This window comes from Fringilla coelebs (genome assembly GCF_963513975.1).
Source record: "Fringilla coelebs genome assembly, chromosome: 6".
Lineage (NCBI taxonomy): Eukaryota > Metazoa > Chordata > Aves > Passeriformes > Fringillidae > Fringilla > Fringilla coelebs.
This window is the reverse complement of record NC_140034.1, coordinates 15,635,637-15,707,725: the sequence shown is the minus strand read 5'-3', so window position 1 is coordinate 15,707,725 and position 72,089 is coordinate 15,635,637. Positions and strand designations below refer to the sequence as shown.

The window sequence follows — 72,089 nt, the reverse complement described above, 5'->3', positions numbered from 1 at the left end:
CAAAAGGAACAGCTGATCTGAGTCACAGACAATGTGAAGGATCCTGGCATCATTGAATAAAAACCCTAAATATGATTTATCTTCGTTTATCTAAGCCAACAGCATCTTACCTAAGCTGTCACATGCTTCTGAAGTGGATTCAAGTCTTATATGCCTTCCTGAGTCCACCCTTAGCAATCTCAGTAAAATATTAATTTTCAATGCTGCTGTCACATGAAAAGCTGAAAGTACCAGTAAAGTGTATTGATTTTTAAAAGTGAAAATTAAGTCTTGAGGGAGTCTGGCTAGCTTGGAGGGTTGTGCAATGCACTGATGAGCCTGACAACCATTGCTGTCTCCAGAAGAGAATGGTGGCTCATGGCTGAACAATGTCCCTCACTTATGGCAACACTCTCAGGGGGTACAAGCCTTGACCTGGAGAGTTTTCTGGGCTTTCATCTCAAAGGGAGCAGGCACTTGAAAATCATTGCAATTCTGGGCTAAACACCTTCAGTTCTTGATACTTAGATATTTTTTTGTTTGTTTTAGAGGGTGTTCTGTTGATAAAAATCTCTCTTTAAGAGCCTTAATAGAGATGGATAGCAATTTAAAAACTGCATAAAGGAAAATGTATTTTCACCATTGAGAGAATTGATTTACAATTTTTGAGATAGAAAATGTACTTCAAATCCAATGATTGCTTCTTTTCCTTAGTATGCTTAAGCAACATCAACATAGCTCAGAAAAAATGCAGGAGTGATCCCCAAAGTGTCTTTGAAAATGCCATCTTTTTCTGCACTGAATACTGCAGAAGCTTCTCAGAACAACTTTTTAATTAAAACAACAAAATGTGCTACTCACCACAGAACTGAAGTGGCCTCCTCTTTGCTTTCTAAATAGGAATTATGATTTCAGCTCCTTCATCACCACTTCTACTAAGCAAGAATCAAAAGCAATCAAGTCTGAAAGACCATAGGAATCTCAGATTAATACAATCAGCCTGCCAGTAGGGAGTCTTCTTTTTTGTTGGTATAAAAATAGCAAATAATAATGCCAAGTAGGTCCTTCTTATTTTATTTTTTAAATTTTTATTGCCACTTCCTTCACACCATTAAATGCTTGTAAGAAAGATACAGTAACTGCAGCTATTATGGTTAAACTTTAGATGAATGTACTTGTCAGAATATAAATGAAATCCTATATCACTTCGCTCATTTTGTTTTGTTTTCCCCATCCTAAATGAAATTACAGAGAATTAAATTTTTGAAGCATGACCATTGCACAGAGAATTATTCAGCTAAGATCTGGCCACCTGCAAGAGGTTCTCTCCTCCCTCCCCTTAAGCTTGTTATTTATTGTCTCTGTTACTAATTAGGTTTCCTGAATCAAACTTAGTTTGCAGATGATGGATTTTAAAGAATATTGTAAGGGACAGGACATCAAGGTCAATATTTGAAATTGGCAGAGAAGTAACCTTCAGAGGGCTCATGCTCTGTGATAGCCCAGGACAGGGAGAGGCTGTGAGCTGAGTGGACAGTCTTGTTAGTGGCTTTTGTTGTTTGAGGTTTTTTAGGGGTTTACTGGGGGGTTTTGGTGGTTTTTTTTGTTGTTGTTGTTATTGGGTTTTTTGGGGTTTTTGTTTATTTTTTTTTACACCCTTAAATCACAGCATGCAGCAAATAGCACTTCTGGTAGTGACACCATGGTGCTGAAAGCTGAAAGCCTTACTCATTAAAAGCAGCACCTGGTATGTGAAGGGTTTCCCTAGGCATCTGGACAATGCTTCCAGGATGGAAAAACAATATATTTTCTTGCAATCTAAAGGTAGCTGACAAGGAGCACAAGGGAGAGGGAAGCACTATAAGCATTTTAGATAAACATTTACTGCTTTAGTGCTGAGAATTCAGAAAGGATTGCAGGGCTGAATGAAGAAGAGTCATAATTGGATCCATGGCTAATTCTGCAGCACTGAGGTGCAGTAGCAGCTAATCTTTCATGTGTACAAAATGGAAAATTCCACTTCAGTCCAGTTCTTGTGCTAGATCTACTTTAAATAGCCATTTTCTCCTCCATTAGACCTAATGACTTCATTACAGTCTCTTGCAATGTAAGGCACTGCTTGGAGCAAAGAGGGGATTGGAGTACGGTCCTGCCCTGGTTTCATGGTTCAGGGCACCCTCTCAGGAGCAGAGTTTCACCATTTGGCCTGTGGGGGCTAGGAATCATGACAGGAGTGTCCTCCAAGACTGAGCCCAGGGTGAAAGAGTAAAAATTAATTTAGACTACATGTACTTTTGGTGAAGTCTCTCTTTCCTAGACATCTGAGCTGTTTGTCCAAACAGTTTCCTTCCCTGACTGGTGTGGTGGTGCCAGAATTTATCTTTGACTTCTACAGCACTTTTCCTTTTGACATGACAAACTGAGGCTCTAACTTGTGATCAGCCCAGAACTGCTCAGGCAGTCAGGCCAGATGATCATTGTAGGTCCCTTCCAACAGAAATAATGTATTTTAATATAGTGGATTCTATTCTATTTTATTCTACTCAATTCTAGATCCAGGGTGCCATGTCCAGGGCTGGGAATCTGTGATGATTGTTGCTGGAGGCTTTTTTTCAGCTTCAGCTGCCGTCACAAAGATACACAAACTCTTGGCTGCATCTTCAAAGGCTTCTGTAAGACTTCTTCCTATGAAATGCATGTGGCTGGGACTAGAGCCTTGAGAATCTGCCCTAAGAAATCTCAGTTGTAATAGTTATGACTCATTCATATGCAAAGCTATAGCCAGGATGACAATCTGAAAAAAACTTGGAGTCACCATTCAGCTGGTTTAGAGAACATTCCAGTAACTCATGCAGTACTGAGAGAACAACCCAGGTATTTCAGGGGGGTTTTCTCCATACTTGCTTGTGGTATCTCGGTATTTATCTCTGCAAACTCTCTATTTTTCACACTGAGATTAAGTGGACAGAATCACTCATTCCAATCACTCTTACATTAGTAATAATCCAGCTCTCCCCAGCAGGTTGATTAGGTACCCTGGATAAGACAGCTGTGGGATCTGCTGTGACAGGAGGGACTGACTGCTGAAACACTGCTGTCCATGGAGGCAGTGCATTTGGGAAATGCCAGCAGTGGGTGAGATGGAGAGGAAGTGTTTGAGAGCTTAGAAGCTAATGGTGGGACACACTTCTTGCTTCCAGAGAAAGCAGAGGACTTGGAGGAATTGTTGCTGTTTTTATTCCAAGTCACTGCTCTTTATTGGATTAGCCAAGCTAAAATCCCTTCTAAATCAATGCTCGGGAACAAAACGTTTGTAATAAAATAAATAATATTTATGTAATTAAATTTGTTTGTCCTCAAATTATCTGATCTCCTTTGCTGTCACAGAGAGCCATATTTTAAAATGTGCATACTTTGATACTACATTCAATTCCAGCATGTACAGCTTTAAGTTGTCGCTGCAGTACTGAAACAACCATTTTATGCTTTTGTGAGGCAAACTAAAGAAGGGACTTGTATAGATTTACTCTGTAATATACAAATAGGGACAAAATGGTTTCATCTGTGGCATTCATTGAGATACAGGGATTACACTGACTCTAGTAACTGTCAGCAGCCAAATGACCTTCATGGGAATGCCCTGGGACAGGACATGGAGGAGAGAGGTCTGACTTCCATCTTCTTGGTCCCAGACTAGCACCAGTCTTAGACCAAGCATCCGTGTCTCAACTCCTTTGTCATAGTGCAAAGGAGGCAAGACTGGCCTCCCTCAGAGCCATTTTATGAAAATTAGGTTTTTATTTGTAAAGCCCTCTGAGAGCTGTCAAAGGAACTGCCCACCCCCTTGCCTCTGTGTAAAGATCTGTGCACAAAAGATGGTTCAAAAGGAATTCGAAGACCCCAAGAGGAGGAGATCTGAGGTAGCCATGGGGTCTCAATGGGTCAGTGGAGGAAATTCCATATGGACCAGTAAGCAAAACAAATAAAGCCAAACCAAGCATCTGTTAGGCAGTTTTTAGTAGATTCCAGGATTTCTAGAGAGGATATTACCCATTCAACAAAGAGATAAACTTTTTTTGGATGTGATACCTGACTTTGAGGGCATATCAAATTTAAATAAAAAAGTAGATTAGCTCACATATCACATGGGGCAGAAGGTATTTAATTTATTGAACCTCTACAAATTGCATCACATTTTGAAGTTTAGAAGTGAACTTATAATCTACATTGAATCTGACTGTACTTCATGCCAGAAAGACTGATTCTAGTCTAAGAAGGGCAGTTTTGTTATGTTGTTATGTTTTCATAACAATATTTTGTTAGTGTTAATAGGCAGCCAAATGCCAAAGAGAAGATTAATTGAAGCAACAGTCAGGGAAGAACTGAAGTTTGGCTGGGAAGTCCTTAATGAGGCAAATACAAATTGTGCATCACTATCAGTGATAAAGACCCATAAACATTTCTTATGGGTTGCAATATTTCTTCCTCTATTGAGAAAAGAGATATTCTTAAATTTAAATGAAGGGGAAAATTGGGAGAGAAAGGTCTTAGTAATAAAAAGGCAGAAGGAGGAAGCATGACAGGCTGTGGGAATAGTTTGCATTTTCTCTAGAGAGGTGGTTTTCAGTGTGCAGAACATTTGATGCCTTCAGTGTTTTGCATTACTGAAGTTCTGCATCCTGAGCTACTGGTGGTCATTCATGGCAAGGTACCTGTCTGATCCCTCCAGGGTAATTTGTATCCCTGATGAAGCTCCCTGGTATCTGTAGGAAACCTGCCTGGGATGCAGCAGAGGAACATTTAGTTGCTGTTTCTGCACAAGGGAGTTGTAGCCCACCTTCATCCTGAGGGGCAGTGTGTGCAGTCCCTCTCATGGGGCATGATTTGCTAATTAGAAAATTCTGCTAAAGATCCAAACCTCTTCACTCCTTCAAAAGTTTTAAATGCAGTTACCAACCATCCCAAAAGACCAAAAAATGGAACTTTGCAAATACCAGACCAAAATCCAGTGCTATTGGTCATCAGTCATCAGTGATAACAGCTTTGGGTTGGGCAATGGAGCGGGTTCAAAGCATGAGGGATGGCAGAATCCAGCCCATAGAGGCAATCCAGCCTGCATTTTTTTTCTCCAGACATATAAGAAAATTGGTTTTTGGGGAAAAAATGTTGCAGATGTTTTAATTTCCTTAATTTTGATCAGGTGTTTTTGTTAAAGGTTAAGGCTTATATAAAATTCTCATCCTGCAGAAAATATTTTCTCCTCAGGTCCAATTTCTCCCTAATTTTCCTCGGCAGAACAACTTCAGGCCCTGCATGGCAGAGGAGTAACACCTATTAAGCTTCTGTGGCAGAAGTGATTAGCTTAGCAGAGATGTCACAGGGCACCTTGCTTGCAGGCATGTGTGTAGAGAAACAATTCAGAGACAATCAGGTAAAGTCCAAAACAGGCAACTTCTTGATCAATGAAAGAACCCTCTCAGAAAATTAAATGGCTAAAAGTCGAGCTTGGTCATTCATCTTCTACAGAGCATGATGGAGTAGGAAAAGTAATAGAAAAGGGCTCTCTGCACCGCATTGTGGTGTGGAACTCCCACCCTGAAGGATAACACAGGAATATTTATCCAAAGCACAGATGCATGGATGAGTTATTGCAGGGGGATTGAGTCAGGGCACATAAGGTCCTCCTACAAGTGTGTACCTATCTGTGCTCTGGCATGAAAACGGGGGTGTTACTCTCAGTGATTTTTCACTCAATGCCAGCTAAGGAACCTCTGCACGCTGCTGCACTCAAAGCACAGACGTGTCTTCACTCTCTAACTTAATGTTTTTCAACACACAGGATAGCCTTGGGAGCCCATGGAATTCTTTTTGGGAAGCTGGGAAAGCTGATGAAAACAAGCAAGCTTGTATATACCTGCAGCAATCCTTGTGTTTGGTGTTTCTAGAGGAGGCTTCATGCCAGCAGGACTGAGTGGCTGCCACCTCCTTTGGGATGTCTGCTGGGGGTCTGGCTTTATTCTTTGTGTCCATGTATTATGAGAAGAACATGGCAGAATGGGGATTTGCACAACAGTAAATGTCTCCCTGCTTAAAAAAAAAATAAAAATAAAAATTTCAAAAGGAAAGTTCTTTTGGATTGAAACCAATTGTTAAGGGAGGAATAAAGGAAGTTGTTTACAAAGTGTGGGTCACTGGTTGACAAGAGAAGAGAAAATAGAATTTATGTAATAGGGCACATAGGTCACACGGTTCAAATTTCAGATTGTGACTGTTTAGAGGAAAATTTTATCAGCAAACTCTTTGCAGAAGGATATCCAGATATTGGGGTTTGTTTGGATAAGAAATAATGAGAAATCTTCTTGCATGAAGAATTAACGATCCTAAATGAAGAAACAATGTCAAGTCAGAACATCAGCTGCTCAACTAATTAGCTTAATGGATTTGGCTCTCTCTAGAGAAGTGGTTCTGCATCGTTTTTCCTTGTGGTTTTTTGCTTGTTTGTCTTGCTGTTGTTTGGTTCTTTTAAACTCCACATTTGAGCAGTGTTAATTTTAATCTGAGTTTTCTGATTCTGTGTTGTCTCAATACCTCAAAACCTCGGTAGAACATTTTCATATACAACAAAGAAACCAAGTCCTGCTGACATTAGACCATAAGACACAGTTTAAGTTTTATGCCTGTTTGGGCAGTGGAAGCCTAAGAGGCTTTGCAATTTTGCTGCATATATCCACATTTTGACCTTTCTTTTTATGAAACTGATAAATATAGCAAAATTGATTTTCACATCTTCAGGGTAGATAATTTTCTGATTGAAATGCTTCTCTGAGGCATGTTCTTTTTTGTTTTATGAACTTTCTCCCCCAGCAAGAAAGGAAAATAGAAACCTTCCTGTCCTCTCTGGTTTGGACAAGCAAATCAAGAAGGGATGCAGATGTTTAGAATGGTTACAAGAAAATGCCAGCATATATGTTCTCTTTATCTTTAGGAAAGTTAGGAAAAGATACACAGCCTTTGAACTGTGTCATCCATAGAAAAAGAAATGTGTTTCTTCCAAAAGGAAAAAATGCCAAGGAAAAAAGCAGCAAGAAGAGGCAGTAATTTCCACCACAGACAGTGACTGAATTAGGCAAGTAGTCAGGTGATGTCAGAAGAGCAAAACAAGAATCAAGCAGCGAAGCACAGCAGAGCACATGAGGAGGGCAGTACATCTAGCACTGCAGCATGGAGATCCCCTATTTACAGAGCATTAATCAGGCAGTGATTGATTTCCAAGGAAAGGCTGGGTACTGTGGATAAAGGAGCATTGCTATCATAATGCAGATAAACTGGCGCCCTGGAACCTGTCTGGAGAAGTGTTCTGTGTTTGCCTAAATAATGGAGATAAGGTAATGAAAAGCTCTGGGATGCTGGAAGCATCCTTGGGCTGCAGGCTGAGGACACAGAGCTGTGCAGGAGCAACCACAGCCACATGGACAGGGAGAGGGAATAGAGCAGATGCAGGCTCAGAACAGCACCACTTTTTCTTTCCTGACAGTTTGGTGAAAGGAGAAAAAACTATCTTTGCTTTCAATAAAACTGAAGATCCTTTGCTGCAGTGAGAGGTGACCTTTAATAAGGTGAAGATAGCAGCTCGTTTCTATGAATGGAGCAGATTTATGGCAGTTGCTCTATTTTGAATGAAGTAGCACAATTCTATGGGAGGGAAGATTGAAGCATGAAATATTAGTGGGGCACAACTGTGCACTATTTCTGTTCTTCGCTGACAATCAGAAATTGATAAGTTACCCATAAGAGGGTTCTTTCTTTGGGGCTTTTTTGTGAAGAAAAAAAAATTGCTATATACCATCTATAAAATATGTAAAGTGGGAGAAAAAAAGCCACTCATGATAACAGAATCAACCAATTGAAAAATCGAAATATTGAACAGAAGAGAAAAAGGAAATGAAAAGAGAACTAAATTTTGAAGTGTGGTTTCAGTTCTGCTGCCTCAATCATTTGAACTTAGTGACTGGAAATGGAATCAGACAAATGACTTTTTGCCAAGCTTGCCCTGTCCTACAACACCCACTGCCAGTACACGTAAGGTGCATGTTCCAGTGGGAGCTAAGGGGCTCTGCCTGAGCAGTCACATTTGCCTTCAGGGAGGTGGTTGCTGCCTATGGAAATAATTAGTGCCCTGGGGAACTGGAAAAAAAAATTTCTTCTGACTCCAGAAAATGCTCCTAGTGGGCCCTGCATCGATGATCAATGTCTCCAAAACAGCTGTCTCGGTTTGCCTCAGCTTTGAGACTCCATTCAGCGGGGCTGGCTCACAGAGTGAGCAGCCATACTCTGTGACCCTCGAGGGCTAGTGCACAGCCAGCAGGAGATGGTTTGTCTGTCACCCTTTTTACCCACACAGTCCAGGGAGAAACTAAGGCTTTGATGTTCCACAGATATCTAGAGCTAGGTCCCTCCCTTTGTCCAAAGCCTTAAAGTGCTAGCTAAATCCAGAAAACATTAATGCTTAAAATAAACAAAACCCCAAAATGAAGTCCTTTATGATATGATATCCATGTAGGCAATGAGCAGAGAAGAAACAAAAGGGTGGCATGAGCTGCAGTGCTGTGTCTGGATATGAATATCTGGGTACCTGCAGTCCACTGGAGCCTGACATCATCCACAGCCTCCTGTGCCACTAGGTAGGGAGAGAAGAGCTCATCTCTACAGCCTCACACAGGTACCCACAGCCTGCCAGCTGTCGTGGGGAAAGGCTCCCATCACAATCCTTAACTCCATACATCTGGCAATGTCTCCTGAGGCACTGTTGGTTTGTGGATGCACGTGGTGTCCATCGGGGTGCTCTTATATTTAAGAGAGAGGTTTTAAGTTTGGTCTGAAATTGTGACACTTAACTAAAAGTCTGTCTTTTTGTTGAGTTATTTTGAATGACAGAGGAAAAAAACCCTAAAACCTTCCTTTACCAGGCTAGTTTCAGGTATCAAAGACCCAGTAGCCTGTTTCCTATATTCTATCAGTAAAACTGATGCCCTGAAAGTTGTACTGAGAATGCACAGGCTGGCCTACTGCTTACTACTCAACTCCAATCCAGAGAGGAAGTCACCATCTGCACCATGGGTTTCATCAAAACAGGACAACTTTTCCCTCCAATGCTTCTCCAGAGCTGTGACTTTCTCTAAGGATGGCTCCACGCAGCACAAGGGGCTGTGAGGCTGAGCCAGAGATGGAGAGTGGTGAGGGATGCTCATTGCTCAGCTCTGTTGAGTCAAATATTCAAATAAAAAAAATATATTAGCATCCACTGAGAAAATCACATTTAATTAGAAGGGAATGAAATGAACATGCAGAATAAAAGGAGACCAGAACTGTTGCAAAAAGGAAGTTGAAGCAATCCATCTGAGAATTCTCTGAATGATTATTATTAATAACACTGAGCACTTATGTAGCATTTTTTGGGTCAGGTTCATTGCTGTAAATCATCACAACAAATGTGGAATGTAGGTTACTCTTCAGCATCCAAATGTCATGTCTAATGTATATTAGCTTGGTTATTGCTATCATATGATGAGGGGGCCAATTCTGTCAGGCTTTCCCCTCAAGCCTGAAAATAATAACCTCATCACTTGTGTATCACCTGTGTCTGTTTCCTGGCATATGAAGTATGGAATAAAATGTACTAGATTCTAATATGGAATAACTTTTCATCTCCAATGTAGTTTTCAAATATGTCCTTTTATGCAAAAGGATATTTTAGAAAACTATTTAATGCTTTGGTTTCAACAAACATTACGTTCCCTACTCCAAGCCCCAGCACTCTGTGTGAAACAGGACTCACTCTCTTTAGTCTGGAAAGCCTGAATATGAACCCAACAACAATCAAGGTATCCCACCATCCAGGTCCATGGGAAACCAGGCACTCAAATAAGTACATTTAGTGCAAATGTTAAACCCATGTAAAACCCTGTAAAACCCATGAACCACACCACTCTGCTTCCCCTCCTCAGCTCTTCAGGTCTGGCAGCTTCAGCAGATCCTCAATCATTAGCAGCCACGATCATCTGCTGGGCACTGCAATTTCTGCAACACCTTTGATAGTTACAATTCCCCTCTCTGATCTAATATCAAGGGCTTGCAGCCTCAGCTGGGATCTATTTCACTCACACACATTACTTGCAGTCCATTGTCTTAATTCAGTTACAGTTGAAAATTAATACAGGTCAAAGCAAGATTTTATGTAATGATTGTTTTCCAGACACACTTTGGAGACTGATGCATAATCTGACAAAGCTGAAGCAGATCTCACCATGAACAGACAGGTTGTTTGTGTAAGCAGGAGACCAGTGAACAGGTTGGAAAAACAATTGTGAAGCAGCTATTTAAAAAAAATCAGTTTATGCTACAAATAGCCTTGATAAGAACATTCCTGGAATAAAGGCATATTTTGCTGTGTAAATGTGCTTGTTAGTTTGAAATGTTTGGGAAAAGGTGGGTTGGTAGATAGTGTATTTTAGATTTTCTTTTTTTTTCATTTTATTATTATTTTTTTTTTTATTTCTGCTGATTAAATGCAAGTCAAGGCAGAAAACCCCTGGAAACACAAAGCCAAGCTGAGTGCTGATTGTTTTTGAGCTTTCCTAAGCTGATGGAGTGTCATGTTGTTTGCAGCTGCTCAGTTCCCTTGGAGAAAGGGCATGTCTGTGCAGCGTGCGCTGAATTCAGGTGACACTGACAGACTGCAGCCATCAGAAGGGTCGAGTTGGCTTTTGGGGCAGCTCTGGTCATTTCTGCTGACAGCTGTGACCGGCCAAGCTGGGCAGACGTGCAGCTCCAGCCCCGAGGCCAGCGGCGCCAAGGGCGTTCGCTGCCTCCTCTACGCCTCTCAGTTCCTCCCCACATGCCAGAAACTGCTCAAAACAGGAGGAAAAACTGATTTGAAGGGGTGTCCTATGGCTGCTGCAGCAACCTAAAAAAGAATAAGGATTGTAGGGAGAGGGGCTTCCTGCTCTGATACATTTGCAACCTGCATTTCTGCGTCACTTTAGCAATGAAGCACTGGCCTGGGCAGTCAGCTGGGCTGGGACCTTGGGCTGCTCTCCCATGTGCTCCCCAGACCCCCCCGAGGTCCCAGTTTGGGTTTCTGTCTCCAGAGAGAGTAGCTGAGCCTCTGAGCAGCCCCACAGCCGCTGGGAAAGCTTGTGCTGTGTGTGCTGTGGCTGGCTGGGAGCGAGGGGAAGCACCCTGGGCTCCTTGGGCGTCCCTGCAGCGGATTTCTCACCAGAATGTGCAAGTGACCTCAAAGGAATTGTCTGCCCAAGAACTATTATTTTCAGAATTACATTCATCTAGGCAGGCTGAACTAAATCTGAATTGTGTCCATGTACACACACACACACACACAAGGTGTTTTCATCACATTTCCTTAATTATACACTTCCTATATTTGTATAAACACAATTTGTTTTGTATTAATTAATGGACTCTGTTTTCCAGAATAAAGTTGCATTTTCTTTACAAATTTGTATGAATATGCCCAATTTTGGATGGACTGTTTGTACTCTGGTGATTGATTATAATCACCTGATTTTACATTATTTTCCACTAAGAAGGGTATAGGACATCATTGGACTGGATACCACCCACCCTGCCAAACTTCCTGAGTGTAGCAGCATCTGCCCTCTCAGCCTCAGTAAACTCAGACTCTGTGAGCCTTGTCCTGTGCTACAGCAGTTGTCCCTGTGTGACCAAAGAGAATGGGGCTGCTCAGCTTCCCCCAGGCACAGGTACTTATTTCAGGGTAAGATGGGTTGCCACCTGGAGTTGCTATCAATCTCCATTGAAAACAAGGCTCTGGAGAGCTTAGATATATTAAACACTACATTTTTTCAGTTTGGTTAAAATTAGAGGAGAGGAATCCTGCCTCAGGTGCTTAGGCTTCATAAGTCACAGGTGTTGAAAATAAACCTCTTCTCCCCTATAACAACTGACAGTGCACTATTATTGATGTTCCTCAAGGTACTGACAGCAGAAGGGGAACCAATTCAGAGCACAGAGAATCTGTCACCATGTTTAGACATCAGCCAGCACAGTAGAAATACCAGCTGGGAATTCATCACAAGACTCTTCTTGGTAAGTCAAAACTCTTTAGACTCTCTAAGGCAGTGTTGAATATAAAGCATTGTTCAAATTTATGATTGATTATTTTTCTGTTTGTACACTAAATAGCATTTCAGAAAAGACTTTTTGTCCCCCTCAGAAATGATAAATTTTAATTCTAAAATTCCTTGGCTCCATCTGGTATCTTATCAACACAATTCCAACACAGCATTACAATTACAAAAATATACTTCTGGAGCTTTTCCCAATGCCTATTGCTATGGAGTAGTTCTGCTGCTTTTAGTAGGGCCATTAAAAGTAGCATGTGACCTTGTGGACACCACACAGTCTGATGCTTGAGCTAATGAACTGCTTGTGAAATTTTCCTTTTTTTTTTTCTTCCTTGAATACAGCTTTGGCTTCAAAAAATCCTGAAACCAGTCAGTCTCTTAAATGCACCTGAAAACTGAGTTAGGAGGCCTGAATTCATATTTCAGGTGATGAAGCAGGAGGGAAAAAAATCCCCGAACCAAAAAACATAACTGCCAAATCAGTAATTGCTCACTTTGGTCCCATCCCTATATTCCCATACAGCCTCAGTAATTTCAGATATGCCCTTTCAGTACATTAAAAAAAAACAAAAAAGGGGAAATTATAAACCCAGAGATATTTCCCACTCCCTTCTTACCTTCACTCCATAATTTTCCAATCAAGAATCAAATTATAACAAGTTTGCCTCAGTGACTGGGGCAGGGAGGAAAGGTTTCTTCAAAAGCTGTCCTGAACAGTTTATGCTGCATTCTCACGGAAAATTGCAGATTGTTGCTGCTCATCCCTAGACAGGCAGTGTGTGTGTGTGCCCCTGTGCAGGGGGCAGGGAGCTGTAGGACTGGGCTTTTCTCCATGCAGTGCCCAAGGTATCAGGAAAAAGCAGAGTAGAGCAGATCCATGTGGCCATCCATCAGAATTCATCTGAGGGATTTCTCACTCTGAGGGGCTCTACCTGCATGTATGACCAACATCACCTGCTTCAAGGTCAAATAGAACCAGGAGTGGAAATTGTCTCTTATTTCTGCTAAGTGGCTTTTCTCTTCCACTAAGGTCTGTTTTTACCAAGATATCCAAAGATGAGAGCAGCAAACTTCCTTGCTGAGCACCACTAACTTTAAACTAAATTGACAATTGTTTTGATTTTCCAAAAGTATAGTTGGAAAAAATAAATGGGCTGAATTGCTTTTATTTAGCTCTACCCCTGACTTTATTCACATATATTGAATGGTTCTTGAACAAGAATTGACTGATGTTCAGTATCTTTATTTTAGTTGGAATGGTGAAAATGGAGTAATCTCACTTCAGACAGGCTTTTCAGTGGACTTTTTATCTGGGATAAATGGCCTCTGAAGAAGGGAAACCATGAGTTTCCAGGAGCTTGTAACTGGTGATGAAAGCATTGACCTTCTTGTCAAATTTGATCCCAACTCCAAATACCCAAGGAATTAGAGATTCTCAGTAAAACAGTCAGAAGTTACTTCTAGGTTTTGTTTCAATGTTTTCTTCCCCCAGTGTCATTCTTGGAAGCAACAGGACTGTTCTGCAACTCCTGGACAAACGCAAAGGTCAGCTTAAAGATGAGTGTTAGCATGGAAAATTTCAGCACAAACTGTTCACACCTTTGTAGGTGATAGGCACACTGAATGCTGGGTCTTCAAATAGAATGACTCAAGGAAGAGTACCCCTGTATCCACATGCACTGTATGTACTTTTGGGGATTTTACCATCCAAACTTGGTCCTGCATAATATTTAAAATGAAGATGGGGTAGGTGTGATGCATTCCTGGGAAGTTTTGCAGGTGAGTTTTCTGCTCCAGAGATTTTCTGCGGGGCCATTGCAGGAACACCAGAGGCACGTAGCTTGCCAGAAGACTTTTACTTGATGATTCCTGATGCTTTCATCACCTGCCTGTAAAAGTTACCACAGGGATGACTTTGAACAATCCAGACCTGTGTCTGTCAAAGCTGTTTTGTCTGCCAGCCAGATGGTCGATAGGTGAGAGGGACCTGCTGCTTCCAGGGCAATTTCCTGGGGACAAGACAAATAGCATTTCTTCCCCTGGATCCAGAGGTCACCAGGGACAATGCATTTAAAGTAAGCAAGTCTCTGAGACATCCTTGTTTGAAATTCCACCTGAAATTCTTGTGTTATAGTTATTATTATTATTATACCCAGTGCTTAACATCACTAAGCTATCACCCAAGCAGCCAAGCAGTCAATATCTCCTTTTGTGAGCACAGAGCCATGCACCTTGTGTTATCCTGCGGGGATCTGGCTGCTGGTGGCCAGGGCAGGCAGGGCAAGCAGGGGATGCTGGCCAAGTGACTGTGCAATGCCTTGCTGTGCACAAAACAGGCACAATGAGGGGCTTCCTGCCCTCCAGCTTCTCCCTGTCACCTGAGGGGCACATGGGTCCAGACAGGACTTTCTTCTGCTGGGTGGGTTCAGTGCCAGGACCTTGGCACGGGGCGGTGATTTCAGCTACCTCAGTGCGGCTGAGAGTGGGCAGGGGCACCCTGCTTTCAGAGGCAGCTGCTTATGAAAATGTTCCCATTTTGCTCCTGAATGCCTGTCTGCCTTTCAGCCACTTCTGGAGAGGTGAGCAGATGGGTGATCAGGTGCATTTATGTTTTAATCCCTTGTTAAAAGGAACACACAGGCTTTGAAATATTCTGTTTTAAGCAAATGGCTGCAAATAAGGTGTGAAGCCCACAGCCAGGATATGCCTCTCACTCTGCCCTTTGTACTTCTGTCACCCTCGTGGTACCTCCTGCCCAGCCTCCTCCTCTCCCCCTTTTATTTTTTTAATTTTCCAGTAGGCATATCAATTAGATGAGAGCTTTTCCTTTTAAACATTGGGATTTTCACTCGGCCTGCTAAGGCTGTCAGGTCTCGTTTGCTGCTGAACAGTTCATGCTTTGGTGCTGGACAATGCATGAATGTTTAAATTGCCTGAAATGTCTAATTGAATTATCCTCAAATTACAAATCAAAATAGGGGAGGCTGTCTCTGGCTCACAGGCTCATTCACTGGGATGTGTCTGCCATGCTGCTGCTTTTCTTTATGTTTTCTGCTTCCGACTAGGCCTGTGTTAAATGAAACTTAAATCCTGAAAGCATTTCTGTTTGCGTGTGCAGGGGGAAGTGATGCCGAACCTAGAGGGAAATTTATTCACGTTCCGCCTCTGAGTTCTCTTTGTGCTGCACAGAAATGAATTCATGAAATTTCTATCGAGGCATAGGAAAAGAAAACAGCCACCTGCTATTTGCAAAGAAACTTCCTTTCTCTTTCAGCCACAGTGATATATCATATAAAATACTTTCAGGCAGATATATATAAATACCATTTAACTATTTTTTATGAGACCTCACAGATTAAGGAAACCAAGTGCCATAAAAAAGATTTGATATGTATAGCCAGCACTCATGATAAAATCAGCTTCCTAAAGCCTTGCCACAGTACAACAAGGGAGGAATTTAAACCTGTAGGATTTTCTTCTCTAAGTTCTTAGGGGAGGCAGAGCTGGGTCTCCATGCATCACGTCTGCCCTGTCCTGCACCCTCCCCAGCACCCCTGGAGGCTGATCAGGACTCTTCTCAGTGCAATAGTGCTTCCTTCATGGATGTAATACTTTGTATAGAATTTTACAATACATGATACAGGGGGATAAACTACCTCCATCCAGCCTCAATAATTTTGTTACTGAACCTCAACTTGTCCAATGACTGCCTGAAACAAGGGCTCAGAGCGGGTGCTGGTGCTGCACACTGTGTCCAGCCCTTGCACCATCCCTCCTCTCCCCAGAAATACCCCTTGAGGGACTGCACACTTCATCAAAGCACTGCTGCCTCCCCCTGTGGCTCCCAGGACATCCCATGTGCTCTGTTTGCTGCTCAGGTGAGGAGCTTGTGCCAGGGCTCACAGCTCTGCCTGGATGCTCACACCCACCTGGGCTGGGCTGGCAGGATGCTCAGTCTAACCAGGAGAACTGCCAATCCCCATGGATATGTCAGACTGTGCCATGGGGCGAGACAGAAGCAGCAGGACAAGAGTTTAAATGTTGCAGTGCCTTTGTTTTAACTACAGCCAGAAGTAAAACAAGTTCAGAACATGCCAGCTATCTTGATATTAATATTCTTAGTATTTTTTTTCTGAACACTAAAAAACAGTTTCAGGCCACTTTCAAGGACAACTTCTCCATAAACTCATAATTGGAAAACTGTTTCTGTGCTATAAATATGGTTGAAGACATTGCAGTTATGAAAGAACCTTAAGGAAATAGCATAGATAAAATCTTTATTAATGGAAGATCAGCTCTTAAGGGATATTTTTGATAAGAAAGAAACTTCTATTGATATTAAAAAGGTTAACACTCCAGTAATTGAAGACTAATACATACTGTAACATCAGTTGTCAGTTGTTTTTTGTTGATTTCTTTTTTTAAAACATTTTATTGCTTTGTGCTCAAGGATTATGCCTGCATGAATCAAGCATGCCCAAATAAAAACATCTTTCAAAAATGGAGAAAGTTCTGGTTTGGAACTAATTGTACTGGGCATCTTTTAAAAAGATGCAGACCTTGGCAACACGTGCCTAGATGAAACTAGTGAAAAGCAGTTCATGATTTTATATTACCAGAATCACAGAATCCACATCTCTCTCATTATAATTTCTTGCTCCCTCTCCAAATGATATTAAACCCCAGTAATCCAATTTCTCTCTGGCTATCATAACTGGTTCCCAGGGATGGGATGGTGAAGGAGGAGCACATCAGGCAACATCAGGCTCTTCAGCACAGCGAAGTTGCTGCACCTCCTATCATTTAGCAATGTTTTCAGCTGTACTCAAGACATAACCCTGGTTTCAGGTTTGGAGCTCTTTTACTGTGCTCTAGTCTGACCAGATTTGCACCCAATCCTCCCATTGCTCGTTGTGACCATCTCATCAAGACTAAAGCAAGAGAAAAGCTCAGCCAAACAGCAGTGAATTTGGGGCCAATAGGGTTAGTAGGACTTGAGGGACCACACCAGGGTGTGCACTGCTCTCCAAAGGGACATTTTTGTGCCTCTGCAGACTGGAGGTAAGGATGTTGATCCAACAGTTTTGATGCCTGAAGCAGGGGTCAGTACCTTGCAGAGGTATTTTCTTTCTCAGTAGTCACACAGAGATTTTAATATGGAAGTGTTCTTCTGAAAAACCTGTCTAATATTTAAACCTGATGGATACCATGGTCTGGGGCACAATGGCTGTTGCTGTAATTCATTAAACTGACCCCAAACCACTTTGCATGATAGAATCATAGAATTGTTTAGGTTGGAAAAGATCTCTAGGATCATCAAGTCCAACCACTTATCCAGCACCATCACATTCACCACTACACCACGTCCCCAGGTGCCACATCTATGTGTCTATTAAACAGGTCCAGGTTTACTGACTCTACCACTTCCCTGGGCAGCCTCTTCCAGTGCTTGAGAACCCTTTAAAGGTAGAAGTTTTCCCTTTTATCTGATCTAAAACTCCTCCTAAGGCAACTTGAGGCCATCTCCTTTTGTCCTATCACTTGTTATCAGTAGAAAGTGACCTCCATCTTGCTAGAATCTCCTTTCAGGTAGTTGCAGAGAGATAAGGTTTTCCCCTGAGCCCCTCTTTCTCCAAACTAAACATTCCCAGCTCCTTCAGCTGCTCCTCTTAAGACATGTGCTTCAGACCCTTCATGTTCCCACCATGCTAGATGATTATTGTTGCTCTGCCTCATTTAAGAATTTTTTCCAAACTGGGACATGAGATAATTCCTAAGGTGCCAGCAAAAACTGTCAGGGAATAATGTCTTGGGAACTAAAGACAACCAGAATGCTTCCCTATTTGAATGAAGTCCTCCCCTCCATGGCAGGTGACAGCTGAGCTCCACAGCTGAGCTCCCAGGCAGTCCCTGGGGAATTCCTTCAGCCTCCTCCTGTGGCTGGGAAGGAGGAGCCCTGCTGGGAAGGAGGAGTGCAGGCTGTGGCCGCGCCTCACACAGGCTGGGCTCCTCACCTGTAAAGGCGCAGAACGGGAGGGGGAATCCCAGCCAAAGCACCCAGGTGTGTCAGTGTCCATCTGCTGAAGGACTGGTCCAGAAACTGCTTTTGTTCTTGAGTGGAAAAGGAGGGTAAAACCCATCCAGGGAGTTAGAATTTAATGGTGAACGTTATCTCTTGCGCCAAAATAAATAAAGATATGTAGCATTATGTGAAAGATGAAGAAATCACTCTAAAACTAGACTATGAAACTCAGCATAAGAGAAAGGGTTTAATGAGCTTTGGGGGGCTGCAGGAATGCATGATTGCAATCCCTTTGTTTATGCACCACCAGCAGTGCACATCTGGGACAAGAGCTGCAGGGTTAGGTGAGACAGAACCAGGACCCATCCGGAAACACACACAAGCAGCAGCCATGAGCTTCTCCAAAACCACAGCAGAAAGTGCTCAAGCATGTCTGGTAAATTTGGGTAACAAGACAAGGGCCTGAAGAGTCACTGCAGCCATTCCCCCCTTCAGTGCTCTCAGCTACATAACCAACAGGACACAGCTAAGTTTTTACAAGTACATTTTTATTTAAAATAAAAATTAATTATGGTGCCTTTTTAAAATAGGGTACTGCACAATCTGTATATGCAACACAGTTTTTGGTACAGAACATACTTATTGAGCAATATCCTTAAATACTAAATATACATTAATGGCTTATTTGAGAAACATGACAACATTAAGTCTGATATTTTTTTTTCTCTTTAGTCATTTAACCACTGATACAGATTTCCTATAAACAATATTTGTTTTGATCTGTACATGTGGTACACAGTCAAGAAGGCAGATCTTAGAATATTTACATTCATGCATTGATTTAAACACACTATTTTGCAGTTTAAAATAATATATTTTTGTTTGTACAGGTGCAGGGAGTATTGTAAATACATATCTACCACAGGCCTGATTCTCCATTGCTTGGCAGCATCAATGGTCATGACCTGGTTGGAGCAGGGTGCCCCCACTCTCTCCACGTGCTGTGACCATATAGCATGCAAGACTGGACAGCCAGGTCTCTGTATAGATATATATCAATATATTTATATTTTATACTTGGTAGAACTTTCCCCTTTCTTTCCATGTCTGTTTTTGCAGCATCTGTCCAAGGCAGAAATGCTTCCCTGGGCACACCACTGTGTCAGGTGTGGGACAGGAAGGGCAGCAGGGCTGGGGCTTCAGCTCCACCTTCCTGTCTTGTGAGGAATGAGGAACCTCAACACTGCAGCCCATAAGGTGCATTCCCTGCTAGTGGTGATCCTTGAGAAGAGATTTGGGGCTGCTGCTCTCCCTCAGACTGAGGGCAGCAGTTTGCTGGGCTTGTCCGGTGGTGGTCAGAGCACAGCAAGTACCTTCTGTGTAGAACCCGGCCACCTTCCCATCTGCTGGGGATTTGACTGTTTTGTGAATAGAGCTAGGCAGGTCCTTTCTACCCCTGATATTTTAGTGGCTAAAAAGGAACTCAAAATGCTTGTAAAGCTGCATTTTGGGTTGCCAGTTCCCAGATCCAGGATCGCTGCTTAGCAAAGCGCTTATGTATCTGGCCTATTCCTTTCCCTTTGCATTTAATTATAGTACAGTAAGGAAGCACAGAGGCCTCTCTCATGAAAGCTTTGCAAGTGGGCTGCAGAGTATTAAACACAACCATAAACCCCCTCAGCCAGCCTCAGAAATCACTTCCCAGTGACATCCCCGTCCAGCCTCCCTTTTCTGAGGAGTTGTGTCTGATTCCAGTGCGCTTTCCCTCGCGCCTTGCTCAAGACCCCTTTGGTGCAATGCAGCCAGCTGTACCTGGGCAGGAACCTAGAGGCAGAGCTAGCCTGAGATCTCCCACCTCTCCTGCCATGCTGAGCAGTGAGGGCTGAGAGCAAAGGGTCTGGGCCAGCAGGAGAGCAGCTCTCAGCCCATCTGCTGCTGCTTTTCTGTGGCCAGTGCACGATAAAAGCACATGAGGAATGCTTGCTCAGGAGCTATTATGGCAATTACGTGTCCAATGCATTTATCAGCATGTTGCATATGACGACAGTGTATGTCCACCTAGCAAGCAAGCCGTGTGCATTTCTCTCAAAATGTTGCTGCAGAGTTGGTACCTGCTTTTATTGTGATTATACAGATGGGGAAACTGAGGCACAGAGAGGCGAAATTACTTGCTAGTAAACAGCAGATCAGTGGCAGAGTTGGGAGTAGATCCTTGTGCTGTGCCTTGCAATGCTCTGCCTCTCCACTCTCCAGGAAGTTTTTAAAGTTTATGTTCTCCTGAAGAGTCTTCATGGGGCCTGGGCTGGGTTGGCCTGTGGGTTGTGTCATCATCAGGGTCTTCTCTAGTGAGGACATTTTACCACTGATACCACTGAAAATCACACAGTTTAATGACCATCTCTTTTTACTCTTTTTTGCAAAAACAGACATATTTCGATGGACATAATGACCTACAAGTCCTTCTTGTGATTTAGATCTCACAGAACATGCCTTTAAAGCTGTATTAGGAAACAAATAAAATTGACAACCTTTAGGAAAAAGTGCTAATCCTGAGCCCATATTATGCTAAACTTATCTGCATTCATACTTTATACTCTCAGATAAACATGCAACCAGCCTCAAACTATGCCACATTTCCACATTTAGGCGGAAACAACTGGAGTAAAAAAGGAAAGGCAAACATAAGTAACTACACCAAAATAAATGTTATAGCTTAAAAATATTCCAGAAATATACTTGCAATATTTTTATTATAGTATTTAGGGGCTAAGTGCTTTAGGCAATCAACATTTGGGATACTAGACTCAAATTGTAAATTGTGTAATTTTAATCCCACTTTGGATCTAAGAATATATCATTGTGTCTTGCACAAGCACACAACGTTAATGTGTCTGGGAATCATCATACTTGCAGTTACTTGCCTCCTTTTACTTTTGCAAATGCATTCACTTCCCAAGAAAGTCTTACTTTTAAAAATAATTTTATGCAGGTAAACTTCTACATAATGATGACAGACTAAAAAGCTAAATGAATAACTACATAAATTTCTCAAGAGCAATATATAGCAGCATTTCATTTTATAATTGAAAAGGTACTCATATTTACATACACCCTATTATTTGATAGGTAATAGAAAACTGCAGATGGGCCTGAGCTGAGACTGCTGATTTGAACATTCCAGGGCTTTTTTTGGGAAGATCTGCAGGACATAGTCTCCCTCTACCATCGTGCCAAACTCTGCATCCCAGGAACAGATTACCCACAGGCCGGAATGCGCTCAAAATCCAGGTCTGATTTCTGCAGTTCAGGCACATCCTTATATAAAACTGAAAGTATTGGTGTGTTGCAGTACTGAGGGACAACACAGCTGGGGCAGCCAGGTCCCACAGCGAGACTGCATCGGTGCCTGGGACTCACCTACAGACACAGAGACCGAGTGGTACCAAAGTTTTATGTGCAGACAAGATGCCAGGGTGTAAATTTGTCTTTGACTGCATCACTACTTTCAGCACAGAGGTAAATGGAGACATACAGGTGGAGATATGACACAAAGGAAAGTTTTCAGGAGGTAGGGAAAGACGAGCATCCCAACTAGTCTCACCACCTTTATCCTAAGGGCTACTTACTGAGTCTGACCTGAGATCCTCCACGAAATGAATTTGGGTAGATTCAGCTTTGTTTTAAATAGCCTGCAATCCATGTCATGGAAAGTATACTGAGCTGTATGCTGAACTTGGCACCACTGTCAGCCTCAGCTCAGGAGAGGCAGAGACCGAGGCAATGTGGGCACAACCAGCTACCAGACCCTCAAAAGTGGTCCTACAAGCCAGACCTGCAATGTCCTCAGTGCATCAACTCAACAGGAGACTCAACACTCTGAGGGAACAGGACTAACCAGTGAATGAAGAGAATTTCAAAGGGCTGCTAGTCCTTTCAACACAATCCTGCCCCAACACTCACACCAAGATGTAAACAGAATCTTTCCTGTAGGAATTTCCCTGGGGAATCAGCATGATGCGAACACAGAGAAACGTGGAATTTCACAAAGGAACATTTTTAAAGATAAAAGTGTGATGCAAAAAAGGAGGCTGGTTATGAAGTAATAATGTTTAAAGCACATCTCTTTCAATAGCAATGCTAATTGCTAAAATCTTACATTTGAATTTCTTCTGCCTGAACACTTCAGCCATGAAAACTGCATAGTCACCAGGCCACAGATAAATTTCTTGGGATAAGTCACAAGTTCAGGGCAATTTTGCTTGATTGCTTAACAGAAACATTTGTTCCCTTTGTCATAACAAAATAGTAAGAATGAAAAGAATGAAGCATCAGCGTATGAAACTGCACAGGCTGGAGAAGCACATAGGTGACACTTCTCACCATTTAGAGGGAGACACCTCCCATTTAGAGGGAGACACCTCCCTCTGACCCATCTGTGGTAAGCTGCTGCCCCTCTGGCAGACCACCCTCTCCTCAAAAGATCTTACTTCAGAAGATTTTTGTGACACTCAGTTCAAACACAAGAGTAGGGGAAGAGAGGAAGAAGAAGAAGAAGTGGGAGGCATGGCAACATGGCTTTCATGGGATGCAGCATGCAGTGCTAATGCCTTTGCCAGGCCTTTCCTCTGGGCAGCCCAGGTGGGTGAGCTGATCCTCCCCTGGAGTAGCAGCAAGCCTGGAGAGCAGCCTGCTTTTCTCTTCTGGATCACCGATGCGTGCGCTGTTTCTGAAATGAAGTCCTTGGCCACAGAGCTCCCTTGGTTGCCTCATTTCACCCACCTTGCATGCTCTGTGTGTGTGCTTTGAAAGTTTGCCACCTCCTGCTCTTGGCGGGCTCTCGGGGATTATACGACCGCATTGTTATCAACTGTTTTGTTGTTCTGGGAGGAGGTCATTGCATATTCCGACCGACTGGTTCCGTTCTCTTCTTTTCTCATTGGTTTCCTTGGGTGATCCCAGGTTCGGTGATGTACAGGCAGGGAAGGGAGAGAAGAAAGAACAGAGATCAACATCTTCTTTGTCAATACAGATAGAAAGGGAGGACATGTAAGTTACACAGTAATATCGAACTTCTGTCTATTTTTCCCTTTCTGAACACAGGCCAATCAAGCATCATAGTCCACCTGGAAGGTGACATGTCTGATCCTAAGGTCTCATGATGTGCTTTTGGTGTCCCCATGCTAGTCTGTTAATGGATACAGGTGTCCCTGTTGCATGAGATGAAGGCTGGAAGGAATGTCCTCCGCTGCCACCTTCATCTCTGGAACACAGGCTGGATGCTGGGCTGGGGGCTGGGTTGGCTCTGCCTTGGGGCAGTCATGACCTTTCTCCTCAAAGTGTCATATCATTCAAACTGGGATGATGACCAGTCATGTCCACCAAGGACCCAAGTCCCTCACTGGTCATGAGAACAGCGCTGTGTTCAGTCACTAGGAGTGGACTCATCTGACCAGGGCAGGTATGTACACCTGTGGTGACCACCCCAGACAATCTCCACAGCCGCTGGAGAAAAACAGGGACTTTTAAACATGAATCAGAACAGCTTAAAGTGGATACCCAAAATATGTCAGATGCTTTGTGCCCAAGGCATTTGTGTTTCCCAGCACTGTCAGTAAAGGCAGGCTAGTCTGCCAGCCCAGACAGAGGTGTCTGTGTTCTCGGTGTCCCAGCTAGTGACTGAGACATGGTGCCTGCTGTGACCTACCAGACTTCCAGCACCATCGCCTTCTTGTTTTGTTTGGTGGCCACTCCTATTTGCTAACACAGTCCAGGATCACATGTTAATTGTGAGAAAATACAGGAAATTCTTAACAAGTGCGGAAAGCTATCAAGCATCTGTACATCACAGAGCAAAATCATTTATTTGGGATTTTATAGTTACTCTGAAAAGGGAGACCTGAGCTTAAGTCCTGTAACAGACCATGTTCCATCTTGCAACTTCCCCCCACAGCTTCCCTTCTCAAAAGTGCCTTAACTTGAAGCTTTAAATACAGTAGGAGGAAAAAAGCTTTGTGCTTTCCACACAGATATTTCAGACATGAGTGTCTTGAGATTAAGGTGTTGCTGAGGGCAAAAAGAGGACCAGATACGTGTACTACAACAGTCATTCTGTGCTATTGTTCTTGTCAATGTTTAACAAAACAAACAGCAATAATTACAAAATGGTTAATGATATTTAATTTCAGCAAAGTATTAATGAAAGCTTTACGGACAGCAATTACAGGTAGGTACATTTCTTTGTTTGTAGTCTCAAAGAAAATACTTCTGATTGCGATATTTTGCGCCTCACTTCCTGGTAAGAGTTAAAGCTTGTTTATATTAGTCATGATTGCAGCTATTAGAGAATGGAAATGGAAAGGGAGACTAAGAGTTAAGGACACTAAGGGGTTTGATGAACTGTTTTGCAGTGCTCAACATGCAGTGCCTGTCTGAATCTGAAACAAGGTCATGTGGGTCTTTCTTCTGTGACACTGAAGGCACCCATCCACCACGCCACATCCCTGACAGGAAGAATGGAGAATCTGATGGCAGTGCTTATTTTTTTGTCAGGGCAGAAAAATGGTGTGGCTGTCTAAACATCTCTGCTGCTTTCAAAAATTCTTTTGTTTTTCTTTTCTCCCAGTTCCAGACCTATCAATAATTAAAAACTGAAGACATTTTGGCCACTTTGACTTGCTGTTTTTCTCCTATTTACTCCTTCTTTCTTTGGTCTCCTATGCTTCTGCCCCTCTCCAGTTCCATTTTCTTTCCCTGCCTAGACTTCCTCTTCTTTCTTCATGTTAAAAAATGTCTTATTCTCATTTCTATCTACATTTTTACATTTTCTAGTAGTGATTTTAAGATGCACTGCTTCAGTTGTCTTGAAATTTGCACTTTCCCCTCCCCAGGCTGGTGTCCCAGCACAGACCTGGGTGGATTGGAGGCTCCTCTCTGATGGTGAGATCTCTCTGCAAACCCTGCTAGACAGGTTGCCAGGGATATCACACCATTGGCACTTGCATGCAATGGAAGAGTATTTTTTCAGAGCCTGCAAAAAGGGGAATGGAGATTTTATCTGCTTCTGCCTTATCAATTGCTCAGGGTTAGTGCTAGCAAAACAGAGCACTTTTTTTCCTGAGTCTCAATGAAAAGACTATTGTTTGATGCAAAAGTTCAGGCTTGGAGACTCTATTTAACTCCTCTCTCAATTTGTATTTAACTCCTTCTCTCAATTTGTTTTCAAGTGCACAACAGGCAAGGATTTGGGGTCAGACTTGCCCCAGTTACACCATTTAAATCACTGGCTTGGCACACTGGTATGCACTTGTCACCATGATTAAATTGGCCCATGTATTTAGATAAACAAGGTCATTTTGGCTTGTTGTGATTTTTCAAGGGCTCTCTTGCATTAGGGCATTGGCTCTCTGTGTTCCACTAGTTGTGTGCCACTAACTCTTTTTACTCCAATTTTTATTCACTGTTGAGATCCAAGCATGCAAAGCTTCTTGCACACCAAAGAGAACCCTTTTATCCTGTTTTCTGCCTAATAAGCCAAATTGTGGATGATCTTCCAAAGTGTAATGCTCCAAGCCCCCTTTCAGATGATAAGCTATGGACACACATTTATGCATTTCCATTCCAGGGTTGCTCTTCATTGGTTAAAAGGATGTTTCAAATTAGTGAGGAAATGAGTAGGGAACTATTCATAGCTGTGACATACTCACTTGGTGGCAGGCGAAACAGGCTTTTCACTAATAAGTGGTTTGCATTGTTTTACAGTATAATTTGCTATACATTGTTTAGCAAACAAATTGGGTCTTCATGCCAAACATCTGTGAATGCAACTCTGGCCATGCAACCCTGTGCAGCTTAGCACATCCTGAAATGATGCCTCAGAGTCCACAATGACCTCTCCACCATGCATGCATTAACTTGTGCGAGTCCTAAAATCAAGAAAGCATCAAACAGCTGTTTAACAGTGCATTTCACACGTCAAGCTAAAATTTCAGATGAAGTTCTGATCACATTATATATCTTATTTATCAAAGAATTTCATACTGGCTTGTCACATTGGCTTCTACCAATGTTCTGCAGAGTCCTGGATAAAGGTCAATGTACTGATGCAGATTCAAGCACAATTTTTAAGTTCTACGTTTAGAAAATTTTTTAGAGGAAACATAGTTTTTGGCCCTTTATCATGTCTAGTCACAAAACTGAGTTTGTATATTTGATAAAACACTCCTTGCCACAGTTTTGGCTACTGTGTAAATTTAGCATAGGCCTACTGTTTATAAGGCAATTATGTGATAGAGTATTAGGAGAGGGCTTCACCTCGTGTCCCATTTATACACACTTCACTATGGCTGCACAGACAAAATCAAGTAAAACCACAGCAGACTATTCATTTAATCATGATTTTATCACACCTCATAATAGGCTTAATAAAGCTTTGAGAAGAATAAGATCACTTTGACATGGGAACAGAACTTTTGTCCAGAACTGTAAGCTCCAAGAGAGTTTAAAACTCCCAGTGTAATCCACATTTAATACACTTCTGGGTGCTTCATGTTTGAAAGGGATGAGAGTTTAGAATAAAACCTGATTTCATAAAATAGCCTGAGTGTTGCAAACCTGTTTCTGCTAACTACCTCCATAGCAATGTCTCTGTTGAGTGCCAGTGCATCCAGTCCAGCATCTGGGAAGGCTGGGTTCCAAGGAAATCCAATAAAGCTAGGAAGGGGTGACCTTGGGCTGGCAGCAGAGACATGACAGGATCTCAAATTCACCTCCTTCTGGGGTTCCCATACCCGACTCAGCACTGCCAGGAGACACCTGTCTCCACTTGGGGATTTGCTGCCCTGGATTATTCTCTGGGGAAATTCATATCCTATTTCTTCCCAAACAGCAATAGAGGGTCATTCTTCTTTTCAGGTATAATTAGAGGAGGAAAGACTTTTTTTGGTGTGCATTGTTGGAGGGGATGGCCAGTTGTCAGAAGTTCAAAGTGAAACGTCAGTCTTTGCTGAGCAGCGGTACAAAACTGTAAATTGTAAAAGCCAACTGCAAAAGTCTCTATCTATATATGTATATACACGAAAGATTGCACTGTATGGGTATCAGTATTAACTGACAGAGATTTTACCAGGGGTGAAAGCTACGAGACATCTCTGTACTGTCTGTGCACAATTGAATTTGTGCCAACGTACAGGGTGCCCATGCCAAAAACCCCTCTGTGTTTTCAGTTCCTCTCAGGAAGGTGCCTTTAGTAGCATGTAAAGAGCTTGTCTCTCTCCTGATTGCTGTTTCATTCTTGAACAAAGTTCTCTGGGCAGCTCCATTTGGCAGCCCCATTTCTGGTGCTGGCATGTGCTGGGTTGAGTGCTGCTAATCTCTGGGGCAAAGTAGCTGAAGGGAGAAGGCAAATCAGAGAGCTATTTCACTTACATGTGCAGTGATCTCAAAGCTCTTCTCCATAACCATATTTCATTAGCTATCAACACACAAGATAACCACTTTCAATAAAACTGGGTCTCATACAATACACCCATTTGCTTCCTAGGATGGGTCTATCCTCAGGGGACATATAAATAGAACCACCCAGAAATATCCCAGCTACCTATATACCAGTAGAGATGAAGCTGCAGTGGCATCTTTCTGGGTTACAAAGAGTTGTCCAAGAATCAGGGTAGATTTCTGTGTAGTTTATTTCCACTCAGCTTCATCTCCAGGGCTAGGATGCTAGCAGTGCCTGTGGCAGCTCTGCTGAGAGCTCCAGGCTAGACTTCACTGCTGGAAGCCCAGACATGATGATGTGTGGGCTACAGTCACACTTCAAATACATCCTTATTTAGCAGATAGGAATGGAAGAATACATTTTGTCATGTTATTCAAAAGACCATCACTCTGCATAATCTGAATGTTTATAAGAACATAAAGAACATGAATGGAGGCTGTTTGCAGCTCAGTACTGGGGGAGTTCATCAAACAACTGTTTGATTCATGCTGACCATCAGTCATCAGAGGTGAATTACTTTCCATGAGAGCAAGTGGTGGGACAAGAGAAGTTGCTTCCTAAGACTGGTTTGTGAACAGGACTCCTGCTAGAGGAGCTCAGTGCATTGCCAACAGTTGCTTTCAGGGACACAGCCATTAAATTTGTGTGCACCACACACAACCAGCCTTGCTGGCCAGCCTGGTGCTATGGCTTAGACATATGGGGCTCATGTTGGAGGAGGATATTTCTCTGGTGAAAATCTTCAGAATCATGGAAGGAATCACATTCTGACTTCTACCTTTCGCTGTCTCAGAGACACATGAAAAAAAAATCAGGCTTGTTATATTTTATTTGACAATGTAAAGACAGAAGTCAAAGAAGAAACCCTAATGATGAAAATTCTCCAGAACCTTAGTTTTTCTCTATTAAATTAGCTAATGGCCATATGTGGACAATCTATCTGTCCAGAAAACAGACAGTACACTATTCATTACTCGTAGGAAGAGGTTACTGGTTCTACTTCCTCCCACATACAAAGCAAATGTTTTACATTTATAATAAAAAGCAGCTCCATCTGGACAACTTTCAGCAACACACTCACTACAGCTCAGTGTTTGCCTCCCAAGGCTTTTACATGTATCACCTATATTTCCATCTCCACTCAGGTTACTTAGATAGTCCAGTATCTAAAAGACCAACAAACTGTCTTGTCCCAGTGTTTATTACTTTTTATCACAATATATGATTTTTTTAATTTACTCTTCCAAACTAGAAAGTGTTATAGGTATCTTGGATGATATTACCTGCAGCATTTGAAAGGACTATGTCTGTCGGGTTATTTTCAGTTTTAGACATTTGATGGAGTTCTCCTTCCTCAAGCTGCATTGCCCCTTTGCCCCTTATGAAAACAAATAAAAAGTCTTTTATGAATCAGAAAAGGCCATTCTTTCCCTAGAGACCTTTGAGTACTTCAATCTTAGCCAAACTGAACCAGTGGTCAGATGATAAATAATATTTACAAGAGCAAGTAATCATACAATTTTTAACATCTTCAGACCTTTTCTGTCTGTCTTGTGTGGAGAGGAGGGGAAGATCTGTGCAAGTGCTCTATATAGTGCTAGGGTGATTATGCAAAAAGAGAAAGTCTCCTTCACAGCTCTGGAAATCATGCTGCCAGATAGCTTGACATAGCTCCAAGATACCAACTCCCAAGGAGATCTTCTTCTCTTCTGACTGTTCACGTGAGCATTTTGAACCTGCAATTTACATCCAACTCAGCTCTGCCTCACAGCCAATTTTAGCTGACCAGTTTCTGGAGTATATTTAAGCCCTGCTGGCATGTGGGCGATTTCTGTTTTGGCAGGGTTCACACTCAAATTCCCCTCTCTGTGCATGGATTGAGCCTTTGCTGAGTGTTTCTCTCATGGAAAAAAAAAAATCCTTGCTGCTGGGCAGCCATTCACCAGCACTTAAGAGGCTCCCTGGGCTGGTGCACTCGGGCTGCCAAGCATGGGGAGCAGATCTCTTTCTGCAGCAGTGCACCTCTCTCAGCCTGCTGCAGTCACTCTGGGTACATCTAAAGGGAGGATCTGGACTGTTCAGATTGCAAGTAATTACAGTAGATTGCTGAGCCACATGTGAAATTTAAGAAGTGGAATTTAGTCTCCATTTATTTTCAGCAGTGCAAAGTCAGAGTAATTCCACAGACTTTGTTGGACTTGAGGAGGATTTGTTCTGATGTTACACAGGAAGAAGATCTGTCCCTGGGAGACAAAGGTGATGGATGCAATCCCATTTCCTACCAAGTCTTCAATTAAGCTAACTTCAGAATTATGCTCCTACATGAAACCAATCTTAAGGAAGAGAAGCAGCTTTATTATTATGATGCTGGACAATTAACTGACATAATTGATAAAAGTACTTTCAGTGACCCCTCACATAATAACCCATTCTTTGCATTCCCTCTAATGAGCTTTAAAAGGTTTTATTGACTGGAGGGATATTACAGCTGACATTATCCATTGGGTGTTCTCAGTGTAGAATACACTGTCAATATGTTTTGATTATAAAAGGAGAAAAATGAATGGGACTAATGTAAAAAAATGAACTCGTAATGTCAGCTTTTCATTCTGGCAAAAAGCTACTAAACAAGATAAAAAAAAATTAAAAACAAATTTAATAAAAGGACATTAAATGCATGAAATGAAGGCACTTTGAACAAATCCAGAGTAAGTCTGGAGGATGGTCATGGGCATGACCATGCCTGGGAGTGGACTATGCACTGGCAGTGCCCTTTGGGGATGAGCTGGACGCACTCCTGCTCCTCAAGGGCCTGTCCTGTTGCAGAGCAGTGAAGGCAGCTAAGGCACAGTCCTGCAGCTCAGTTCACAGTGCACCATCCTCTGCTAAGCACTGCAGAACCAGCCTGGGATTGGAACATGTATGTTCCACCCAGAAAAATGGGATTATTTGTAACTCTATTGCATTAGACATGATCTGCCCCCACAAAACTGAGACATGCACGTTCTCACAGGTGCTGGCATGAGGGCAACAAACTAATCTGCCACTCTGTAATACAGTAACACCAGTGGAATCCCAAACCTAGATCTCTCTCTTAGTTCTTTAAAATTCTCTAGACCTTCTGGAACAGGCTGAACAACTATTCAATGCTTGCTATCTTCAAAGTCTTAGCAAACATTAACTAGGAAAACTGGAGAAACATTAGAAGGTGTCCTTACAAAAATGTGTCCATATTGGAAGAGAAAGTGGAGGAGGAAAAAAAGAACAGGAATTCCCTACCATGTTTGCAAAATGAATGGCTATTGATGCCTGTGCTCTGGGTCAGGGTGGGCATCAGTACTAGAAAAATGTGGGGTTGAAATAAGGGACAGAGAGAGGAGGTGAGCAAGGGCTGCTCTTCCCTGCTCTCTTGCTCTCTCTCAAGGACAGTATGCCCCTCATCAGTCGAGTGACTGTAGAAACTGGAACTTCAGGCAATGGACTTTTCCATCCCCCAAATTATGGTACTTTGTGTCCAGATATTTTGCTGAATGCAGATAACTACCTTGCCATTTAATCACTGTCAAACATAGGCAACAACTTGAATGATTGAAGAAAGAAGAATGAAGCTACTGCTGCTTCACAGAATCATTTAAATATAATTTCACAACATTATTTAAATAGTATGATAAATTTCTGTCGAGATGAAGAAAAATTCTATGCAGATCTTCTGTTACAGAAATGTCTTTGAAAGAAGAGTGTCTGCAACACAAATAAACACAAGGAGCTGAGAAGAAAATTTAAACTCATAAAATTAACTGACCTTTGCAGCTATCTAGATCACTTTGCATTTGAGGCAATCTGTCTCTGCCTTCAACCAGACTGAGACCACTGATTTTTCATGCAGCTGCTTCTGGCTTTCTCTACTCACAATGAAGAGTCTTCTCAGCCAGACCCTGCTCTTTGCAAGATAAATGCAAACACAATGCCCATGGACTGCACAGGATGGTCCCAGCCTTCCCATGCTCCTGGTGTATAATGGGGCAAGTCCATGACAAGCCAGTTAAACCAGCAAGTCCTGCTCACTCTGATGTCTATGCAAAGGTTTGGTTTTGTGCAGCTTGAGACAAGTGTAACTGGGGACAATTTCTGAGGAAGAATTTGAGTTCAGCCAGTGAACACTGGTTTCTCAGGGCTCAAAGGCAAGTGAAGGAAACTACAGTTCCAGCTGCTTGGGAGTATCAACATTTTTCATAAAGCCTCAAAAATCAGACATCAAGGGCAGCACAGTTTCTCCACGTGGGTCCTCCTTTCATGGCCTCTTTCAGTCAGAGGCTGGAATGAGGAACGACCCTATTTTCTCACTCCTACCTCTCACACAGCTGGGACCAAACTCTTTACATACCCCTGTTTACACACATCAGACCCCTCTGTCCACTCCATCCCCTGGCATTAGCTTGGGGAATGGATGTTGTGACACTCATCCCCACAAATGTTCTCTGACATGGCTAATTAGCCAACGCTCTCCAAGATGGACAAACCAGCAGCATCGTTCTCCAGCCCAGCCACACCGGGGGGTGGCCATGTGCCTGCTGATGGAGGGGACTCTGGAGTGAGAGCGAGGCAAGGGTGTCATGGACAGGGACCATCAGCAGAGAGCATCTCCTGCCGTGGCAGCTCTGCCCACGCTGCCCCAGTGCGTGTCTCGCCTTCACCGCCAGGCTCTGGAGCGGGAGCTGAGCGCTGCTTAGCAACCCTGCAGCACCAGAAATACTGAGCACCAACCACAGGGCTGGTGCAGAAGGAAGGACAGAGGTGGCAGAAATCAGACTGTGCAGCCCCTCAAGCAGTGGCAGCACAGGTCCAAGGGGCTCAGGTGTGGCTGTGGAGGATGTGCACCCCGTGAGTGTCACAGATATGCAGATATGTCTGCGCCTTTTCCCTCTGGACAATGCAGCTGTAGGCAGCAAACAGCAGAACAAGGTGAGGGGTGAGATGTGATCTCCCTTCAGCCAGGACCCCCAAAACCAACTCAACTCACCAGGAGCTGCAGTTGTTCAGCCAGTGGAGAAGTCAGGCTTTACTGCTTCTACTCAAAATGTACTGCAAAACCTTTGTGGAAAGCAAAAGGGGGTAATAAGGCCAGCAAGGAGGTTTCCATGGGATTATTTGGCACAGAGGGAATTTCTGGGTGATAAGAAGCTGGAGTATGGATCTGTATCCCCACCCTACTACAATGGGTACAATTTTCTCTGAGTCATAAAAATATTGAAACATGCAGACTGCTGCTGCAGGGTCCTTGCAGGTTCAAGCTCAGTCCTAAGCTCAGATACTCCAGATAATCAAGACAGAAAGTTTATTCAAATGTCTCTTCACACTGTGCTGGGTATGCCACAGCCAGAGCTTTGGCTTTTCACCCACATGGTCAGCCACAAGCATCTCACATCAGCTTGCAAAAAGTATGACTGGCTAAAAAATTAAATGAATGCCTAAGAAAAAATTATTTATTTGTCTTTAGGAAAAAATGTAATAAAAACATCATGGTCAGCCTTGCACCTCTCCTATGTGTTTGAAAGCTCTAGTATTAACTTGTTCCTTCTATTTGTGTTGGGGTAAATCAGAAATGCTGCAACCAGTATAATTAGACCAGTATGAGCATTATATTCTGTCACAAGTGTGTAAAATCCACCCATGGCTCTCAGAGTTGCACTGAGGCAGTAACTCTCAGCAATACTTGGCTTATAGGTAGACTTCTGCCCATTCAATGTGGCACCCTCATCTGCAGTAGAAAACAGAAAAAATGACAAGTTTCTTTCTGGTCACACTGAAAAATTCATTTTTCACAGGACAGACCATAATGCTCTACAGATTTTTGTTGGCACCTTTGTCAATATATCACAAATTAGGAGTAAACAAGTGCAAAATGATTCATAAGAGCCTTTTCTCTGAAACAACTGGACCACTTGTTTTATGCTAAGGACTAAAGCCTGTTGGAGGCTTTCAGTGTTCCTGGCTATGAGAAACAGTGGAGCATTTTATCCATTTATGACCACAAACTTTCTCCCTAGCAGAATTTGTGAGTTTGCATAACTTAGAAGAGACAGAGCAATCCGGCCCTACAACAGTTACAAAAAGGTGTAGTACTTATAAAAATCTTAGACTGACAGCACTGGAGAGCAGATCCTTCTGCTTTTCTGACCAACACATTTTGCACAGACAGGAGCAAAACAAACTGCTCTGCCCAGCAGTGCCCATGTGGCTTGGCTGAGCCATGTCTCCAAGTAAAAGCTTATTTTACCCACTTCACTCAACAGCCCTCGAACTGTCAAAAGAGCCTAACAAGTAGTTGCAGTACTTTTGCTATTCTGCTTAAAAAATTACACCAATCCTTCTCCATCTTGGTGCATCAAAAAGCATCGGGCAGCACGCACTACCAGTCCTCTGTCCAAAATCCCCACTGATGCCACTGAATCAGCAGAATAAATACAGCAGAGCTCTGGCATCCCCACTGGGCTTGGGTCAAGCTGTAAATCTCTTCAAAAGCTTGTCTCATAAATAATACCCTCAAAATTGTTGCCCAAACAACAGCCAGACTTCAATACTGTTTGGTAGAACAATTGATTTTCCTTGTATTAGCACTCAGTTTTCATCAAGCAGTGATTTTATGAACTCATTTCTTGATGACTGAAAAATGGGATCTCCTGCAGAAAGACTGGTTGCTCAGGGTATTTAAATTGTCTTTAGTAGGTCATCTGCAGCCACATTCCAAGGGTGGGAGTCAATTCACCACGAGATGACTAGGCATAGAGGGTAAGCAACACATGGGGATGTTGGGCTTTGCTTGGAGGTGACAGAAGACCTGGACAGTGGTGTTCAGTGGTTGATACTAATTCTGTTGATGATAAACATCAACATTCAGACAGTGGAATCAGGCCACAATGAAAAGATCTTTTCCTTACTTTTCCAAAATATTAAAATCTGCCTTTATCTCAGCTGCCCTCAGTAACATTCCCGAGGTCTTTGTATGATTCTTAGGGATGACTTCTTAGGGATTGATCTCTTTTGCAGAGCTGATCTGGTCTGGCATCAATGAATTGCATCAAAGGCACAGAGGTCTGCCCCCACAGACCTTCTTCTTCCCTTTGGGTGTCTCCCACTCAAACAATAGTTCTAAACCTATCCTTTCCACCAACTATCTCACTTTATCTTCTGAGTAATTACTGTCTTTCCCTTCATCTGCAAGGAATTAAGGCACCATTTCAGTACAAACTCCTCTAATGTGTCAGGGAGAATAGGAGAGATTAACAATTTCAATTCACCTTGACCTGTCTGTCATCAGTCATGCTGTGAATTGCTCTTCAAAGCAATTAAATGCATTTAGGTTTTTGTCTTCTCTGCTCAGGCTAAACAGCACTGCTTTTTTTGCACTTAATACTGACTTTGGACTAGATCATGCTTAGTCTCAGTGGCTTATAGGAGAAGACCGTGCAGAGGACTACACTGTTCTTTCTCTTTAGAGGAGTGAGTGGTACAAAAGTGGCTGGGGAAAAAGTGCAGAGCCAGAGCTTTTTTAGTGGGACATAAATCCCTGCACCATGGGACACCCTCACCACAGCGCCCACTGCCAGTTCTTGGCCTCCTTAAGACAGTCTCAGTGTCTTCCCCTTGCAGGTATCTTGTTAAACAAAGCAAGATTTCAGAACCTTGCTCCTGCTTCTGAAACTAGACTTTGCAGTATACAGGGGCCATAAATCACACACAAACGCTAAGCACCCTAAAAATACCTGAGCAATGAATTTTAAGACAGTTTAAATATGACCTGTAATTTTATTTCAGTACAATATTTTCTTCCATTTAATTATTATTTGAAGGTGAACTCAGCACCTATTTAAAGAAGTGCCTACGTAGGCATTTATGGTACCTTTTTCTCAGGCTATGAGACACATATAAAACAGTGGCTTCACAAAGTTAGAGCAGTGAATAAAAGGTATATCATGTAAAGCTTGGCTATCATCAGCCCGCTTTCCCTGCTGATCTAGCAGTGGGGCTCTTTGGCATCAAACCCTGCAGTACATCTGAGAACAGATGGATCCATCCTACCTGAAATCCAGCAGAACCGAGAAGCCACATCACCAGGCACAGTGACCTGCTCATGGGTCATCTCAGACTACAGGGATGTTCCAGAGATACTGAGCATATATTTTTCACATGTTTGAAAGCCATCTGAAACACTCCCTGACAGGTTGAATAGGTGGCACATCACTTGTCATAAAGACTAGGATGCTCAGCTTTGCTTTCCCCTTCGAGGTTTGACAGATGGCTCTGTTATCTTAATTTTATACAGGGAGCCAGGGATTTATTTTTCCCTTTTATGTAAATATCTTACTCCCCTCACAGACACTGACACACCAGTGAGCTGCAGAAATAGGATTACACACTGCATGTCCCGCTCTCCCCCATCTCAGTTGCTTATTTACCAAACAACTCTCGTTAATCCTCTTTACTGTGTTTACTTCCCTCTTCCCTCTAGTCTTAGTGTCTTACTATTATTCAGGTACTTGCAGATGTTAAAAAAAGCTTAAGAGACAGTCACCTCCAGAGCTGATTGAAATGAATTGAATTCCACTGATTGTTTTTGAATCTGCATTGATTTACACCAGACGAAGGTTTGTTAGAGCTGCTGGCATTCATGGTGCACATTCCCAAACCCAAAAATCACATAATACTGAAATAATGTGGTTTTCTCCACCCTGTGTTAGTTTATGGATTGTCTTTAGACCTCCTGCTTTTACTTTTTGATTACAGTCTTTTGGAGAAAGAGTGAGAATGGCAGGTTTTCACAGACAAAGACATGGTCGAGAATTACTTGGAAGCATTCTAGATTTTGAAGCAGTTATTCATCTGCTCTTTCTATGTGCTACAGAAATCACTGGTTGTGAGATCACTTTTTTTATCCATGAAATGTATGGAAAAGTCCCACTGCTTACACTGATTGATTAAGCCATTGATTAAGCATGTCCTAGAAATATAAAATGTCACAGATGGAGCTAACTGACTATCAATAATGTTTTTCTGTTGTGCTATGGAAAAGATTCTTAAAAGGAAATCTAAATTTTTTTAAAAAGTGGAATTACCCCTCCAAGACCATAAAAATTTCTATTTCTCCACTGCCAAACTGAGGGTGCTTTCATCATGTAACCATGCTGCAGTCCAACACAAGATCATGTGTAGTCTCCTCTGGTGCTAGATCTGTGCAGCAGCACACATCTGTACCTGGTGGGCCAGTCATGGAGTGTCCAATGCTGTGGTCACCAGCAACACACAGAGGGAATTAAAAAGTTGCTTGAAGCACCTTTGAACTGTCACTTCATATGTATCTTCCCAAAGTTCAACCCATCTGAGTATTAAAGTTGATGGATGCAACTTGGTGAAGGTTCCCTCATAGACCAGAGAGGTGAAATCCATTCACTGGGATGGATCTCAGCATTTCTTATGACCATTTCATATTGGAAGGACCTTGGAGTATTTCCAGGCTGGATGCAGAAATGGAGGTAGAAGTGTATTTGCTTGGTTCTGGTAGTTATTATACACAAAGAAGCACCAATCCACTAGGCTGTATTTTAGTACAAATCACTTTAGTGCCTAAAGTTGGTGATACACTGGAGTTTTAGCTTTTATGAGGGAAAACAGACTACCCCAGAAGACACAGTTTATATATAGATTGAATAAAAACAAGGTTGAGTTATGATACCTCGAGGTCACTGCCTCTCTTCCTGCTACAGAAAAGCAGACATAAGAGAGTTTGACTGGGTCTGGCCCTTTGAAACCAGTAAATGAGATTTCAACTTAAGCACAATAGGATTTTTCTTTTTCACTCCAAATTTGATTCTTATGAAAGTGAGGGATTAATACTACAAAACCAGACTCAATGCAAATAAATCCCTGCCTGCACTTTCCTACTAAAGCACTGAACCCTTGTGGCACCCTACAACCAGAGGACTGCTGTTACTTCACTCCTCAGCACCTTCTCAGTGAAGGGACTAGACAGATTTGTCAGAAGGGTTGCAGTGACAGAAGTCCCAGTTCTGTCTGTGCAGGAAGGAGGGCCCAGGAGGAGAAGGGCAGAGGAGAGCTGGTGGGATGAGGGGATGAGGAAGGACAGGGCAGAGTATGCTTAGGGAGCCCAAACCTGGGAACACACTGGAGGAACACTGGGCTTTAGCATCACCCAGATTAATCCCCTTACTCTTTCTCTAGTCACTTCTACCTTCCAGCAAAAACAGAGTGAAGGATTTCTCACATTAGCTAAAGCCAGTTCAGCTCAATGATATGTAATAATACTGTGTTGAAGCCAGAGATGCTTTTCTTGTGAAGTGTCTGATCTTATATCCCAGCATTTATTGACAGATATCTTTTACAGTGGATCAAGAAACCTGAACTACTGGGGAATTCTGCCAAGCCCTTCAGGGCATTCTTTTAGCAGAACTGTCTTAACAAGGACCCATTGATGAAAAGAAATGCTCTAGTTACCCTGTAAAATTATAATTAATACGATTTTCTTTCATAGCTGTCCATTCCACATCTGAGTGGTTTTCAGCTTAGCATTTGTCAGCAGTGTGAATGTCAAAAATAAGAAGATCTAAGAGGAATTTTCACTCTTCTCTGAGCCTAATGCCTGTTCAAGCAGTGGGCTTGATTTTCATACTGTTGACAAATAATGGGTGTCTTCATCAAGTATCAGTATTATTTTGCACTGAAGCATGAGACTGTATGTGAATTCCCCAAACCTTTGCAAGGCAGCTCTAAATTTGTCTCTTTTAATTTAATTTCTGTTCCTCCCATTTATTGCTGCTATCTACCAGCATCACAGCAGATTTGAAAAGCAATTCCTCGTGAGGTACAAGTTGCCCTGGAGAGTTACTGCTCTCATACAGATATTTTGCAGCCTTGACACAAATCATTCACAATTTGGCAGTGGGTTAACAAACACAAATGAGCAGCAATGGTAAACCAGCAACTGCAAAGTGTGAGACTTCGCACTGCATTACCAATTCAATTGGATGCCAATCTGAGGCCTCCAAAGATAATTTTTTGAAGTGCAGTTGCTAGAGTGAAAGCTTTCCAGCTCCCCTGAAATAATAAACATTCACTTTAGCTAAACTAGAATAGCAAAAATACTTATGCAAATTTAATAAGATCTAAAATAGAGAACTTTCTCTTCTTGCTGGACTTCTCCCTTTTTGATGCTCTTTCAAATCCAGCATAAATTTTTCAACAACCACAAAACATGTCCAGTGCTCCACCATTGGGATATCCCCACCGAGGCTCAACAAAAATCTTGCAATCATGTTGTACACACATTATATTTTTCATGAGAAGTATTTTTACTTATTTTCCTTTTTCCCTCACTCCAAAATATTATCACTCAGGAATCATGAAGATGAAAATACAGTCATTTAATCCAAGCTGAGATTCAGATGTCGCTGCAGTGTCTCATGAGAGCTATGGATGGGAATTGTGCATTCTCTACTGCAGACTGGGTCACGTGGATATACTAATAGCTCCCAGCCACGACCCTCCCAGTGTAAAACAGTGACACCACAAACACTCAGATGTGGGGTGTTGTCAGAGCCATACTAAAAACAACAGAGGAGAAATGAACCTTCATCCATCCGGCCTACTTTCTCTTCTAAATCAACCCTTCGGACTTGCTTCTGGAATCTTAAAATGGAAACGTTAAAGTTTTGACCTTTTCCACCAGAAATATATTTTTTTATTTAAGTGAAGAAATTATTTTCACTCATATTTTTCTGTGCAACTGAAGTCAATACTTCCTAACTACTTGAGGCCTAGGCAAGTGCAGCCATTGCAAAGACAGAAATGGGCTGAAATGGCCACTACTTACTGTTGTACACAGGCTTCACAGAGACTTTTACATTAAGAGAGAAAGGTTTTGAATTTCATCTGTATGTTATAATTTTGAAGCAAGAATAAATTAGAAGTATGGCCTCCAAATGAAAAACGACACGTATTACTGTAGATTTTGAGTTGTAAGTGTTTACTATAATTTGAAATGCTAAAATCAGTAATGGACCTGGGCAAAGAATCTCACATCCCACATGTAAATTTTGAACATTACCAGAAGTAGTGTTCAAACACAAGTTGTTATACAGTGTTTCCTACCTCTACTCTTGGCCAAGCTGAAGCTCTCCACATTCACCAAGACCATGCAGCAATTGACTTTGGGCAAGTTCTTATCAATCTGAACAATGTAGCTCTGTCCTGTTTCTAGTTTTTCTCTTCCTCATGCCCATGACTGCATTGAACTACACCCTTTACACGTGCAGGATAGGGTACATGAAATGACTTTCCAATGAAAACACACACTGGCTAGAGGATGCATTTTGCCTTTTGGATGCCTTTAAACTAAATAAGATATCATGAGACGAGTCTTGGGTCAGCTTCTGTGGGGCTGCATTGCCCTAAGCACAGTGAAAGCTTCTGGAGCCTTACCTTTTTATGGCTTTGTAGCAAATGATGACAACTACAAAGAGGAACACTAGTGTGGCGCAGCATACTGCAATGATAATAACCAGGCCTGGCCACCAGGTCTCTTCAGTGGGACAAAAGGTAGACTTGGGAGCTGTAAAAAGAGAGTGGAAAAATGCATTAATTCTCCCAAATCAACAGGGTATTATCAGATATGCTTCAGTCACTCACGCAGTAGCACTACACCAGGATCACAGTTACATGCAAAGATGTTATTTCACATTTAGGATCCATTTCTTTCTTTTCCCCAAGCAATCAATTTCTCTTATTGGTACTAAATATTTCTTGTCACAGTCCCCAGATGACCAAGTTCTCTGTGTCAGTGTTATCTACAACCTGGTTCTCAGCACGAAGGAGAAAGGCTCAGCTCTGCTACCCGAGGGAAACATCTTCTTCCTCTGCATTCGCCATCTCCAGCTGCATCAGATTTAATTTTAGAGAGGGATATTATGCTGATAAGAGCATGTTTTCAAACCCCATTAGGGGAGGTTAGTTGGGAGCCAAAGCAGTGCCTACCAATCTGTATTGTAGCTAATATTACTGTACCCTTGGAGTGAGAAGGGGGATCTGTTTTAAAAGAATTTGAGTTCTATTACACTTACTAATTGCTTTCGGAGTATTATAGTTGACAATCTTATTTTCCTTTCCACTACCTTTGAATTCTAAGCCAAATTATCAAGATATGTTAGCATTAAGAAAAGTTAACTTGTGGAAATACAAGCTATTATTATTATTATTATTATTATTATTATTATTATTATTATTATTATTATTATTATTATTATTACTATTATTATTATTATTATTATTACTATTATTATTATTATGTTTTTCTTATTACATTTAGGGCTAGAATTGTCTATTTAAGTCCCACTCAAAATAAGAAATATTTTGTATCTGGTGACATTTAGTTAAAATATTTTCCTTCAGGGCTATGTTCCTTTTCCCTTGCTTTGAGGGGAGACATTTCCTGAAGGATGGTAACAGCCAATGCCTAGAGCAGTATCAGTGTATTGCAGAGGGAGGAGAGAGCCTTAGCACAGCCTCTGCAACCACATAAATTCCATGAGAATTTTGGTCCCCTTAAGGGACATTTAATAATGAATCAGTTGATGGGACTGTGTTTATCTATATTCTCAGCTAAGTAGGTGAGAGAATGAAATATAGCAAAAGGCACTATTATGAGCCTCATTGTTTAATTTCGTATTTTGAATGTCCAGTACACATCACAAATAGCTGCACAAGCTAAAACATGACATCAGTCCAGTATCATTTCTTGTGATCTGGCATCTCCTCTGTCTCCTGTGTTTGATTAGGGAAAGACACATATCCTTAGATTATCACTCAATAGATTAAATAGTGAATGATACAATTCCTGAGAAAACTTCTTTTTTTCAATTACAAGACATATAAAGGAGTTGGCAACATTCACCCCAAGGGATCTACAAGCAGCACCTTAGGAAAAGACTAGGTAAAGAGTTGTAAGAAGCAATTAAAGTAATAAACCAAACAGCTTGACAACTAGTGGTTCTCAGCTTCCTCTTTGACAATGTTCACTTCTAGAGTGCCCCAGCAACTGAATTTCTACTTTATTACTATGTCAGTTGAGGAAGTCTGCTTTCAGTGGGTGATGGAACCATTTACTGTGTTTTGATAAAGCTAATGATTTTAATATCCTCTGGAAGTTTTCAGTGTTGTTAGATTCCAGAACAGAATGCATTTCAAAGATGACAAAATGTTTGCATGAAGGAGCAGGCAGTGTCAAGGTCAACTCTACCCTTCTGGTGCTGTCCTGTAAAACACAAAAGGGAGCAGTGAAGTAAAAGGACAACCCTCCATCAGCAGGTGCCATGTAAAATTTGGTGAGAGCACAGAAAATGGGAGAAGTGGGGCTGTCCTTCTCTAGCCCTTGCTCTTTGAAGGCAGGATCAACCAAACTAGTCAGAAAGTAAAACAGTGGTGAGCCTGGGCTGCCCTGACAATGACACTGACAAATGGCAGAGGCAGGATACAAAGCCAGGCTTGTCACATGTCTGTACACCATGTAGTCCTTGATGGTTTGTCACAGCACTTTTCCACAGAGAATAAACAGATATGTGTGGGATTGAATAGTAAACATTAATCCTAGATGCAGTCATTAATGACAGAAAAATAAGAATTGCTAATGCCTAACCCACCTGGCACAGTTCTTTTCCCCACTGCTCCAGACTGGGCACTCAAAAAGAAGCACAAGAAATGCTGGAAGCTACCAAGCTGTTTCCTAGTGGCTTGTGGTTTCATACAAATTTAAAAATTACTTTATCTTTCTACTCCTTATTAATGCAGTGCTAATCTTGTTTTCCTTTGAAATGCCCACTCCTTTTTCAAAAAGCTCATAGTTACATGTTCTTTTCTGCCTTTCTCAGTATGTGTTCACATAGCCCTCACACCCTGGCATTTCTATGTCCTTAATGCATTTCTCCTCACAATTATCCTCTGAGGAAGAACTGCATTTAATCCCCTTATGATGGTGGGAAGGCTGAGCCTGCCCTGCATGGATGACTCCTCTGTGTGCAGCAAGAAGTGTCAGCTGAGAGGGAACTCCCCAAAGAATCAGCAGGATGCCTGGGAAGAACCACATCTTCAGAGAGGAGCCTCCTAGTGAGCCCCACACTGAGCTCCTGATGCTAGGGAGGCATTGATGCCCCAGCTCCCTGGGGCTGGGGCTCACAGCTGTCCCTGGGGCTGGGGAGGTGCCCCATCTTGTGCTTGACCACCAGATCCCTGCTTATCACCTGCACCTGGGGAGAAGGGCTTAGCCCACAGGTGTCAATGAGCTCTCAGTGGTGAGAAATGACCCTGGGTGAGGTAATTTCTGGCACCTTGCATGGAGGAGCAGTGCATTTCACAGGCACTCCCTGAAAGGGCACACATGTGGGTCCCAAATGCTCCTCAGGGAGATGCTGACATCACTACAAACACACTGAGCAGAAGGTGAGCACACATGTGGGTCCCAAAGGCTCCTCTGGGAGATGCTGACATCACTACAAACACACTGAGCAGAAGGTGAGCACACATGTGGGTCCCAAAGGCTCCTCTGGGAGATACTGACATCACTACAAACACACTGAGCAGAAGGTGAGCACACATGTGGGTCCCAAAGGCTCCTCAGGGAGATGCTGACATCACTACAAACACACTGAGCAGAAGATGTCCCACACTACCTATAACAATGTCAGTGTCCCCTTGTTTCATCATCTTCACCCATGATGAAGTGCAGGAAAGCAATTCTCCAGCTTGTTTGTACCACACCTTTCAAACACATTATAAAACCCTAAAAACTAAATTGTTTTAGGCACAATTTTATAATTGTGCCAAATTGTGCCCTTTCCCTTGAGTAAAGAAACAAGCCACAGGCTGCTGTCCCTCACAGAGGTGTACCAGGGAGTGGAGGACACCCCTGGGTGCCACAAGTCCCTTTGTCATCCCACTGGGCTTCTGAGAGCTGAGGGCTGGCCAGCCTGGCCACAGAGGGTGCTCTGTGATGCTGGGCTTATGAAACTATAAAGCTACACACAGAGTAAGTGTGGCACACATAAATTGAGCTAAAAGCCAGAGAACCGGTATGTCCCAAAATCTAACTACAAATGGAAAGTCACTGCAGGAAAAATGTGGTTTTTAAGAGTGACCTCCCCCTTCAGCCCCCCAAAATAGGGTGATGAAACTGATACAGTTTGCAAATGACTTGGGAATGCATTCAACTACAAATGGAGATAAACATATCTAGATTAGAAATAGGGTAATTATGATCATTAAGGATAGTTAGTCATTTCCATAGTCTATCACTTCTGCTGGAGTACTTAAACAAAAAACTTAGTTTAAGGTAGTCTTTTCATTTTTACTTTAGAGGTCTAAATTCAGCTGAAGAGATTGGACTCAGCATAAGACTTGAATAAGTAAAGAAAATGCTCTGGCTCTGGAAAGTCCACATGAGTACAATGCCTTTTATCTCTTGGCCTTAAAATTTATGAAGTACAAATGTTGGTTAGGTTTACTTTTACAGGGCTATCACCTTCTCCTATTCCCAATGGCACCAGGCCTAAATAAATACAATGAGCAGATAAACCCATTTCAGCCCTGTAGTGGGCAGATGGATCCAACTTATTCAAAACAAATTAACAAAAGAGTGCTTTCAGATCAAACTGTTCAGCATCACAAAAATCTTACACCTGCTTTTTTTGACTAAATTTGTTTTGAAGACCCAGCATAAAGACACAGCTCTGGCTCTAATGTTAGAAAGTATCTGTACACAGCTGGCTCTAGCCAGAAATGTGCATACCAGAAAAGATTAGCTCAGCTATTGAGGGTTTCCCTCAATGTCTAGGCACAAAAATAAAGATTCTATCACTGGAAAGAATGTTTCCTTGAAATTCCCAAGAAGTTCTCTGATTTTTTTTGGATCAGATCTCAGTGGTCATTCTCAAAATGGCTCTGAGCTTCCAACAAAAAACTGTGATGAAGCTGTTTTAATCTTCTGGGTTAAGCATTAAATAGTTTTGTGTATGTTGTAAAAACAATACATGTACTGCCTGAGACAGAATCTAGAAACAGGACTTCGAATCCTTGGATACACCATCAGGTTATCTGTAGTGGTCATGGCTGCAGTTTATAAAGCTCATCATTTCAAAATCTAGTGCTCCCATAATTTATTTTGATTAGTGGTATTACTTTCCATTACCATATGGGTTTTAGGCTAATTGCTCTTTGCATGGGCATGCTGGGACATTATCAAGTGACACAACCAAGGCTGTCAGGAGACAGAAAGGGCTCTCTGAGGGGGGCCATGCTGAGCTGGTGGCCCTGAGCATCTCTTGGCAGTGATGCTGAGCCAGGGAGCCTGCACCAGGGCACCCCTTCCTACTGCCAATCCCACAGCAGCAGCTCTGCAAAGCAAAGAAAAACAAAACAGAATAAAGCAAAACAAGGCAAAAAAAAATCCAAAACAAAACCAAACACGGGGCTGAGCCGGAAAATAGCCAAGGGAGGCAGTGACCCGTGCTCCCACATGTAATCCCGGGGAGCTGTCTCCAGTGGAGTCTGTCAATTCACTCCCAGACTGAGACCCAAGCAGCTGGTGAGCGCCCACTGATGTGATGGGGAAGGGTGACAGAGACCCCCATCACCTCCCTACAACGGCAACTTCATGCCTAAAAAAAGGAAGAGCACTTTCAAGATAAATCAAAACTGATTATTGTTTTTCTTTTGCTCTTATTCCTATCTTGCAGAAAGGTCAAGAGTGCTGTCATAATCCTCCTTATGAGACATCTGCCTGTTTTTAATATTGTATACTCACAACAGGCTAAACCCTGCCATCTCTGCCTGAAGCATTTCTCTTCCTATTGTAAGGCTGCCTGAATCAGCCATGTACTTTTAATTAGCATGCTAGGAAGCAGGACAGGATTTTATTTTGAAGGCAGGCTCATATTCTAAGGGCCTCAAGTGTTTTATCAGTCTTGGTTGGAAATTAAAAGGAAGATGCAGGCCGTGTGTTTTCAGCAATCTCTATGTATGTCACATATTCTAGAAACCTGTTAATCTTCTGGCTAAGACAGGGTTTGGGTCCTAGTTTCATCTTCACTCTTATTTATTATTTTGATATTCAGGTAAATTGTATGTTGATGTCCCATTTGCAAGACAGAGAAGACACTAGTTCCTACAGCCATTATCACACGGGGATGCAGAGACAAGCCCAGAAAACATGCAGAAGTTTAAATGTGATTTCAAATGTCAAGGTGTATGAAAAAACTCCCAGGACACTCCAGGGTCCAACCTGAACTCCCAGTTAAACATGGAGAAGGATTTTGAATGTGTTACAGTTTGGGTCTTTTCACATCAAGGCATCTCATCCAAGCTCCTGTGGAAGAGAGGAGCTCAATTAATCTCCTGATTAATATGAAATAATTTGGGTTCTGTGAGGAAAAACCCTGCAGAGGAAGTTACACAAACACCAAGGCTCAGATATTTACTCTAGGCACTGCACCGTGTAACGCACAAGAAACAAGGAGAGCCCGCATCACACGCTCATATCTTTTTTGAGAAAGCTGATTTCAGTCCTGAGGCCTCTTTTCAGGCTGATTTCAGAGCCTGAGGCCTCGTGTCTGCTTTTGCATAAGGCCCTTCACTCCCCCCAGCAGTGTAGATTCACCCTAAAGTGAGTGCTGATTAATTTAATGCTGATTAATTTCATAGTATGATAGGATGAAGCCTTAGGCAGCTAATAAAGAAGGTCCAAGGGTTTAAGTGATGTAAACTAGCAGAAGTGCACCCAGCTGTGAGACTGGTGCCAGCTGAGGACCTTGTCCCAGCATCTGCATGATGATGCTGAGAAGAGAAATGTAGCTGAAGGTCAGGATCAGTGTCTCCAGAGCCTGGAGGCTGAGGGCTCTCTGGGAACAAGACTGGTTACCTAACCCAGGGCCTTGGGGAGAGATCAGTGAGTCAGTGTCAGCTGAAGCATCCCCTCTGTTTGCTGCATTTCATCACGTAGGGACTGCTACAGATGTGTTTGGATAATGCATGCAGTAGGAACGTGCTGTGAGTACCCAGGGCTGCTCACAGTCAGAGGCAGCCAGCAAGGGAAAAACAAATCCTTTAAAAGAGCCTGCTAGTGGAGTTTGTGGTGCTGCTAGACTTGATACAAATATAGATCTTCAGCTGTTATTCTAAAATACATTGTGAGAACAGGCAAACTAAGTGTTCCCTTCCACACTCTTGGATTTAAGTGGAAAATTTCCTGTGAGGATGGGGGAGAGGAGGCTGACCAAGAAATGGGTGACCTTGGGGTGTGTTCCAGAGGCAGAAAGCAATGACTGCAGATACTACCTGCACCCTCAGGGCACCCCAATGCACCTGCCCTGGGGCCAGAGGGACCCTTGAGCTCACCTTCAGGTGAGCTGCCCGCAGGAGGCAGCCCTCGGCCGGTGATGAGGGACAGAGGCTTGCCACAGGAAGGACTGGCATTTTCCACACTGATGGAGAAGTGGCTTGTCTAGCCCTGACAGGTTTCCTCACGCTGTGTTTGGTTTTATTCACTCCCTTACAGATTTCTGCCCTTCCTGCAGCCTGTGAGCTCAGGGCCATTTCCAGAGTGCCCTGAGCCGGCTGGGTAAACAACCAGGCAATAGCGGTGTGCTCGGCAGAAAGCCCGTCCTGATTTATGGCCTCCCTGGAGTAGCTAGGTTAAATAACACGGGCAGAAATCAGCTATTCCTGTAGCAGATGATACTTCTGTTTATCACACTTTGTTGCAGACAAGTTTATATCATGCAGCTGCTCCGTGCATATGTTCCTACTACACTTCTAAGGGGGATACTGCAATCACTACGCAGCGGGAACTTCTGCTATAATAAAAACATGTGTGGGAATGATGCTGGAGAAATTCCCTCCCCCGCAGCTCTTACACTGTAGATACTGTTATTCTACACTCTCAGTTGCCTCATCTTCTTAGTTTTCTCCTCCTTTCTAAAAACACTTCTCTTCTGAAACAAGAAACACGCTCAGTTTTGGAGACTGGGGTGTTCAGGAGGTGAAGGAAAGGGGTAGTTCTGCAAGGATTTTCTGAAGGTCACAGGCACAAGAGGAGTGCATGGCTTATTGCAAGAAACAGAACTGGAACTGCAGGTGAAAAAACCTGAGCATGGATAGTCAGTAAGGAAGAGAGCAGCTGGGTGGGGGAGGTTAAGTGTGATGCTCAAGATCTAAGCTTTAGGAGTTATTGAACCTGCACACATTTAGGTTTGGGTTTAGCAATAGATTTCACTAAAGCTCCGTGTTACTGTGCTTTCTTGGTAGGTGTCATGCAGCTGCTTTTCCTTGGCAGATTTGGGATTCTTATAGAAAAAGAACATTTAGCTAGGACCAAAATAAAATGATAATAGGTAAAAATATTGGTTGGGCAAACATAAGTAAAAGCACATTGTGGGGAAGTGGCTTGTGCAAACTCACTGCACCTCAGTGAGAAAGCCAGAAAAACAAAATGTCTTTTGACTCCTGGCCAGTCCTCCCCTCTGGATTGTATTTCCTCTTCTTTGGGAGTAAACACAAACAACTGATTTGGCTAAGACTCCATTACAGGGGTGGAAACAGCAAACTCCCTTTCTGACTTCCCAGGCAGGCGCCAGATCTCTGCCCCAAGCCAGCACAGTGACACCAGCAGCTCAGTGCAGCCAGGCCCTATGGCCAGAAACAAGGCAGGATCCCACAGGATGCCCCGGAATGGCTGACACTGAGCTTGTAGGATAACCTGTCCTGGTTTTGTACAAACGCAGAGGGAGACTAGAGAACAGCTCAGAGTTCTACATACGTATGGACATATGGCAATCCTTACAGCAGAGCAGTCAAGGGATTGTCAAACAAAGTAGGAAGGAAAGTCTGTGCTCCTAATGATGAACAGGCTGAGGGCCAGACCTGCCTGCCTTAATCCTATTTGGTTGTTGATGAAGCTGATGGGACCCACCAGCACTGAGGAACCCCTCAAACAGGGGCAAAACATGCTTTCAGCTGCTGAGGTCTTTTGGAGGAGAGCAGGGTTAGAGGGCACAGAGGGAGAATCTGTTCTCTAAAGCATGATCTGGAGAAGCAGTAGCATTTATAGACCTTGTGGTAAAAAGGCTTTTAAGGAGATTACATCATAGCTAGCTTCTGTGTTAATACTCAGCTCTGGCACTTATCTTTACAATGCATGCTCACATCAGCCAGTGCCCTCTGATCTGACTTTGCCTGGTGTTTTTCTAACCAGCAGTCTCCCCATGAGACGCTGCTTTTCACTCCCCATCTGATTCTCTCTCAACACAAAGGACTGAATTGTTTCTAGCCTGATTGAATCAGACTCTGTCTCTCTCTGTCCCCAGCAAATGAGAACTGGAGCCTGTGCCTTGCAAGGCAACCTCCTCCTTGCAGCAGCACAAGCGTTTGGGAGAACCAGGCATGGTCACATCGCCTGCTCTCCACAGCCTGGGTCACTGCCAGGCTGGGCAGCACCAGGAGAGTCCTCACGACAGCCCCAGGTATCCCAAGTGCTGCCTCTCCTTGGGAGCCATGGCTGAGGAGAGCCCTGCCAGACTTGGTGGCCTGTTTGCTGGGGTGGAGGAGATGTCAATCACATTAGTGGGTATCTGGTGCCCCTAAGAAACAGGTGACAAGTGCCAAAGCATTTGGTGTTAAATTAGTACCCTGGCATTTATTTTAGAAGGTAACCTGGTTTCCAGAGGTTCTTAGCACTCTGAGAACCAGGATGCTTTAAATTGTGTATAAAGATATACAGCCTTAAGTTCAATTTTCTGCATTTCATGATACAGGCTATAACCTTTCTGTACTTAGGCACCATGTCACCACAGAAGACAGAACTTCCCCTCTGGAGGTGGGTTCCAGGCTCAGTTCTCCTCCTTGCTCACTGGGTGATTTTAGGACAATTTCCACTCCAGCCTTGTTTCTCCTTCTCTGGAATGGGAACAGTAGCTCCAGCTTTCTAAATGGTTGCAAGGTGTAGGGATAAAACATGCAACATAAGGCTGCATGTCAGCACTGTTGTTATTTCTTTCCCAATTCTTTAATAGAACAGACTTATAAGTACCCATTTATAAGTACTTCATCTATATTTCTACAAGAACTAGCTGTAATTACCTGACCTTCCCCTCAACCACCAATTCAAGGAAACACAGCAGCAAGGCCACAGTCTGTGATAGAACAGCAGGGCACAACACTGACCTGGAGACAGTGATTCTCAGTTCTTTTGAACAGAGGCACCACTGAGAGACAGAGATGTGCCAGTACCATCCCCTTCATAGCACAAACACACTCTAGCTCTTCACTGGCAACTGATGTGCACAGGCATTTTATGAGCACTTGCAAATCTTCAGTGAGGAAAGATCAGTGCTGAACACAATCTGCTCGTCCTGCCAAACTGTGTGAGCTCATCATGTTACAGTGATGAAAGTGAAAAAGCATACAGAAAAAAAAAGAGGCCTGAAAACACTGGACCTTCATGCTAAATCTGCCATTTCAGCCCACTTGGGCTTATTTCCATTAACAAGCACACACACACACACACATGCACACGGGCATGCACAGAGATATCTGGGGCTGTTTAGCCTGGAGAAAGGGAGGCTCAGGGGAGACCTCACTACTCTCTAAAACAGCCTGAGAGGAGTTGTAGCCAGCTGAGGGTCAGACTCTTCTCTCAGGCAACCAGCCAGAGGACAAGAGGACAGTCTTAAGCTGAACAAGGGGAGGTTTAGGTTGTACATTAGGAAGAAGTTCTTTAAAAAACGTGTGATTGGGCATCAAAATGGCCTGCCCAGGAAGGTGGTGGAGTCACCATCCCTGGAGGAGTTTAAGGAAAAGACTGGATGTGGCTCTTAGTGCCATGGTATGGTTGACAAGGTGGTGTTTGGTTGTAGGCTGGACTTGATGATCTCAGAGCTCGTTTCCAATCTAAATGATTCTGTGACTCTGTGAATAACTTCAGCATGGGTAGGAAGAAGTTTGCTTCTGGGAAGCAGATATGTGGAGACTTCTTCAAGCTGCCAGGGAAAAGGACTATCTTTGCTTGCAGGCTTGTGGCACTGAGCCATTTAACATCAAACAAAAGTAGGAACCAGTGAAAGCAATAAAGGGTTGCTTCCAAACTGGAACTCACTAGGTACAGGACATGCATTTTCCCACCTCAATCCCATAGCCAATATCACCTCCCAGGTCCACTGCAGTAAAATAGGTATAAAAAGAAATTAGTCTTCCAGACAGTTTCTCCCCCAATCAACCTGTCTTGCTTTCAGGCTGTTTTAGGGCAGAAGATGGGCTCATCATCAGTACCAGGAATTTCTGGGAGAAACAGTCTCCTTTGTGGTGCAGTGCAACTGCAGAGGGCAGCTCATGGGGAAGCAACTGCCAGAGAGCAAAGACACAAAATAGAAAACTTGCCTCATCCTCCCTTATGACCTGATGGCCACCACTCACCTCAGATCCACAGTGAGGAAGTGATTAGCAAACAGTTAACAGATTAGTAAACAGTAAACATCAGTAAAGAGCTGTCCAGTCCAAAATAAGGTGGATTGGACCATGGCTTGGGACACTTGCTGAGAGCTTAGTGGCTTGGAGAGCTTCTTCAGCTTCTATCTGAATTTTTAGGTGATAAAAGCCCTTAAAAAACTAGCCCTTGTTGCAAGTAGTTGCTACTGCACTGCCCCCAGGCTTTACACAGACTTTACCTGAGGCTTCCACTGTGCCTCAGGTACCCTTGGATGAAATCCATGCCCCAACAGGTGCCATGAAGGCAGATTCTGGTGAGCCTGTCAAGGTTCTGTGGTAGTGGCAGATTATGGATGCTGTAAGCTCATATAGTGAACCTTCCCGGGTTGTTAATTCCCTTATCTGCTGATATACTCTCCTTTTCAGGGTTTTGCTGGAGCTGTATCATCATTGGCAGAGGAGTAATAAGACAAGCCATAGTGCTGGTTTTTAGTGTGGATTCATGTCCAGCCCCTCAGGCTGCCTCCTTTCATTCATTCCTGCATGGTGATGGTGTGGCTGCAGATGCTGCATCTCAGCCCTGGCACGGCCCTCACTGTGTGATGGTACAGCCTCCTATTCCTTGGGACAGGACACAGCTGATCCATTCTATAACAATTACCACTACTTTTGAGCCTAAAAAAAATAATAATAATCATCATCATCATCTTCAGTGCTTGACACCTACTAACAGTCTAATAATCTAATAATCTAATAAATCTTAAATACAAAGTTTACAAGGATGAAGACATTATCTCTGTTTCAGATGTGGTAACTCTGGGCGTCTGATATTGTAGTTGACTCTGTTGTGATCTCCCAGCAGGCTGGTAGCAGAGGGAGAAGCAGTGCCCTGGATGCTCTTTCCACCATTCCCTGGAGGGTGGGCAGGATGTCTCCTTTGGAGGAGTCACAGTATGTCACCCTCAGCCCTTCTGAAGGCTTTTCAGTCTTTCAGCCCTTACACTGAGCAGACCTTCCAAGGAGGGATGATAGAGGCTGAAATTCAAACAGCTGAGACGTGATTTCAGGAGTGTACACTCTTACAGTGATGACCAGTCTTTCACCAGCAAATGATTAACGAGATACCTCAGGGCTGGCAGATTCAATCTCACAGAAAGATGACAGATTTTCTTGGTATAATGTTTTATATACAGATTGAATCAAAGTCCAGATTTGTACAACTTAGAGTTCAACAGTATTCCCATGAGTGGTGCCATCAGTCACAACCTATGCATAGTGAATAAAATTCAGTGCTCCCAGTATTAAGTCATTAACTTGTAGATCCTTAACAGCTTTTTCAAGAGCTTGAGAACCTCTAGGTAATAGCAAAGATTAGACAAACCTCACGTCTTAGTGCTGACACTTTCTCAAAATTAGCACCTTCAGGGAAATCTGAGACAAAACCAACTGCAGACTGAATTTCATAAAACAGATTGTGGAAGACTTGGAAATATGCTGCATATTTTCCTAATGTGTTAATAGGACAGTTTCTAAGGTACTGGTTTGTGTCCATCTCTGGAAAATAAATGGTTTGCCTGTTGGGCACCCATATAGTCACAAAGAGAGTGACTATAACAGACACATACTTAAGATTGGTAAGTGTAGATGGCTCTAAAGAGTTCACTTTACAAAGAAAGCCATTTTGTAAGGCATATGTCTAAGTTTCAGGGAACAGCCAGCTGTCTGTGTAGCTGATACTTCTGTTGAGGTATGGCATCTATATAAACATAATTTTCCTATTTGCTATTATGTGGTTTATTCCTTGTATCACTTCAATAACTCAATTATTGCTGGAATTAAAGGCTACAGTGATCACTTTAAAATGTCCCTTAAGAGATCAATGAATAATTCCCACACCTACTGCTCTTAAGTTCCTTTTCCAAATTGTATTCAGATTCAACTTAAGGGAAATTAAATTGATGACCCACCCAAAGTAAAATGGAACTGAAATGCAAAAGGCCTTCCAAACCGGGTTTAAATTTAATTCTAATATAAGTAAAATTACATTAATCAACTAATAATTTTCATGCAGTTTCCATAAAATACAGAACATTTAAAAAGGCAATTACATGACATTAACAGATCGAGGCATGTCACTGTGCCAAATGCCCTCATATGAAGTCCTCAATCACCACTCAGTATATTTGGAACTCCTGGAAAGCTAAAACACAAGGCACAAGTTTCTTTACAGTCACAAAGGTGAGCAAATTGGTTACAGGCTGCTACTGCACTGCCCCCAGGCTTTGCACAGTCCCTACTGAACCCACAGCAGTGGGCAGCCCCCGTGTACAGTGATGCCCTGAAAAGCTGAGGCAGAGCACCTGCACCTTGCCAAATTGAAACAAGAGTTAAACCCAACCCTCCCTGTGCTCCACTGATAGTCATTTCCTTTGATAATGGCTATGAAATAAAAATATGCATCACTTTCACAAGGAAAGGAAAATGTCCAGGGATGATTCAAGAGAATCTGCTCTGTTGGTAAAAGTCCAGTTTAATAGCAGTGTTTGTCAAGGAACAGATCTTTGTCTAAAATTATTTCTAACCAATGAACTGATGAAATACCAGCTCCATTTAAAAGACACTTCAAAATAATAAAATAATTCATTTAAACAGCCATTAGGGATCCACAATTTGCTGCTATATTTATCTAATTATAATGCAATATGATTTACTAGTGGAAGGGTTAAATTAACTTGCATAATTATTAATAACAGATTTTGGCAGCAGCCTCAGTTATTAGCTGATATTCATACTATATTAATGGACACTGTGTCCTCACTTTGGGATAACATCCCAAACTTCCAGACTACTGCTTCCTTGACCTGCTACACTGACTTAAATATTACCCTTAAGCTGCAATTACACAAGCAGGGCAACACCTTTATATCCTGTTCATAACAATACAATGCACAAAACCCTTACAAGAACATATTTCTTCAGGTCTGCTTTACCAGGGTCAGCTGCTTAGCCCTTCCTGCTGGAACAGCTCGTGCCAATTAAGGATTTACTTCTGACTTGTCAAGATGAGGCACAACTCCTTCTGCCAGGAGCAGGTGAACCTGCAATTACTTGTAAATCAGCAGCCTCTGACTCATCAGTAACTTCACTGAAGATTTGTTATCTTCTTAATCAGTGAAATGGTAGGCATGTACAAATGGACTGCCATCCACAGAAGGAATTAATGTCTTCAGCTTAGCCAACTCCTGCTTATAAAAAAAATCAAGATGTTGGAGTATGCATCTCAGAGCAAAAAGGACTGTTCTATTGCAGAACCAGTTTAATATGTGATGGTTCTTTTTAAAAATTAGACAATGCTTTTAATCTATAGACAACAGAACTCCCACTTATTCGTGCACTGCAAAATCTGGCCTGAGGCTCTTACTTTTAAATACTTCAAAATGCATTTTCAAGAGAGAGGATTTTTCCATTATATCAATTTATTACTGTATGAAAAATTCAAAACAAATGTGCAAGGTCCCAGAGCAGGGGAGACAGTCATCACTTACCTAAATAGCAATTAGACTTGGCAAAACATTTCAGAATTTATTGTGATGAAAAACTCTGAAATGGGAAAGCACTGGAAGCTGTGACTGACCATCTGGTCTTACCAGTGCCTCAAACAGAAAGAGATTTTACAACTCAGTATGAGGAGATGTTAGGTGAAAGAGTGATAACAGAATCCTATAATGAAAGTATTAGTATGAACCTTTCCAGTCTTACCTGCTTTCTAATAATTAATCCTGCTCTTCAGACTTAATATAACATCTTAGATGCTCAAACTATTTCAAATTTTGTATTTGCTGTTTAAGAAATCTCCTCACCATAAATAATTTTCTCATTTTGACTCAGAGGTGAGGACTTGTAACTTTTATTCCTACACCAGAAATAACTCTGCTTAATGGAAAAAAAAGGCAGGATCTTGAATTCTATGTCTTTGGTGACAAAATCAAGTGCCTGCAATTTGAGGCAGAAAAAAATCCAATCACAGCATTTCTGATTTAGATGGGTGAATTCTGCTTAATCCAGGCTTGGATGCTTAATGATTTGGTTTACTGTGCTTAGAGTGAAGGTAGTGTCTGTGATGTGAAAGCAACATGATGGGGACCTGGACTAGACTCTACTGCCATCCTCCATGGCTCCAGGCTGTGGGGTTGGAGCTCAATTTAGATTTGAAAGTCTCCAAATCCTACAGCCAGTTCTGAGAGTCACATTCCTCCAGTACCACAAAAGTGTATGTGGGAGATGACAAGAATTGAATTTTGGTTTTGCTTTGTAAATTATGAACAATGCTCTCACACAAGACTGCAATTCACAGTATGACAGCTGTGTTACCAAAACTGGAAGGGCTTCCCTGTTTCAGCATTCTGTTTGCATTTAAAAAAAGTCACTGTCTAGACCAGACTTAATCTCACAGTAGCAGTCACTACTGTAAATGTCTTCATGCAGGAGCCAATGTGTCCCCTGCCATTTTGGGGCCACTGTAGTTCTCTGCTGTTCAGGTTTGGTAATCACTATGTGGTATGCAGGATGGAGGGAAATGTCTTCCCCATATTATAAAACAAACCCAGCCCTGCCTGTTTGCTAACAATTCCTTTGGGCATCACTTGGGAGAAATCCACCCAAGATTCCTCTAGTATGTCCAAATATCTCAAAGCTGCTCTGAACAAGTCTTTCAGGCAGAAGGGCAGGAGATGAAGGGTGGTCCTGCCAGCTGAGCACTTAGGGCCAGCAGCTTTGCAGTGGGTGCTTGTAAAGATAAAGAGCCCTCACAAGATGAAATGCTTAACCAAAGGGAAACTTGAACTCAGAGCTCTCTGAGGTGCTCAACTCCTGTTGCAGCAGCCTCCATCAGACTGAGCCGGGCTGACTATCGGGCATCTCACATTTGAAGACACATCGTGGCCTCCAGGAAGGCTTCAATTCATTTTGTAATCACAGCTTCCCCTCCACTCCTGGGGGATAATCAGACCTCTGCCAAAGACAAAAGTTCTTTAGGCATTGAGTAGGCAAACACATCAGCATCCAAGTACACGAAATGTACTGGTGAGCATCAGGACCCTGCTCAGTTTTCCTGCTGGAATAGCAACATGGAGACAGTATTCTGCATAAGGTTCAAATTCATTCTTTGAATCCACACTGGATCACCTGTGCATTCTACCATCAGGATTTGGGACCAAGAAAATCCCAAGGAAAACCCCTTACGTCCTAGAGCCATACAATGTTTATTTCTATAACAACTTCTTGCTCTGAAAGGCTATTTTAACAATTAGCAAGACATCTGAAAACTTCAGTTACTTGAAAACCTACACAAAATTTAAGAAGCTCCAGACTATTCCTGTTCTTCAGATTCCTGCTTAATATACACACATTGTGACAGTCCACAGTTGAGTGGCTTTCCTCAGGGACTGGTGCTGTTTAGCATCTGTGTCAGCAACACAGACAGTGGGATTGAGCCCATCCTCAGCAAGTTTGCTGATGACACCAAGATGTGTCCTCCACTCAACACGTTGGAGGGAATGGATGCCACCCAGAGGGAGCAGACGCCATCCAGAGGGAAGGGATGACATCCAGAGGGACCTTGACAGGCTTGAGCAGTGGGCCTGTGCAGACCTCATAAAGTTCAACAAGGTCCTGCACCATCTTAAGTACAAACAGATCTGTGAAGAGAATAGATTAAGAGCAGCCCTGAGGTGAAAGACTTAGGGGTGCTGGTGGACGAGAAGTTTGACATGACCTGGCAGCATGCGCTCACAGCCCAGAAAGCCAAGTGTGTCCTGGCTGCATCAACACAAGCGTGGCCAACAGGTCAAAGGAGGGGATTCTCCCCTCTACTCCACTCTGGTGAGACCCCATCTGCAGCACCATGATCAGCTCTGGGCCCAGTATAAGGAGGATGTGGACTCACTCCAAGAGGGGGCATGAACACCATGAGAGGGCTGGAGCACCTTTTCTATGAGACAGGCTGAGAGAGTTAGAGAAAACTCCAGGGAGACCTTATAGCAGCATTCAGTACCTGAAGAGAGCCTAAAAAAAAGCTGGAGAGGGACATTTCACAAGGGCATGTATGGCAAAAGACAAGGGGCAATGAATTTACCCCTTGAAAGAACATAAATTTAGATTAATGTTAGGAAGAAATTCTTTACTGTGTGGGTGGTGATGCACTGGAACGGGTTGTCCAGAAGTGTTCAAGGAACACTTCCCCATCCCTGGAAGTGTTCAATGCCTGTTTGGATAGGGCTTTGAGGAACTAGGTCTAGGGGAAGGTATCACTGCCCATGGCAGGTGGGGGAAACTAGATGATCTTTATAGTCCCTTTTATCCTGAACCATTTCATGTATCTACGATCTGTCCCCAAAGATCTGAATGCCCTCAGCTTTCCTACTTGCACTAAAGGGACCCTACATGCTTTATGAAATTAAGCTGTACATCTGAGCTTATACAGCTGCCAAAAAGTTTCACCCTTCTTGTGGTTGGTCATTTTTATTTTGGCATTTTCACCAGTCCAAATAATTACTTAATTAGATGCTCTGTCTCCAGAGATAAAGATTTCACTCTGAAAAACAAAATGATACAATTACTGCATGGAGATTAGAGTCCTCTGCAGTGATGTCATTCACTTTGGCTTTGCACTGACATGATTGTGCTTGATCTCAGCTGACAGCTCAGGGCAAACTTCCACTAAGGTCAGGAGCTGTAAAGGCTTCACTGTGCACCTACGTGCCAGCATCCAACCGGCAGAGACTGGTTCATGTATCCAGACCCATCTAAAGTTTTCTCCTCTAAATTTTGACTGAAGTAATGTTTAAATGAACACTTCCTCCATCCAGAGAGCAGATGGCAATACCATGGACTACTTATCCAATCTGGGAGAAAGGTAAAGCAGAGACAGCAAATGCTGCTCACCAACAAGTGAGGAGTACAGGCAAGAACATCCTTTCTCTTCCTTGTACGATTTTAAAGAAGTCACTTCTGATATTTTTTTTCATAAGACCTAACACAGGTTAAAACTGATACTGACTACTGTGTATATCTAGCTCTAACCCCTTCCCCCTTTCCTATTTTGAAAGCCTGGCTTTTACTTCCAGACAAAGTCCTTTCTTCTTTGCAATGCCCCTGGAGAAACCTGCATGCTCACAGAGTATTTAGGGGTTGACAACAGCAGTTTTTCAGATTTTTAAGGGTCAACATCATTTGAACTAGCTTAATCTCATGGGCCCATGAAGCTGGGTTAGAAATGCTGCCTAAACAAGTATTCCATCCACCTTGTCTTAGTCTTGGCTGAAATCCAGAGACAAGGAGAAAAGCAGATGGAGAGAAAAAGACACAGTTAATTAAAGGCCAGGTTCTGAGCATCTCTATTGCCTTCAGGTCATTACAGACATATCTAGGGAACACACTCAATTTCATTGAAAGTTCCTTCTTCCTTTGCTGTCAGCATCTAAGTTTAGTTGGCCTTAGGCCCCTTAGAGCCTCATGAGCTTTGCCTTCACTTCATCAATGAGCAGTTTTCTAGGCATGGGTTAAAGAGCAGGCTGCTGCTTGCATAAGGGGAGTTACTCCGGAAACATCGATGTGCCAAACTGTCTGCAGGAGCTGCCCCGGGCTCAGGGACCGTGTCTCCTGACAGTCCCCCCCATCACACAGTCCCCACCATCCCAGTAACTTCTAACCTGGGCTGGAGTCCCTCCCCTCAGCCCCTCGGTAAGGTACACATCTGTATCAAATCAGACAACAGTATCTCAATGGGATGACAACTGCATCTGGAATGAAGCTCAGGAAAGTCCAAACTCAAACAGCCCATGTGTCCCACTTTGCAGAAAGGTGCAGGTGAACCAGCAATCCTGAGAGACCCAGCATGCACAGGGAGCAGCATGGCTGATGGCAGATCATTAGGTACTGGAATGATTAGGATACCCAGGAGGAGGCACAGGGTTATTTATGCTGCCATGATGGAATTGGCTGCAGAGCAGAGGCAGCAAAGGCAAGATGAGGGGTTGGATGGGGCACCATAAACGCAAGTGGTCCATGTGAAGGAGTTAGGAATGTGGGGAAAGGAGACCTGCAGTCATCCCTGAAGGAGGACAAAAGCGCTCTATTTAATTTCCTGTATTCATATAGTTTCATTCATTTATTCAGTGCCTCCTCAGGATGGCACTCCCCACACATTCTTAATGTAAGTACCCAACTCTAACAGGGAGGTGTCTCCTAAACCAGGGAAAGCTGGTGCTCCTAACGCTGCTTGTGGTTTTAGGCTGCCTGCTAAGCTGTGTGATTCTACTCATTTTCTCCAGAGGGAATTAGGTTATTTCCCCTCAGAGTAAACACAGCATTTTCCAGCTATTATATGTGAATTCTAGGATTCTCTGCATTTAATAGATTTTGTATAAATCTATCTGCAGGAAGCAGAGCTAAATATTTGTTGCTGGATCAACCTGTCAATACTGAAGCATCTAAAGAGACACTAAATGTACTGTAATTGTTCCTAAAAGTCCTCAAAGCACAATAAAAGCCTTTCAGGGAGTGATTCAGCTGCTCACAAACAGTTATGCAGTGCCATCCCATACAACCAAGTAGGGTTTGTAAAACCATTAGGGGGGACTAATAGAGAGGACACATCAGAGGGTTCTCTGCTTTTCCACAACAGCAACTTAAGGCCATGTCAAAGAGCACTAGATGCTTTATATAGCAGACAACTGAACTGTCAGTGTTTGTAGTGACTGGAGAGGCAGGATTTTTGCATCTATTGGCTTTAGCCACCCAGCCCAAACCATAGTAGCTGCTTTAGAGTTGATCTAAATCTCCAGCAACATTCAGTTTGATTGCAGGGAGAGCTTTTAAGGACAGTACCTAGCAGACTGCAGCCTTTTGTAGCTCACAAAGCCCTGAAAGCAATTCCAGCATTTTTATGTAGTACCTCATGACACAGACACTGTACCTCGTAAAGGTAAAAATCCTACAGCTCCTGGACTGCTGGTTTTTTTTTGCAGATGTCTTTCCAGTACTAAACTTCATTCACTTAGCAAGTTCAAAGTGCAAGTCTAGCATCAACCACTTCACAATAGCTTTTGGCCCTTTACTTTCCTCTCCTCTGAATACCATTTAAAAGCAGAGTCTATAACATCAATATTTAACCACAAGGCTTGTTGTTCCCCCAAGGAAGTGGATTGCTGCACACATGGACTAAATCACAGTGCCTAGACAGCTGATGATAATGAAAGCATCATTCAAGATGAGACACTTGATTGCTACTCTAAAGCTTACCAGTGAAAGAAATGTGTAATCTCTTTTTTCATTGTATTTGAAATGAAGCCACTTGCTTAAGTATTAGTCATCTGGATTTATATAGCTCATTTTTAGAACTGTGTTAGCACCTGGCAATCCAGCCTGAGAAAGCATCAGGCTATCCCAGTCACAGGCCCATTAGATTTCTTCTTCTTTCTGCAATGTGTGACAGACTTCTTTTTTTTCTGACATGATTTACTTCCCACTTGACAGGGGACAAATCCATGCACTCAGAGCAGCTGCCTGATGGAGGGGAAACAGCCTGGCAGTGGTGCTCCCTTCCCAGTACAGCTGGTCAGCAGGGCTGGTCCCTGTGCCAACACTGCCACATCTCATCCCCCTCAGGGTAACAGGGTACCCCAGACACAAGGAAAGGGAGTGACAAAGTACTTTATTTTTTGGCTGTGATACAAAGATCTAAGTAATTTTCCATATTACTGCCCATGACATTTTCCTGAACATTGAAAGAGATTTTTCCTGGTATAAAAACTGTCCCTCTCTGCTTTCCCAGCTGTCTTTGTACTTCCTTTCCCAAGTGTTTCACTGTTGGTTTTTCTCTGCCTTTGCCTTAATTTTCTGCAGTGTAGCACAAGTACAAAGCATGCTCCTGGCAGAAAAGACACTGAAAAATTCTGCCTGTCCTCTGCCTGACTACAAGCTGTGCAGCAGCCTTCTTCATATCTTCTGCACATCTGGAGATGCCTCTGATAAAGACAAACAGCCAGATGATGATACCTAATGATTTATTTTTCCTTGGGGGAAATGCTGAGGATACTGGATACACTTTGCAACACTGCTCCCAGGAGAGTTTATATAAGCAGGGAGAAGAATTAATAGGCAGCCTTATAGGGAGAGCTGAATTTATGAAAATGCATAAGCATTAAGGAGATTTACTGGAACACCAAACTCCCGGGACCCAGTCTGTGTCCCTGAACCCAGTGGGTGCAGTAGAACCAGGAAGGTCTCTCTCACAGTGCAGCGACCATGGGGACAGATATCACTCTCCAGGAATTATCTGTATGTCAGGGATCACAGGAATACTGACATGGAAAGCAGCTGCAGAGCTAGCCAGCAGGAACTGAAGGCACCAGGTGTGCTGAGCATGGGGATGTATGGCTGGAAATATGGAGGAGCTTGGATGCACTGGGTAAGGCCTGGGAGCACTGATTTGTACGAAGAGAAAGAGATGAGATGAGTTTTAGCCTGCATGTGCATAAGTGGGAAAACTGCTCACTTGCCATTGACTCCTGACATGCCTCCTATTTTTGTAACAGTTGTAAGCACTTTAAACCAGTGAGCCTGAGTCACTGCTATGGTAAACTGTAGTGCTCCAGTGTCTTGACAACAGTCAAACGTACTGAACGGTCTAGACAGAGTGTTTGGATTTTTGTCTGCTTATAAATTAATTTGCCTTGGAGCACCCAGACCTTCAAGCTGCACACCTGGCAAAAAAGGGGGTCATGACACTCAAGGGGCAGCACAGCACTTTGTCTCTGTAGGAAAGCATTTCCCAGGGCTTAGGGAATGCCCTGGGAAAGGGGATTAGGGAACCATTTAAAACCAGGGAATCATATATAACGCAATGAAAAGGGGGAATTTCTCTGGCTTTCCTCCAAAAGCCAAGCATTATTCATTGATCAGAAAACAGATCTCCATCTCTACTGAGAACATTTCTTCTTCCATTTGCTAAGTGGAAAATGACAGATGAGCTGGCTGTGCCCTTTCCCACATCCTTTCTGCTGTCTGTACAGGTGTTGCCATTGCTTTGCCCTCCTTCAGCACACCACAGCAGTATCAGCAGCTACTTACTTGGCACCGCCAGCAACCTCGGGGGCGGCGGAGGTGGAGGAGGCGGTGGTAACAGTGGAGGTGGCCTGCACTGGCAAATTTCCTGGCAGCTCTCTGTAAATTTCTCTGCTACGGGCTTGGAGCATGACTTCTGGGGCTCACCCTGAGTGATCTGTGAAGAAACAAGTCATTGCATGAGCATCAGAACAGTGAAAATTGATGAATGTGTTTTTTAGACTCGAGTACCTGAGTGACACCTCAGACCTCTAGTGAGAACTGAGATGAAGTTCCTAAGATGTCCCTTCCCTACATGGTCCCCATTTTTAATATTTCTTTTATTTAACACAATATCTTCAAGAACTCTTTCCCTCTGTCAAATTTGGTTGAGATTGGCCAGCTGGTTTCTGAGTTATTATGGGGTAAGGAGAAGGCAGGCAGTGGCAGACAATACGATTGCATAAGCCTTCTTTCCTTAGGAAAGCCATCTAGCAGCATGCATTATTCACAGGGTCATTGCTGCAAGCCAAAGAGAGCTAATAAAAATTACAAGACAGTTAGGGTCAGGATTATGTTCATTTTCCTTAAGGCAGAACTGAGAGCCAGAGGACATCCCTCCTCTGCTTTGCCAGCTTCACTTGGAATTTCAGAGAGTATTTCACAAGGTGTTTCACTTCCGCCAAGAGGGGAGGCTACCTGCATTTTAATCATCTGTGGACCACAGCAAAAACATGGTTTAAATGGAAATGCCACATTGTAGCCTCCTGTGAGATGCAGTGTTGGCTAATAACAAAAGTGAAGATGAGACATTGCAGAACCCAAGCATAAGCATCACTTGCCCATGAGCAATGATTTAGCCAGTATTGGTATACAATATATTCAGTAGCTTGATCTACTCACGACAAGGACTATTTATTAACAGCATATTTTTCTTATCATAGAAGTATTTCCATAAGTAGGGATTCAAGGAATAGTCAGTAAAATTCGGTAAAATATAATGCTACAAAATGGAGTCAGTCCTCAGTGAAAAGGAAATTTGCTGAGCATCACAGAAGCTTCTGAGGTGTTAATTTCAGAGGTCTCTAATCCAGCTCTTTTTGAATGACTTATACAGGATACAATTTTGAAGAGACAAAGCAGAGCCTAAAAGATTAATAAGTGTGTTATCTAACAAGCACTTTGAATGTAAGTATTAGGAGACCACCTGGGACAGACTTGTGTCCTGCTGAAGCTAAGGACAGTTATGCTAGCATATTTTCTTGTCAAGTTTGGTCTCAGGCGGGCTATTGTCCTAATAGTTTTGGCCTAACATCACCTTCTTTAATTAGCTTTTTTCCACAACATGTTGGTCATCACAAAGAAGATGTCTCATGCCATGCTCTCTGATCTGTTTTAGGCAGGTGTCTTCTGCCTCTCTGGCAGGGTCACCCAGGGTTGCCTTCTCCCCACTTCTCTCTCCTGCCCAAGTTTTGCTTCCCTCCCCCTGCCAGCTCTGGGCACACAGTCTGTCTCCTCTCTGCTTTCAACCCCGGCCCCCAGCACGGCCAGCATGCCTCTTCCACTACCCACAGCTGAGCACCAAGGGGGCTGCACTGCCCTGCAGGAAATCTGTACACAGTTGTTTCATATATTTCTGGCCAAAAAGAGAGACGTGGCTAATTAAACAACCTCACTGCACAAAGGACGTGTTCACATGCGTAGGAGGTTTCTAAATGCAGAAAGACGCATTACTCTGGCCTCAGGGAAATGGAGGTAGGGCTTTGTTGATTAAATATTATGGGGAGGGAGGAAAGAATAGAAAAGGCTACGTGTAGCTAAGTTGGAAGGACGGCTCAGCACAGCATAAGGCAGAAGGCTCAGTTCTTTAAACAGCTTGTCTAAATCTATTACCAAACATAGGGAAAAACAAATTCAGCACAAGTGCTTTCCAACTTTCCCCTTCACCATCAGGTAACAGTAAGAGGATGGTTAAAGATCATCCCAGACAGCTTCCAGGAACTTACACAAACTCTCTGAACACTCTAATGAATCAAAGCGACTTGGCTGTGTAATCCCTCATGACTAGTAATAAATCTGTCAGCTAAGAAGGTTTATTTGTTTTTAAAGTAAGTGATCCCAGGCAGCAGAATATCCTCCATGCTGCTTCAGCTCTTCCAGCACTGCTCACATGAGGGGCTGGGTTCCAGGCATGGTCCCAAGAAGAGCCCTGTGAGAGAAGTGTCCTTCCCGTGCAGTGTGGGGCATACCTGGGGTACCTCCTGTTCAATAGGTGTGACAAGATTTACCGTGCTGACAGAAGGAGGTGGGGCAACACCTCCCCAGTGGTGTTGGCGGCTGATTAGAAAGCAGCTGTTAACTCCTAGCTACAGCCTCAGCCCTCGGTTATTGAATCCTGAGAGCTTAGTACAGTCTTGCAGGGGACAGTGTGATGGGAGAAGATGGACACAGGGAAGAATAACATCGAGCAGACTTGGAGCCAGCTCCCTTTGCAGATTAGAAGCAGCTTTGCATATGTAAGTTTGAAGACAGTGCTGGTATTGCAAAGCTACATTGACTTATTGCTCTAACTTAATATCAACCAGAAGCAAAGGCTTGCTCTGTCTTTTTTTAGAACTATTGACTACTTTTAAATCCCTGGAGGCTCTCCTCCCTAAGGCTGGCAATAGAGTGTCCTCAGAAAATAGTGGATAATTTTCTCAATTACTTTGCAGGCAAGATTAACACTGTCATGGCCAGTCACTTGCTGCTCTTGCTCCTGTCTACTTTAAAAATATTATTTTAGGGAAAAAAAAAAAAACCAAGAAAAGGAAAAAAAAGGAAAATTGCTTTATTTCTCAATACTTTAGCCTAAACCTCTATAACAATTTCCCATGATCATTTTTAAATAGTCAGGAAAGAACTGACATTTAAAAGCATGGGCTTTATCACCTATTTGTTTCCCTTCTCCTGTCACTGGGTGAAATGTGTGGTTGTTAGAAGATAGAAGTAGGAATATAAATATTACCTTGACAAATTTGTCTTAAAGGCTTTGTTTTAAAAACAAAGATATTTTAAGTTGGTTGAAATCTGCCAAGAAAAGGAAAGACCCAAATCGAGGTTGAGGGCCTCAGGGAGGAGAGAAATAGTCAAGGACTGCAGCAAGAGGACAGAATAGTAACAGTAATATAAAGCAGCAGATAACAGTAGCAGGATAGAATCAGGCAAAAAAGGAAGGCATTTGACTCCTTTTCCAGGAAAATAAAAATCCCCCTGTTGATGTCTATTAGTCTTCTTATGAAAGAAATGAAGGCTATTACTTGTGTCTTCTAAAGGTAAGCAGAAAAAAATCACTAGAAAATATGCTTTGGGGAACAATCTTGCTCTGGCAGGAAATGATGAAATAATACTCCATTGTTTCTTTCTTACTGCCTGCAATTCAAGGTAAACTGCCTTTACAGCATGTGGCAGGAAAAGAAAAGTGTTTTTAAAGAGCCACACCTTTCTATGCCCAGGTAAACTAAAGGAATCTGGCCTCAAACTTTATGGCTTATTTGCTCTGGCAGACTCTTCCATGGGCCCAGAATGGCTTTGGAAGACCTTTGCAGGTAAGGTGTAACTGGAAGCCCACCAGGCTGCCAGGCAGTTTGTGGCACAGAGGTTGCCTTGGCGATGGATCACTTCTGGAGATGGATCCACAGGGCTTCCTCTCTAGCTCTTCCACTCCTCTGGTGCAGAGGTGCCATGAACAACTTTTCTTGGCCTATCTGAAACTTGGTTGCTTGTTTGGCACGAGGCTTTCTTAACACACTGAGCAGTTGGCCAGTCTAGACATGCTGCCTGCACTTCCAGCTGATGCATTTTTTCCCTGCTCTGAAAATATGTAGAGTTGACTTTATGGATTTGTGCGTTTGATGTGAACGTGTTTTGCAAAAAGGACAAATGTTTTAAAATACTTATGGAAATGAAAATCTGATCCAGGGAAGAACAAACAGAAAGTGGTAACTGGTGGTTTCCTTTTGCAGTCTCTATCTCTGAAGTTTGTGCCTGTGGAATATTTCTCTTTAATCCAAGATTTCTTTTAGAAACAGTGATCCTAGTCCCGTTTTGCAAACCATGGAAGAATAGATCTGTATGTGGTCAGAACTGTTTAGTATTACAGTAGAGTCCCATGGGGTTGCAGCAGTCCACAAGCACGTTCTACAGAGTGGGATAGGAAAAGAGGATTAATGCAGTCCCTGGAGGGTAGCCTTCTTGTGACTTTTTTTAATCAGGTAAAAGGAGGAAAGCTTTAACAGAAAAGTGCAGTTGACTGAAGGCACAGAGACCTCTAAAAGCCTGCTGATGTAGCAAGAGCTTTGTCTCTTGGTAGCAGTCTACAGAGATGAGATGAGATCGCAACACTGCTGCATAAATCCCAGGACAGCTCTGTGCAATTCACATCAGTTAATCCAGATCCATGTTTACAAAGCCAGAAAAAATGTGTCCCTGCTATTTATCATGACCCTTTCTGCTCTTTTTCAAATTATGTCAAAACCCTCTGACAGAATCATCCCTTCTCTCTTGTCACAGAACTGGCTACCAATAAGAAAAGATTGTGGGTTTTGTTTTTGTTTTGTTTTTAGTAAGACAAATGTTTCTCTGATTAGCATCTGACTGATTCTTTTAAGTGTCTCAAGGCAGGACCTAAGGAGGAAAAGCCGAAGTGGGAGGGAAGGCTACACCACACTAAGTCATTGTGGGGACAAATGCGTGCAGAGGGGCTGGGGGATGTGAGAAAGCATGCCTGCTGCTAGAGATGGAGCAGGGGCAGGGCAGCGACGATGCAACAGCACAGAAGTAGTCAAGGAGAGAATGGCTTGTGAGACTGAAGATAAGAGCAAGGATTATGACTCAACATGGGGAAGGGAATCATGGGAAGGGTTCAACCATGAAGGAATTTCAGTCACAGGAAGGATGGAAGGCCGGCGTGCCAGTGAGCATTTCACACCTGCCCTTCCCATTGGAATCTGCTGATGGGAGCCTAGTTTTGGGAAAACTGGAAAAAAGCAGGCTTAGTGTTTGTTCTTCCACAGAACAGCAAGCAGTAGCACAAGTACAGTTGATGAATGGGTCATTCATCCAAATTCCAAATTATTGCAAGGAAAGGCTGGTGAGCTCCTTGGTTCTTGTGTTTCTCAGAGCCTTTTTCAATTTTTATAAATGTAATTGTTTTAGAAAAATCGGTTTAGATCATGTGAGTAGTTTGCCAGAAAGATGTTTATCCGAGGTTTTTTCCCTCTGCTCAATTGACTGATAGGGGAGAGATTGTAGGAGGCATCTCTTTTCACCCAACTGTGCTTCCCTGAGAAATTCAGTTATAGTTTAACTTAAGATTAGCTACCTAAATACTTGAAGAAGACAGCAGGGAGGTAGCGCTGGCAGAAATATTTATGACAGGACATTGCTTTAAAGGTTGTTTTTGTTGCATTTCTGTTCATTTTAATCCATAAGGAGCACAAATCCTCTTTGTCATTCATGGCAAGAGACAAGATGCTAAAACAAACAACATCTCTCTAATCTCTTGGGAGTCACTAAGTTTAGATCAGGGAGTAAAAGATGTGGAGTCGCCACTTTGTTTTTCCAAGAAAGAAACTGTAATTGGTCTGTTCTTGAACGGCACTTGGCTGGCTCATCAATCACTTCTCTGAAGACTTATATTATAAATAAACTTTAAAATATCGAAGTGACGCATTTGAGATGAGCTTTGCTGCTGTTCTGATTCTCCAAACTGGATGGGCGCTCTCCCTCACCGTGTACCAATTTCTCCCAGTCTCTCTTGCTGGCCACCCACATTACAATCAAGGTCACACAACACCACGGCGTCGGAGTTGGCAAAAGCTGATTCAGCCCTTTACCCAGAAAACCCTCCATTCAATTCGCAATCAATACCGAAAACCCACGGCAAGGCGCGACCGCCGGGGCTCCGCTCCGCCGCTGCCTCTTTCCGCGCATCTTGCCGCCTACAGCAAAATGCGCTTCCCAGCCCTCTGACCGCCGGCGCGCCGAAGAAAGTACACTCCATCCCGCCGGGACCGAACACTCTCGGACCGAGTTCAGCGCTCCGAGGCTGGCACCGCCGCCCGTCCCGCGCTCCCGCCGTCCCGCAGCACCCAGCAAGGGGGGACCTCGCCGGGGACAGCAACAGCTCTCCCGGCTTTGGGGCCGCCTGCGAGACCACCGCCCCGCCACGGCCTCCTCCCCGCAGTGCCGGGGGTGCCGGAGGGGCTCTGCCCGCGGCCCCGCTTTTCCCCCGCCCCCGCCCCGGCCCCGCCGCCTCCCGCGCCCCGCAGCTGCGAGCGGGCTCGGGCGGCCCTACCTGGAGGGACCCCCAGAGCGGGTGGAGGGCACAGTGCAGCAGCAGGGACGGCCAGCAGTAGCGGAGCAGCCCCAGCAGCTGCCGGAGCAGCATCCCTCCTGGGCAGGCGGGCGGGGGCGCGGGCTCCGGGAGACCTGGGGAGGGAGCAGAGCGAGCCGGCAGCAGAGGCGTTGGCTCGCACCCATCCCCGGAGCGCGACTGTCCCAACTTTAATTCTGGAGGGGAGGGAGGGAAGGCGGGAGGGAAGGGGGGGGAGGGAGGCAGGGAGATGGGCGGGTGGGGAGGGGAAAGAGTGGTCGGGAAAACCCAGAGCCCTGCAAGTCCCGGCTCCCTCAGCAGGGAGACGCGCCTCCACCCCCGCCCTGCCCGCCTCCCTCCCCGCCCGCCCCGCCGGCTTCCCCTCCCTGGGATGCTCCGGCTGTCGCCGCCGGCAGCCTCTCCGTGCCGGGGGCTTCCCGGCCGGCGCTCACCGCTGAGCTCGGGGCTCCCGCACACACGGGAGGGGAGCGGGAAAAGTTTGGAGCCAGGCGCGGAGAAAAAAGAGGCAGGGCCGGGGCCGGGGCCGGGGCCGGAGGGGAGAGGCGGGGAGAGCGGCGCGGCCGCGCAGCCCGGGCATTGCATCTCCCACCAGCCCGCCGCCGCTGCTGCAGTGATTTTTCAAGCCCATCGAGGCAGTCCCTTCCGCGCACGGCTCCCCTCGTCTCTCGCTCCCCGCCCGGGCTCCTCCCGGCGGCAGCTGCCCTCCGCTGAGCCCCGGCGGGCGGCTCCGGGCGGCTCGGGAAGCGCCGCACCCGCCCCCGCGCCCTCCCCGCAGCCGAGAGCGGCACCGACCCGAGGGGAAGCGCGGGATGAACCGGCACCCCCGTCCTGGAGCAGCCCCATCCCCAACTGCGGCCTGGAGGTTTTGGAGTTGGTGGTTGTCGGTGTTCACCCCTTCTCTCATGAGTGATGCGAGGGTTTGTCCTGCGACAGGCGGGACATGGGGCCGGGTCGGCCCGGCGTCTCTGGGATGTAATAGGGAAGACGCTTCATGGCATTTGCGGTTCCATGTTCCAACAAAACACGCGGAAATGTGTAACAGTGCATGGGGGGAAGTGGATGGATAGACCACCCTCCGATATCAAGGCACCACAGTCCGGCTTCCCCACAGGAAGGAAACAGTAGCAAATCAAGGATGAAGATGGTTTTGCTTCCAATGAAGCACTAAAAGCAAAACAGCTGTTTTGTGAATGGTGGCTATTGCTGAAAGTTGGGCATTTTGGGTATCAAGATGACCATAAAACATTTGTTGTTGGGTCCATGACACAGGGATCTTGTTTTCAATGTTTCAAATGCGGTAAAACACGTGGGTATGAACAAAATACTAGTTCCAAGGTTCACATTTCATATTGAGAGATGAATGAGTTTGAGGATATTGACTTCAGTTTTTCTTTGTATTTCTTGCGCTCACTGAGCCAAGTTTAATCATCAGTTTCATAAAAATCTGCTCAGAGAAGCAGGAATGGAAATACATTAACCTCTGAACTGATACACAGCTAAAATTCTCTTTTTCATACCACTGTTACATTCATTTCATATCCATTCATTTCAGCCCCGACAGGCACTGTTTTAAATGTCAGGACTATCAGGCCCAGCAGCATTTTACAAATGAGAACAGCACACTGGAATTTAATGGTGTTACACCTGAGTTGAGGTAGAATCGTTGAACCAAGGCATCTATTTGTAAATCCCTGTCTTGTGGTTTTATAAGAGCAGAATTCAGGGAGGCAGAGACATTATGATCTTGGGTGCAGGCAGTAATTGTACAGCAAAGATATTTTCTGTAATGATGCTGAAAAAGATGGCGTCCTTTTCTGTAAGCCTACTCTGTAATACGCAGGCCTTAATATATCGTGCTCATTCAATTATAGTTTTAGTGAGCTGGAGTCACAAGAGACAGCAGAGCTTTTCAGGCTTTCTGGTGATTTCCTGAAGGTATTTCAGCACTTGGTCACAGTACAGAACATAATAAATTGCACCATCTGTATACATAGTTCTTGGTTCCTGACAGAATGAGAGATAAGGCTTTAGGCATTCTATGCCAAAAAAATACAACACAGATTTATTTTCTTTCAGTATTTACAATGCCTTAATGTCTGAAGAGCTGTGGATTTTCCTGCCATTAGCGATTGCCCAAGTAGCTGTCTCAAAGCGCTGTTCCTGTGGTTCAAAGACAGCCCAGGGAACTGAGGAGACAGAGCCAAACTCAACCCACAGTCGCACGGAAGCAAGCGCAATCAGGGATATTGTTCTGACACAAACAAGAGCAGAGTTTGGCCCAGGTAATCAGCATCTTTTCTGTCTCACACTGTTAATTGACAGTTCACTTGGGAAAATGATTGGGCTGCAAATATATTAAATCCAGCCTCTGGACCCAGTCATATGGTCCACACAGAAGCATATTTCCCATTAGTCTGAAGGCTGAAGAAAGGGCTGAATGTGTGCCCTGTTCTTGTCCACATGCCACCAGTACTTTTCAATTATTACTTCAGCTTCTCTGTAGTTTCTATGGAGAGAAAATAGAGTCCAGGAATTTTTTCCACTTATAAGGAAGATAAATGATATAATTCTTGCAAGACTGTAGGCCCTGAACCAATGACAGGCTTGGAATATGTTTTGTTTAATAATGCATTAAGTATCTTGTAGCACCAGGGCTGGTATGTGGAAGAACATGATGATTTGTCTGCAGCAGTCACACTACTGAAGTCTGGGGAAGGATTATGGCTAGGGCCATCCTGGAACCAGAAACAGGATTTCCTGGGGTATAATTCCACTACTACCAACTCCCTCTGCTACCCTGGGTATATTTTAAAAATTACCTATAGCAGATTCTTTACCTGTCAAAACAGTACAATGAGATCCAGCTACCTGAAATTCTTGCTGTGTTTGGTGGGAAAGACAATAATAAGGTCCTGTTTAGCTCATCACAGAAATATGGAACAGTAGCAGATCCTTTGCTGGTGTGGTCATCAAAGGTCCATGCTCTGGTTCAGGGCTCTGGAGATGAAAAGTGATTTATAAGTGTTAGAGCTCAAAATAATAACTTAAACTATTTTAAAAGGGTCTTCTCTTTTTTTTTGTTTTTGTTTTTGTTTTCAGAAAAAGACTGCACAAACAGCATCATTCAAGCAGTTTCTTGAAAAACTTAAGTCAAATATTAATACTCAACGGAATTATGACCATTACTCATTTTCCCTTTCATCTTTGATCTGATTACCAAGGAAGATTATTTATCTTATTTGCTTCATGTTTTTATTTTTTAAACAATTGCCGATAATTAGAGACATTGTGATTAACACTCTAATACAGCAACTACTCTGAAAACATTAGTAAGGCTTGCAACGCTGCTTAGCAATACTAAGAAATATTATCATATTTCTAAGTAGCCATAATAGCCTTTAAGAGGCTATTTATTTTGTC

General features: G+C 43.3%; 1 protein-coding gene across 1 annotated transcript; it reads right to left on the bottom strand.

Annotated features, from left to right (window-relative positions):
- Window positions 1–18,817: 18,817 nt before the first annotated feature.
- On the bottom strand, window positions 18,818–68,738 carry PRIMA1 (proline rich membrane anchor 1). Its single transcript, XM_084207293.1, has 4 exons — window positions 68,631–68,738; window positions 62,321–62,471; window positions 40,151–40,280; window positions 18,818–23,109 (listed from the first exon to the last, which is right to left on the bottom strand). Exons 1-4 carry the CDS (start codon window positions 68,721–68,723, stop codon window positions 23,010–23,012), a joined length of 474 nt encoding a protein of 157 aa, XP_084063419.1. The 5' UTR covers window positions 68,724–68,738; the 3' UTR covers window positions 18,818–23,009.
- Between the last annotated feature and the right edge of the window lie 3,351 nt (window positions 68,739–72,089).

Coding starts and splice junctions, on each gene's coding strand:
- PRIMA1 (XM_084207293.1), bottom strand. CDS start 68,723: ATGCTGCTCCGGCAGCTGCTGGGGCTGCTCCGCTACTGCTGGCCGTCC. Junction 40,281..62,320: donor GAGGTTGCTGGCGGTGCCAA/GTAAGTAGCTGC, acceptor CTCTTTTTACAG/CTCCCAAGTCTACCTTTTGT. Junction 23,110..40,150: donor TGCTACAAAGCCATAAAAAG/GTAAGGCTCCAG, acceptor GGATCACCCAAG/GAAACCAATGAGAAAAGAAG.